Source organism: Thunnus albacares, chromosome 1 (assembly GCF_914725855.1).
Source record: "Thunnus albacares chromosome 1, fThuAlb1.1, whole genome shotgun sequence".
Lineage (NCBI taxonomy): Eukaryota > Metazoa > Chordata > Actinopteri > Scombriformes > Scombridae > Thunnus > Thunnus albacares.
In genome coordinates, this window is record NC_058106.1 from 4,309,937 (window position 1) to 4,382,025 (window position 72,089).

At 39.0% G+C, this 72,089-nt stretch overlaps 2 protein-coding genes and 2 long non-coding RNA genes across 4 annotated transcripts; 2 read left to right on the forward strand and 2 right to left on the reverse strand.

Annotated features, from left to right (window-relative positions):
* The first annotated feature begins 10,951 nt into the window (after positions 1-10,951).
* lto1 (LTO1 maturation factor of ABCE1) lies at positions 10,952-15,791 on the forward strand. The gene is made up of 5 exons (XM_044355243.1): positions 10,952-11,127; positions 11,427-11,532; positions 12,422-12,492; positions 12,682-12,799; positions 15,164-15,791. Exons 1-5 carry the CDS (start codon positions 11,069-11,071, stop codon positions 15,233-15,235), a joined length of 426 nt encoding a protein of 141 aa, XP_044211178.1. The 5' UTR covers positions 10,952-11,068; the 3' UTR covers positions 15,236-15,791.
* A 10,377-nt stretch (positions 15,792-26,168) lies between these two features.
* ccnd1 (cyclin D1) lies at positions 26,169-33,867 on the reverse strand. The gene is made up of 5 exons (XM_044355347.1): positions 33,294-33,867; positions 31,730-31,945; positions 30,700-30,859; positions 29,365-29,513; positions 26,169-29,252 (listed from the first exon to the last, which is right to left on the reverse strand). The coding sequence occupies exons 1-5, from the start codon at positions 33,489-33,491 to the stop codon at positions 29,097-29,099; spliced, it is 879 nt and encodes a 292-aa protein (XP_044211282.1). The 5' UTR covers positions 33,492-33,867; the 3' UTR covers positions 26,169-29,096.
* LOC122984799 lies at positions 30,836-31,899 on the forward strand. The gene is made up of 2 exons (XR_006404002.1): positions 30,836-30,921; positions 31,409-31,899. It is a non-coding gene; the product is annotated as an uncharacterized LOC122984799 (long non-coding RNA).
* A 6,599-nt stretch (positions 33,868-40,466) lies between the features above and the next one.
* On the reverse strand, positions 40,467-44,124 carry LOC122988046. Its single transcript, XR_006404686.1, has 3 exons — positions 41,449-44,124; positions 40,973-41,062; positions 40,467-40,791 (listed from the first exon to the last, which is right to left on the reverse strand). It is a non-coding gene; the product is annotated as an uncharacterized LOC122988046 (long non-coding RNA).
* Positions 44,125-72,089: the final 27,965 nt, after the last annotated feature.

The following is a 72,089-nucleotide window of genomic DNA, read 5'->3' on the forward strand; positions in this document are numbered from 1 at the left end:
CCCTGAGGAGTAGAGGGAGGCTGTGAGACTGAAATGTTCACGTCATTTGATTCCACATGGATCCTGACAGAGGTGGAAATGTAACAAAGTACATTTACTCAAGTACTGTACTTAAGTTCAATACTGAAGTACTTGAGTATTGCCATGTTGTGCCACTTTACTTCGATCCACTATACTTCAGAGGGGGATATTACTTTACAGATCTAGATTTTATGAGTGAAACAGATGATGTATTCGTCTTTTTCTGTTCATCAGTTTTAAAAAAAAAGCCATATTAAATCCCCTTTTCAATGTTGTAAAACAATAAAACATGGACAGTCCCTAGTACTACTCACTAATTTTGCAAATATAATATTTCTCTAGATTTTGGATGACTTTTACTATAAATAAATATTTGTATACTGTGGTAGTGCCACTTTTACATAAGTAAAATTTCTCAATACTTCTTCCACCACTGGATCCTGACATGTTTTTGTGATACAGAAAAATGTAACTTTCATACCCACAGTTCTGGCAATACTAGTACAGGATAATGACTTTTAAATGTGATGTAATGCATGAAAACACACAAATAAATTCTATTCCCCAGGTCAGGAACCATTTTTTAATTCCTTTTTTTTTTTTAATTTTATCGTACTAATGTCTAACAAAAGCAAGAAAGCATCATTTATAATTAAAACAAATAAAGATACAGATGAAAAAATTAAAAGTTTCAGTCCAAATAAAAGGTCTAAATTCTCATAATTCACTCCTATCATTCCAAGATAATGTTGATACAGGGAAGACTAGTGCTGGACATGGAGGAGATAAAGATGTAGTTGGGGGTAGTGGAGGTGATGGGAGTGAGTAATGCGTTGATGTGGTGGGAGAAGTGAAGGTGGATGGAAATGCGTAGTATGACGGTGATGATGGAGGAGGAGGCAGGTGTGTTGGAGGTGGTAGTCATTGTGCTGCCAGCCATAATCATTCACTTTTTAAAGCCATAATGTGTGTGAGATCCCAGAATAAAAGGATTCTCCTCCTGAAATGACATGACTGCTGAATGTTTAAATGAGTCAAATCCAACAGGTGACTGATGGTGGTGGCATGTGGTCTGCTAATGTGTCAATTTGAATGATGCACTGCCATCTAGTGAGCAAGACTGAAACATGTTGAACACAGCGAGGATGCTTGTGCAGTTACCAAGGCAACTCCTGTGATTGACAGTTAAGATTTCTCTGATGTGCCTTTAAAACTGTGTCAGAGTGGACAAGTTCAGGTGAGTGACGGACTGAAACTTACCCGTGCTTGATCTGTGATAAAATAATAGAAACTCAAGGCGATTCCTAGATTTTTCCAGAACTTTTTCCAATATTCCACAGCCTTCCTCAGCAGATGAAACTTGTCATCATGTGACATAAGTATGGATGGAATTTTAAATTTTAGTCTTTGTTTTTACTGTAAAGCACTTTGTAACTTGTGACTTGAAATATACAGTGCTGCAATATTATTTATAGAGAAGCTGTTGTGTCATGGTCTAAATCCTGACTGCTGAGTTTGTTGTACAGTATTTATCTCATGCAGTTGGGCATTTACTGGGTCTGTAGGAACAGTTTTGACATCAGATGGTATAAGACGCAGGGAATGAAAGAGGTGCTGCTAGTAGAACACACAGAAGAAGAGAAAGATCTATTTTACCTTCACCCTTTGATCTCCTTGAGTTCAAACTCACCAGTTACTGTAAACCTCTCTTTGACCTACAGGTCTAAGAAAAAAAAAGTATTGCCAAAGTGGTGAAAATATCTGATATGTCTACTGAAAGGGTGTAGTAGTACATATAGACAGATTAAATTCAATCATAGTTAAAAGCCCCACATATATCTGATGTAGAGGATTATCATAATAGACTAGAGGGGAGAAAGGCAGAGAAATTATTTTTCAAGGACTTAACAATCTCCCAAAACCCCTCTATGCATCGCCACAGTTGTTTGCAAAATAGGACAGTTAATAATCACGTTTAGCTTTTCTGATAAGACTGGCCTATAAGACTGATGGTTTTCTTCCAAGCTGCATCTCTAAAAAAAATGTTTGGGCAGAAGCATGGATTAAAAGACCTAAAAGATCTGCAGCTTGTCTTATTAAGACTAATGTCTTGCCTTGGACTTGTCTGGACTGACTTGAGACTTGCCTTGGACCTGCACGTGTGCAGTGCAGGTTAAAAAACATCTCATAATTCTTCACCTTCACTGACACATGATGAGTAAACACTCTCACGTTTGATAGTTGGATGCATTTTGCAACACTTTCCCGATTTACAAACACAGCTGCTCACATATTGCACACGTGTCCCAGCAGCAGTTTGGCACAATGTGTGGGCATGCTTTTTGCTGCACGTCCTTTCCACACGTGGGTGTATCAAAAGTGTTTATTATGTCCCTGTATGTTTATGTCACTTAGATGAGTGTGTATGTTTATCAGCAGAACTCAGTAACCTCTGAAGACATTTATGTCATCTTTTCATCTGAACAAACTGGACAAATAGAATAATTCTGTTTGTGTTTGTTCAGCCTTCACCTGGGGCTGGGCAGGGGTGGAAGGTGGAGGTGCTGTATAATATGTCATTCCTACAGTCATCCTATTTTCCTATGTTTAGCATAACACACACCCCCTTGTGATGACATAGGAAGAGCTGGTTCTTTTGAAGTTGTACGTTTGCTTTGTCTATCGCCTCTCGGATAACCGCTGACCTCTGTGCCATAGGAAGAGGTTACTATGGTTCAACTTAAGTGTGGTCATTTGAGGATATATGTTAGATGTTTGACCTAAATTACATCGAATGGGACAGAATTGAATGCATAAGACACAAAATCTTGCACAAAGGATATAATTCCTTGTGCTTACGTTACAAGATGACAAGATTCAGAGTGATGCAGGGGTCTGTTATGGAGCTGTTATATTAGCTTCATGCCCTGTCGGCTGATGCTGGATTGCTATTTAGCTGATGTTTGCAAATTAATGGGTCAGTAATGGAAATTAAATATACTGCACCTACCTGATGAACATACCTGATGCAAACAGCAACTACATGTTCAGGTTTACCAGGAGTGGTAGTAGCTGCTGTTCCTGAATAATTTTTCCCCAATCTTGAATTCTTATTTCTATTTCTTAAAGATCCCCTCCAGACATATTGGGAGAGAATTAAAAAATTCTCTGCTTGAAATAAAAATTGTGTCTAATATGTTTTTTTTTTCACAAAAAACTTAAAATACCTTGTTAAAATTATATAAATGACATCTACTCCCTTCGCCACTGAAAAATCTATAATCTATGAATTTTTTTCGTTTGAAAAGTTTCACTATTGGACACAATATGTCTCTTACTTTGCTTAAAATTCTCATTGTAAGTGCACTGACGGTTTCCACATCACAAATATGTAAGTTTGCACACTGGACCAAGACCGGACAACCGCAAGTTGTGATGTCACAAATCATGCTCATAGGTAAATCCCTTTAAACACGCAATATGTAATTTCTGCCACTAGGGGTCTCTCTATCAAAACAATAACAAAAGACAGAGCTTGGTGACCTTATGAAGTAGCGTGGGGTCATGGGAGTTGTTGTCTTCATTGTTAAACAACCAGATCCAGACGTTCAGGATGTTTTTACCGGGAGGCAACTTATCCGCAGAGGTCTCCTCCTCTCTAAAACAAATGTACACAGGGATTAAAACCAGTAAAAACACTGAAAGAAGCAGTTTCTTGTTAAAAACCAGTGTTTCTCCGAGGTTGTTGGGCAGACACAGGATGTCCTGGACAGGCTGCTAGCTGAGCTGCTGCTAACGTTTGCTCAACTTGTTTCTCTGGTAACTTAAAATCCAGACGTCCAATGGCTAAAATCCTTCATCCAGTTAAAAGATATAGTTAAAAACGACCAAGATCTGAAAAGGTTATCCTAAAAATGCGGCTTAAAACTAAATAATAGTCAATTTATGACAGCTTCTGGAGGACAACGTATTATCTTGTGTGCGTATACTCTTTGGTAGACGCAATTGTGGCAGACAACCACAACGCCGACACATGCACACAAGACAATCATTATCCTGTGCACGTATACTCTTTGGTAGAGCAGTATGACGTCATTGACAGGAAAACAAATTAAACAGACCGTTACTTTGATTAAAATTATAGATTTCTCTGGGTTTGAAAATTGTCGGAACATTTGGGATAATGTAAGCACACAACTCAACAAAATATACAACATAGGTCTAGTCATTCTTAATTGCGAAATAGTTACATATTATAGCTTTAACTCAGATGTAAGGTGAGTGCCTTCATGGTGAAAGGCTCTAAATACTAAAGTACCCAGCCTTGCTATTGCTATGGAGAAGAATCCAGGCAGCAGTGTGAATCAGAGTGAATTCGAAACGCTTCATAGTTGCTAGATTCATCTAAAACTGAGAGAAAATAAATCAGGATATAATTTGATTTAAACTGCATATTATAAAACCTGTTTCCTAACAGCATGATATTTAACTTTAGAACTTTAAGTTCTGCTATTTGACGTTTCTCATCAAAATGCACCTTGGTAGTTTTCATAGTTAACACCTCACCTTATGTACACAAGCTTGTACCTCTGATTTTTTTTACAGAGCCAAATATTTTCTAACACTGTTGTTAATCTTTTGTACTGATGATTCAACCAGGAGAGTTTCAAGCCCGTCTGAAACTGTGAGTCGTCTAACATTGTCTATGAAAAAAATGAATGAATTTTACCTGCAGGTTACCCAAAACACCTACTCTCACTTTACAACTTGATTGGATCAGTTTGCCCTTTTTCACTTTAGTATACTTTAAAAAAGTCTGTGTCAGACCGTCTAACAGTGATTTCGTAACTTTCTGAAATAGCCGGGTGTGCGGAGGTGAGAAAGTCACCCAACTACTGTGTGTCTGTGACTTTTTGTGTACAACCGAGTGCAACACCATGAATGCCTTTGAGGAGAGACTGTCTCTATGTGTGCCGTTATTTGTCTGATTCATTGCATCAAGATTACAAAGACAAAGATTACGAGATTACATCAAGAAGACAAAGAGTTCTTGGAGAACACTGCACTTCATGGTCAGCCGAACAAGGTGGAGCTTACTGAACAGTTTTGTATCCATGGAGATATTGCGTTACCTGGTTGGTGTTTTAAATTTGAATGTGCTTAAGTGTGTTGCCGTAGTTATTGTCTACAAGTTTTCTGCTGAGTTTCACTCTATCATTGCTTGATTATGAATGATTCTCAAAGTGTTCAAATAAGATCACATGTTTCTAAGCTTGGTTTGCTCTCAGTTGATCATCCACACCTACTCTTTAAGTCTTAAGGACAATTTTTTTTTGTCAAACTATTGTTTTCAAGATCAAGATTTAAATTTCACACTTCAAGTTCAATGAAAGTTTTCCTAACTTTTTAAAAAAAATCATTATAAATTTTTAAGTCCACGTGTTAAAGGCTTTACACTGAAGTTGACCTACATGTTGACCATCCATCAAATGATGTTCTTTCCTGTGAGTCTGGCCATCACTTCATGTTCTGTACTGTTGGAAACATTTCAGGTGAGTCAGACGTGGGTGAGCTGTAATCTTCTTTCTGCTGGAGTCTGGCCAGCATGTCCATACATCTATTTTGCTAAAAGTGAAAGCTCTTTGCAAACATGTTATGAAGTTTAGGGTATCTCTTCTAAAACAGAAAATGACCTTTGAATTATGTGTGCTGTACATAAACAGAAACTGGTGCAAAATCATTAATGTCACTAGGTCCTTGTAAACACTGTCTGATACTGTAGCTATATGGACTCAGGTAACAGCTGAAGGCGCTCTCTGCAGTAAAATAAACCTTTTTCATCTTTGATTGACATATCATGTTATCTGTGCTCCTGATTGGATTATAGTCTTTTTGGAAATCACCACAATGGACTTCAAGTGAAGCTTTTCCTTTTCTTTGCACCAAACACCCAGTGCATACAAACTGGGCTAGAGCAGCTGCCATTTGCACAGCTGTGTTGCTCTGGAGTACTGCCAGTGTTTTTGAGTCCACACGTGCTCAGTAGCAAAAGAAGACATTACACACATTACACACACATGCAAACACGCACACGAGCGATGACTGGAGGGAAATTTTGTGCTGACTTAATTTAGAAATATTCCCTCTGTGATCATATTTCTTTAATGCTATAGTAAAACTAAAAAGCATTATTAGCATTGATTAACTCTTCTACTCCTTCACTGTTTAGTTTGGGCATGTGATGTCTTTTATAGAGTCAAATGGTTGAATTCTCATCTTGATGCCATATAATGCTGAACAGAAAATATAATAATTAAAAGGCCACTTCACAGTTTTACACATCAAGATCAATGTTGATGTTGATGTTGTCTTCTGGAGGATTTTTGTCAAGTCTGACAAAATGACCCTGATGATGTCATCAGCTTAGGGATCAGAGACTACACATTTACAACAGCAAGTGTGCATTACAGACTTGATCCATGAATTTGAAAGATAAAAATGTTCAACAGGCAGGGAGGGTTTGAGGAAAGATGCTGTTGAGTTGCATCATGGGAATTGTAGGATCTCACATTTAAATCTGTCTCTCACAAGTCCCCAAGTGCGACGCTTAATTGCCAAAGTATCACTTTCAGATATCAGAGGTAGGCAGATGTTTATACTTTAGGTTACAGACTTGCAGAAGATAGCTTCACAGAAAGGATATTAGACTTTATACCACAGTGTAAGTACATGAGGTGTAATAATTTGATCCCTAAAACAGGAGACATAAATTCAATTGGCTGCATTTCTTCAACAGGTCAACTTCAAACTTTGTTGAGCCTTTCACACAGCAGATGTCATTATCATTTGCTTGTCAAACACGTGTAACTGATACCATTAATAACAGCTGAATTCCATTTAGCTGTTTCACAGCAGACATTTTGACTTGTCATTGTAGGAAATGCACAGGTGTTACTAATGAGATTAACGATGGCTCTGTTCTATTCAAGTGTCCCAGTAAACCATGACAGTGTGACAGTGAGCCAGCATGCACAATACCAGGACCCTGAAACTGAAGCAGCAAAATGGAATTCAGCCATCATTATTTTATTATTTACACCTGTGCTTTTTCTTCTGTCACATGTCAGAATGTCTTCAGTGAAAAGGCCTGTTGTCCATGCTGGCACACCTAAATGTAACACAGTCCCCATTAACGAGATCAGTTCCACCTGTGCTTTTCCTGCTGTGCCCCATTTTACATCTTAATTCAAGACAGGTTTTGAGTCTATGGATGACAAAATAAAGTATACTCAAAAAATCACTCTGCATACCAAAAAGTGTTTGGTTTTTTTTTAAAGTGTGTTGTTGTTGGACACTACATGCAATGCAAAAAGGGATATGGAGGCATAACAGCTGCAAATAATAAAAATGAATTGTGATTATGTGAGACAGCTCCAGGGAGATCTTGAAGAAAAAAATACCTCTTAAATTTTTGATTCTCCATCCATACATTTTGATTCTCCATGTGAACTTTAATGGACACAGTTTGATTGATGTCCATTGGTGCACAAATTGCATAACTTTCTGTTAGGACAAAATAGTAAAGTATTTTGATATCATGTCTAACAATGAAAATAGTATAGAGATTACAGACTTACATTACATTGGTATGTAGTATGGTATTAATAAACATAATTGCTGTCCTTATGTTCTCTAGCAATGTTTCAAGTGTTGCTCTGTCATCATGGGAAGGTCAGGGTGGACAGTGGGTGCACAGCGCAGGACCTTGATACCAGAGAGCAGGTTTGTATCCTGAGTCCAGCATGTGGTTTGGTTTAGACAACAAAGGCACTTTGGTTAAGGTCAGTGAAGGATTGTGGTTTGGGTTAAATATTAATAAAGTCCACGTACTGTCCGGTGCTTCAATTCACTGCTGACTTTTTCAATATTTAACCAAAACCATGATTTTTCCCTATCCTAACCTGCATGCCTAAACATAACCATAAAACATATTGATCATGTTACCCTGTGTCAAATCTAGACTTAATTGCTTTTTAGTATTTTTATTTTAGATTGTGCTTTCATGGTGCATATTCTTTAATTAAGTTTTATTAAATTATTAGGTTCTGGGCAAATTATGGAATTTATAAAGAACTTATAGGTAGTCTGCCACTACCTGAAAGATACACTCAGTATTTTTAAATTCTGGTTGGATCAGTTAATAGATCCAACCGATCTGTTTTATTAGAGCAGTCTGAAAATAACTCCATGTTCTGGAAAGGTCAGCTATAGCTTCTCTTTTTTCACTGGTCTGCAGTCTGCTGCACTTGCCTCTACTCACTATATTATGTGTGTGACTTTGCCTTAGAGAAATGTTTGTCAAACTAAATCACTAATCTGTATTATTGTTGCTGATCATCCCACATCCAAACCCTCCAGCTGTGTTTTCACAGCTGTTAGAGAGAAAACACCACTAGATGGGGGTTCAGTGACATACAGTGGCACCTCCTCTTTCCCGGTAGCATCAAAACATTTTTGTACTTGGAACTGACATTTTGCTTTCAAAGGCTATCAACACCAATGATAAGCAATCAAAGCTGCTCATGTTTGCTATTAGCTGTCTCTCTCCCTGATAGGACAAAAATCTAAAGACAAGTTAGTTCAGCAGATTCACGCCACACTGGTGCAACCTCAGCTCATCTCTTCACTTGTCTTACAACGCCCTCTGCTGTTAAATGTCACAATCCAGCTAAAATATAATGAAGAGGATTTAATCAAAATCAGAATGACAATAGATGTAATATCCATCTTGTGATGCAAGATCAGGGTAGTCTTGCTCAAAGGTTTTCCCTTAGACACTGTTGATAGAACTAGCAGATATGACTGTTGCTGCTTTAACTTATTTGTACAGATGAGTGGAAATGCATAAGAATTTAAGGCCACTGAGACACTTAGTGATACATGTGTCTCTACTGCGCAGGTACATGGGGTCCACTTCATTCAAAAAGAGAAAAGAAATGGCCCAAACACAGACAATGACTACTTTATTTCATTCAGTGATACCCAGATTTTTTCCATTCTCTGTATCAATACACTTGATGGATGTGGATGATCATATTAATGGCACAGGCGTAGAGAGATCAATCAAGACTATGTTCATGTTTTTTGCCTTTAGGATTGGCAAGATGAGGTTTATATTAACCTTTGGTGTAATAATAAAGGTTGTTAAAACTGATTTTGTTTTTAAAAATGCTTTTTTTTTCTTTGCTCAGTCCTGTGTACAGAACTAATCTGTCCAGATTTAAATGTGGTAATAGTCATAATCTGACAATCTCAAAGAAGTGATAATAATTACATGACTATGTATGTGTCAACACCTGGTGCTTTACTGTATGTTTGCCAGGAGATCAAGGTGAAGAGTATAGGCTGATATATCCTTATTGCTCATCTTGAGTTTGACAGAATGTGATGCAGAATTAATCTGAGCACTGTTAAATTTAAAATATTATTTGATACCATGAATATGAAAAACTTAACCAATTGCTAATTTTGTTAAAAGACAGTAAAATTGTTTGCTTTTAATGAATAGTTACTGATGTGCTTGCATCTATTAGGCGTGTGCCCAAATACAAATACGCTATTTGGCAAAGCACAAATAGTGGGGTTTTTAAAAAAAATTTGTTTTGTACAAATATTTTAAAAAATATTTGTTTTAAAAAATATTTGTTTTCAGGAAAAAAAACAAAACATGTCAAATACCAGTGCGCAGGTCAGTTACATCACTATCTCAGTCTCTCTCCTCTGCTCCGCTGTTGTGTCTATCAGCAGTCTCAATAAGGGGAGTCACATCCACCTGCTACATGACACACATTTCCTTATTTGGTCATCACTCTCGGAGTTGGGGGTGTTCCCCAGAGATAAAGCTGAGCTACTGACACACATGAAGTGCTCCCATAGGACTCTCCATAACCTGTTGTTCCCCTTCTCCTTTCCACAAAGTTAGGTTGTAAAAAAAGGCAATAAATGAAAAATGGAAAACAATAATCACCTTTGAAGTTCTTCCCTACATGTTACACAGTGTGCTATCTCTGTGTTATAGGTGTATAAATAGGTAGAGGTCTGTCTGCAATGAGGCGATGAGTAAAGTTTTAGCTCAGTAGTCAGCGCAGTCATCTATGATCTGAGAGACTCCAGTTTGAGACCCAGTGTGGTCTCCTTCATAAGGTAGGTTATTCATGAGCACTTATTGTATCACTTTGATTTTCTAAAATGAAAAGCAGAATAAAAACAAAAACAGGTTTTTAAGCCTCTTTCCACTCTTATTTGAATACAAATACAAATACAAATAATTTTGCTGCCTCAACAAATACAGATACAAATACAAATACTGGGCCCTCTGCACATCCCTAGTGTCTATGTATAGGCTATTTATTTATTTTCTTATCATTTTTGTCTTTTTGCCAATTACTGGGTCACAAGGGTTTTCACTATGTCCACATACGTCCTTGAGGAGTCACTGTGGAACAACTATTTTTTCAATGTTTTTTTTTTATAATAACAATCAAACTGCAATATTATTATTATTATTTTAGTTTATTTTCCAGCACTGAGTGGAAAGTGCACTCACCGTATGCCTTGCAGAAAGGCTGGCTATTCACCTCCAGACTGCTGGGGGGCAGCACTGCTGCGATGAAGGAGGAGGCACAGCCGGCTGATGAGTGGAAACACTACAGTAAGCCAAATCTTTTTTTTCTAGGATGGCGAAGTCATGACCCGCCCTACTCTACCTCTGATTGGCTAGTACTCGTTGCCTTCGTTGATTGGGTTGGCTAGGTTTAGGCATGCGGAGTGACATTGGTTAGGGTTAGTGTAAGAATATCAAGGTCAGCCAATCAGAGGCAGAGTAGGGCGGGTCATGACTTCGCTATCCTAGGAAAGAAAATATTGCCTACAGTGAGCTTTTAACAGCCCGCAGTTTCCGTCGCTGATGATTAAAGCATCTGGCGCACAGGACTGACCAAACTTTGTGAACGTGTTTTCATATAACACACCTGTAAATTAGGTGGAGATGGCTGGCGGCTGTGAGAATGACGACATGTTTGATAGCATCATCATGGCGGAGGAGAGGTGAGTGTTCTGGCCGTTAAATGTTGTGTATAGGTTACCTGGTGGAAAACGTGTTACTAGGACTCGTGCCTCAATTTGGCATAAACCCGAAACAAACACAAGTATATGTTTCGGTTAAAGTTCAACTTATGGAATTAACTTTATGTCATATAAAAAGCAACCGTGTGTCCGTGTGTGAAGGTATATCCATCACTACGATTAGCTTTTATTCCTCTCTCCAACCAGCGTCCAACAGATGAAGGTAGTTTCTAGTAACGGCTGCTGAGTGAGATGTGATTGTGTCGGGTCTTTGCTCTCAGGTTCCGCGGGGACGGTTACCGGGAGGGGTTCGAGAGGGGGACCCGCAGAGGGCTGCAGGACGGCCGCAGACACGGGGCCTCTCATGGGGCCAAACTGTCCACTGAGGTGAGTCAACACAGTGAAGATGACAATAGAGCCATTCCAGTGGAATGCTGCTTTTATCTCTCATAGTTTCATCTAGCTTAGTGCCATCACTTTACCTGTTTTGACACAAACTGGATCCAAGATGTGTTGGTTAACTGAATTTTCTTTAGATATAGGCCTAAATAAGAACCTCACAGACCATGACTGAAATGATTTACCAAACATCCCTCTGTATGAATACAGTTCAACTTTAATTAACACCGCTCACTATGGTTTTCTCATTGCCATTACAGTGGGGTCACAACTTTGTCTGTCAGAAACCCAAATGAACATTGAAACATAATGGGGGGACAAAATCCACAGTCCTCCTTCTGTGCAAAAATGTATTTAAAAGTTTGTCTGAAGCTAATATGAAGCTTCAGCATCCAAATGAGTCAAATCAAGTAGATGTCTTTCAACCTTACAGTCTTTTTAGCGCCAAAGTCCCTCATTTTGTTACTATACTTCCACCGCAGCTCAACAGAGCTGTCCGAGGAAACACAAAGAGGGAATTTGATGGTGAAAAGACTGTAAATGTGTCAGATATCAACTTGATATGACTAACTCAGACTGCTGAAGCCTCATATAAGCTTCACATCAACTTTTAAATGACTGTGTGGACACACTGTGGATTTTGGCCTCCATCACTTACAATGAAAGCACATTTGAAGGGGATCTTTTAATAGCCGGTATGAACAGGAGGAACCTGGACACCTGACTGTTGTGTTAAGACACACTTGAAAAATTGTGAACCTTTTTAAATGCACAGTCAGACAAGATTTAGCAACCTGTCAGCATGTTTCATTCATGAATGAACTGAGCATGTTAGCTACAATCCCTTTACCCTCTCTTGTCCTCTAACCCCTGACAGATTTCCTTCTATTACGGGTTCGCCGTCACATGGAAATGTCTCCTTCAACACAATACAGATGTCAAATCAAGGTATGGCCTCCTTAAAATTTCTATTTCAACATTTTTTTCTTGTACATCTTATCAACCCCTTTACTGATCATGGAAGAGGCTCAGTTTTCGAAGCTTCAGTGCACCTACAGCAGAGATATTTTACTTATTGAAGTTCACTTTGAGTCCAGTGTTTTATCAAACTCATATGTTGTGTCTTTGTGTTGTCAGGAAGCGTGTAAAAACACTGGAGGCTCTCCTGGGTTTGATCCAAAACTCGTCCTATGATGATCCACATTCTCCAAAGCTGCAGGAGGACATGGACAAGCTTCGTGCCAAGTTTAGACAGGTACACTATCTGTTTTGAAATTGGTAATAGTGAGGGATCTGCAGGATCAGGGCTGATCAAGACATTTGATTTAAATCAATACAGATCAGCTGCTGATCCCTTGTTTACCGTTACCATGCTAACCAGGTACTTTACTGTCAAAGACACCTCATTGTGTGCCACTCACTGGTTCTCTTTACTGAGGCACAGTAAAGAGAACCAGTGAGTGAGTGGAAAGAAGAGAGGCACAAACAAATGAAGTCAGTAATTGTTTTCAACGAGTCATTATGGTCTCAGTTGCTAAATTCAGCTCCTCTAATAAATGTACTGGTGGCCATTTTGGAAATTCTTGCTCCATTAATAAGATTTGAAGACTTATAGTAGCTTTGATGTCTACCGTGTGGGTGTTGATTGACAGTTGGCTCACCTGCTGCTCTCCACAGCTCCAGGACTCACACCGAGTCAGACTATTGCAGCAATATTTCACTAAGTTTAACGTTACTTGATTATGATACCCGCCCTGTTAGCACAATTTAGCTAAAGTAGCTAACGCTCGGTGTTCCCGGTAAGCTAGCGCTCGCTTCAGTCTGAGCTAGCGGGGCGTGTTTCCAGAACGTGAAAGACAACACCTGCACTCCTTATGCTGCAGGAGGTATCAGAGAACGTCATCCACTAATCACAGGGTAGGTGGTCCACATGTACAAAGTGCCCTAAACTGCTCCTGGTGGTCAGGCCAGCATCTTGCATTGTAGTTTGCTTCAGTGAGTGAGTGAGTGAGATGTCTTCTCTCCGGAGGATCGCGTCACATTCTCCAGTTAAACTTTCATTCATATCTTATCCATAATTTAAGATGATTAATTTAATAGTTTTGAAGCAGGACCTTCAGTATTTGGGTTAAGTAGCTTGTGTAAATGTCTTAACCTGTTATTTCAATGTGTCTGATACAATTAAATCAACATTGCATATCTTCCGTTGCTGTTTATAGAAGAATCAGATTGAAGTCGATATCAGCAGATACGCACTATTAAAGCACTCGGATCAGGGGAAGAAATACACGATCAAGACATCCCTAATCAATAATTAGAAATAAACCAAATGTGTTGGTCTGTAGTCCTGGTAACATTATAAAATTAAGAACTCCCAGATGCTGACCCATGATACATGTGGCTTTCTCAGACCTGCAGACACCATGTTGACCTGTACAAAGTCATTAATAGAATGTAACTACAAGTACTCACCAGGCATGTATTACAATATCTAAAAATACTCAGTTTGGGACAGTAATGTGTGTCTGATATGGTTTTTCCTGAACAAAAGTAATTACTAGGGGTGTGCCCGAATACAAATACATTATTCGGCAAAGCACAAATGGTGGGTTTTATACGAATATTTGTTTCATACAAATATCTTAAAAATTATTTGTTGGGGGTGTTCCCCAGAGATAAAGTTGAGCTACTGACACAAGCAAAGTGCTCTTAAAGACTCTCCATAAACTGTTGTTCCCCTTCTCCTTTCCACAAAGTTAGGTTGTAAAAAATAGGCAACAAATTAAAATTGCAAAGCAATAATTGCCTTTGAAGTTCCTCCCTACACGTTACACGGTGTGCTGTCTCTGTGTTATGGGTGTACAAATAGATAGGTCTGACTGCAATGAGGTGATGAATAAAGTTTTAGCTCAGTAATCATAATAATTTTCTGAAATTAAATGTGTAATAAGAACAAAAACAGGATTTTAAAGCCTCTTTCCACTTTTATTCGAATACAAATAATTTTGCTGCCTCAACAAATACAGATACAAATACAAATACTGGGATCTCTGCACATCCCAAGTAATTACCACATTAAATTCTTTAAAATGGCATCTCCTCCCTCTCCTTCTCCACCTCAAACTAGTCGTGATGTCACAAATCAAGCTTGTAGGTCTGCCCCTTAAAATTGGATTTTCAACGAGCACAGAGAAACTTTCTACTTTCACTCTGTGCTGAAACTGAAGGCCTGTTGACTATAAACCCTCCTCTGCTGATAGTTACCTGGTGTACTGAGCTGCAGAGAGAAATCCAAGCTGCTCTACTGCTTGTCCTTCCAAAGCCTTCTACCAAAATGTTCATTTTTTTTATGCTGCTACCTAATGACCTTCTGTACCTTGCTGTTTCACTAATGTAACACTGATGGAGCAGAATGTACCAGAGCAGATACACACTGCTGGTCTATGTCAACAAATAAGAAGTATAGATTTAACTTTACTGCAGACACCCAGGTTCAGTTCAAATTCCAGTCTAATCTGAATCTGGCTGTGAGTGTTTTACATACCAACTTGGCCTCCTGTGAATCTCCATCATCTCAACTATCCTGCTAACTAGCTACCTGCTGTCTGGTGTTGTCCAGGTCTGCTCTATGCTGAGCGTCCCCACTGACTTCAAGGATTACGTCAAAACATCAGGTGGCACTTCTTTCTGAATTTCTCCTGATGATGATGATGAGGAGGAAGAAGAGCAGAGCCGACCCACGTGCTCAGGACAAGAGAATGAAGCTGTCTACTTCTGATGACGTCAGACAGACGGCAGCTACTGATTGGTCTGCGGTGAATTCATTAGAGGGTGAAGTGAAGCAGTGACTGTGTGAGTGTGAGACAAATCTTTGCCTTTTACGTTCCGGAGGTCTGACACGTTGAAGAGTGATCACAGCGCTGCGAGAAACGTCCACTGCTCTCGGTAAACTGTAGACACGGGAGGAGACGTCTGTAGTTGGAGCTGAGCCAAACAAGGAAGCACTTCTGACTGTAGGATTGACTTGTCTGATTGACAGAACTATCCAGAGTCCAGAAACCAGGATGAGGAAAAAGAAACGACTGTGGTAAAAGAGTGGATTCATTGCAGTGATTGATGTGTTTAAGGGAATGAATTGAAATTTAAGAAAGTAATAAACTACATCAACCAAAGATGACTTATGTTAGGATTTACATTATTTACAGAACAAAGACACAACAGCAAAATACAAATAAAATTCTAGAACATGACTTGCTCTTTGGTGTTGAAGTGTTTGTATTCTTCGTCCAGTCGTTTTCAGCTGTGGCGGAAAGTAACTAAGCTAATTTGCTCAAGTACTTTATGTTAAAGTTTGAGGTATTTGTACTTTCTGCTACTTGTTTATTTGTTTTAAACTACATTTCAGAGGCAGATATTGTACTTTTTAATTCACTACGTTTATTTAACAGCTATATTTTAGTTTAAAGAGTATGGTTTTACATTCAAAACATTTGAAGAGTTATGAAATATGCTTTGTTACATATGAAGCACACCACATTATACTTAATATTGTAACTGAAATTAAATCAACCTTCAGCTGCTACAACAATAAAATGCTGCTGACATGTTAATCAGTAATATAAAATAAAACATGTTTTACACCTTGGAAGGAGCAATGCTGCAACATGATACTTTCATATTCTGCCTGTTCAAACTACTGTAAAGTAATGAACTTTTACCAAAGTGAAATGTTGAATGCAGGAATTTTGCTTGTAATGGAGTATTTGTACATTGTTGGGTTGCTACTTAAGTCAAGTACTGAAGTAAATTCAGCCCACAACAGTTAAATCATTACAACGAAGGAAAGTGTTACACATTTGTTAGCTGCAATGATTAGTCGACTGACAAAATCAGAAACTGTTTTGATAATTGATGAATTCATTCAAGTAATTTTTTAAAGTAAAAACACCAAAATTCACTGGTTCCAGATTCTTCAATGTGGATATACACAACAAAGGACAGCACAGACCTTAGACTCTTGTTATTAATACTGTAGCACTTTGAGTTTCACTATGAATGAAAAGTGCAGTACAAATGAACAATTATTATTTTTTACTATACACTCTGGTTTTCTTACTCTTCTATGATATCAAACTACACATCTTTGGATTTTGGGCTGTTGTTCTTTTGATAGGTATTTTTTTTACTATTCTCTAAATTTTTGGGCCCAAATAATTAATTGATTAGTCAATAAAATAACGTCAGTAGTGCTTTATCTCAATACAGAACAGTCTTCATCTATGTAATTGAATGGCAGTGTGGAGGTGTAGAGTGCAAAATGATTATCATGAAAATATCACAAGCTGTAATCTTTTAACAAAGAAGTTAATGTCTTGGCTTGGTCAGAGGTTTGAAAACATGGCATGAGGTAAGGGTTAGAATTTGTAACACAATTCTATTATTATTTTTTGTGATTAGATCTTTTTAGACCAAGAGGTGCAGCAGGCTCCACAGAGGAAGTAAAGATATACCATTTATCAGGCTTTGGATACACACTCGGTTCAATAAATTCATAGTTGGTTTTGGGCTCTTTGGGGGATTTTATTTTATCATTATGAAAAAGTTAAGACAGTTTTGTCCTTTTAATATAGTGTGAGTGTGAACTTTTAATCATATACAGCAATTACATGAAAACATTTTGGCCCAAAGATGCTTCTTTCAGCCACTGGATGGCGCTGCTGTCACTCAGTGATATTCGCAACAATCCTAAACTCTCTTTCACTCACACTCACACTCACACTCACACATGCTTATATTTCTGTTAATGTTGGGATGATCTTTGTTCTTTGCAGTGGTTATGTTCACTTTATAGAAATAGCTGATATGCTGAATTATTGAATGAAAACATTACGTTCAGACACTGCTAATAGTTTTAATTTTTAAAAAAAATGATTGGGTGGAAACAATACAGTAATAATGAATACTGCAATAAAAAGCACTGGAGTTTCCTCATTTCCTCATTCTTATTATATCCTGTGCCAATGACATTGTATGATGACACACTTGTTGTGTGGTTGTTATGTCCACATGGAAATGAGGGAACTGTCTGAGCAGCCAATGCTTTTCATTAATTTTACTACTACAAAAATCAAAATGTTCAGACTGAACCACAATATCATTGTAATGGATGTTTACAACAGACAATTCGGGTAATAATTTTACTATTTACCTCAATCTCTCTCCCTAAGTTAAGTTTGTTTACAACCTGTCTAACAGGTATGAGTGCGATTAAAATATAGTTATTAACAATTAAAGGATGGGTTAGGATTTTCTCAAGTATATCTCAATAATTTTTAAGAATGTAAGAAATTTCAAAAAATTTAACACATAATTTTATATTTGTGTACACTTGAAAGGTGCATGTAACTGAATCCTCTTGAAAATAACATGATACAAAATACAACGTAATTATACCGTTTACAGAATTCAAATGTTATTTATGGTATTTAAGGAGAGTTTATACAGAATCCCTTGTGGCATTGTCACACATCAAAGTAGTTCCATCATCAGGTTAAAATTTCAGTTTGTCTGTTACTTTGGTTCATGACCACATACCTGCAATAATAATAACATTTCCTTGAGCGTCGGCCATAATTGCTTAATTGTGGCTGTAATTGCTTGGTTGATCGAGGTTCAATGCTTATGGCACATGATGAGAAGTAAACAGTATTTCTGACAACCGAACAAACTCCCATCTGCTGAGAAAGACCATACGATGCGGGTAAAAGCGCACAAACTAATGTTTCCAAGGTCAAGAATGAACTCCCATGCTCAATAAAGTGGTCACTTTGAATGTAAGTGTATTTTATCAGCAGATGCAGACAATGAAAAAGTAATCCTAATAAAAAGCAGATTGAACAATGTGTTAGTCCATCTCTCAATACTGACTTCCCCACAGTCTATGATCAGCCCCAAACCCCATGGTTCCTACTCAAGACGTAAATCCTTAAAAATGAGTCACAGATACATGTGATTTTTTTTTTTTTTTTAAATGTATGAGTAATTTCCTGTAGCAGCTGGGCACTGTAGTTTTCAGCTAAATTTACTCAAACAGGCGTAAATACTGCATTTCAGCCTAAACTGTGATGAGTATCTAGTGCTAATTAGTGAAGTTAGCATGCTAACAAGCTAAACTAAGATGATGAAGAAGGTAAACACTTAACCTGCTAAACATCAGCATGCTAGCAATGTCATAGGGAGCATGTTAGCATTTAGCTACCAGAGTCCAGTCTCAGAGGTGCTAGCGAGGCTGTAGACTTTTAGTCTTGTTTCATAGCATATAGAAATGCCATGAAACATTGTTGCATTCAACTGGCTTAGGAGTCCGAACTTTTGAGAGGAAGAACAAAGACAACAATGACGCCATTTTTGTTACAACCATAATGATATTGTGCCACAGAAGTAGAGCGTGTTTTTGTCTAACTGGACTAAACTGCATGTGGGCCTATAATATCTTTCTACTGATGTCAAACTCCTGTTCTTCTGTTTGGATCAAACAAGGTCACCAACCTCTCCTGTGAACAGTTTATGTACAGAGTGTATACATGCTGTTAGTCGGTACACACATACACACACACACACACACACACTCAATAACAACAATAGCATCAGGAGGCACCAGAGAGGACTAAAGGGACATTTTCAGCCTTTGTCAGCCAGCCACTTTCAATTCCATGTCCAAACTCACACTGACAATAACCCAACAGGACTGTGTGTGTGTGTGTGTGTGTGTGTGTGTGTGTGGGGTACAGTAGCAGCTGGTTTATGCAGTGTCAGGCAGCAGGTGAACGCTGTCTTCTAGTCGGCAGCTTCTGAAGGCAAACAGAGAAAAGAGAAAGAGGGAGGTGGAGGGGTGGAGGGTGACAAGGGCCAAATGAGAGAGGCTGCATTCAGATGAGTGTTTTAGTACGACTTGTACCCTCTTAAAGTCAAAAAAAAAAAAAAAAATCAAAGGCGGAGACAGAGTGAGCAATTATCAAATGAAGAAAAGACAGAAAGAGAAAAGGAATGAATGTATTGTAGCGGCAGTAAAGTGGAGAGGAAGAGGAGGAGGAGGAGGCAGAAGGGGTAAGGAGTTAGAGGAGGAGGAAAAGGAAGGAAGGGAGAGGGAGGAGGAGGAGTGGAGAGGGATGAGGAGGAAGAGCAGGAGGGAGAGGAGGAGGGACTGTGGTCTTTGAGAGAATGTGGAGGAATGTGGGGAGCAGGTGGTGAGTGGTGACATGAAAAGCAGTGGTGACAAATGCAGCCGTCCGGCCGGCCGGCAGCAGAAAAGCCCTCTGAATGAAATGGAGGCATCGGATTTCACCACAAGCACACCAACAGCTCCACGAGGAGGAGGAGGAGGAGGAGGAGGAGGAAGGGGGGTCTCCATGGATAACAGCAGAGACACATAGTGTCCTCTGAGTGAACACACATGGTTTAGATAGAAGGCTTTATTCACTTAGTATAGACATTTAGATTTTACGTGAATGATTATAGACATTATTTGTTTACATATAAGTATAAATGAACAGTATGGATACAGACATTTTGAGAAGAATGAAACATTAAGGGGCAAAAAAAAAAAAACTCCACTCAAGGTCAAATTAACTAGCATTTCTGTAGCTTTCAATCTCATGGACTTCCTCAGCGGATAATAAGTTCCATACTTAGGTTACATGATGACCACTCTGCCAACTGAAAAAGTTCCATCTACTGAGGAAGACCATGAGATGTGGGTGAAAGCACTGGAAAAAGTTAGTAAGTCACCTTGAGTGATGTTTCAAAGGTCAAGGAGGAACTTTCACACTCAATAAAGTGGTGACTTTGATTGAATATGATATAGAGTTATCACCCCTTTATTATATTTTAGCAGCTGGAGCTCTACAGCACAGAGGAATTATAGATATCAGGCTTTGAATACACACAATACTTGTTAGTAGAACAAATAATTGTTGGTTTTCATGAGATTTGTTGACAACAAGAAAAATATAGAATACCTCCAAAATTACCCTTAAAATTTTGGATTTCTTCATTGGACTCTTGGTTTCAAAAGTAAATTGACTTGTACATGACAATATCCAGCTCATCAAGATATGGCAGCCAGTGAGAGATGCTGTTGGGGTTGGACTTCCATCTGCTCAATAAATAATCCTGAAAATGACAACCACCTACTGTGGTATGTTTATTGTTGTTTGTTAAAGAATGTGAGGAGCTTCAGGATTACTGATTTTCAGAAGTTGTCTGGTTTGTTGATGGTATGTTTTCTATATTCATTTGCTTTATTTTCAATTTTTTAACATCGCCAGCACATGAGTGAACCAAGGGGCAGCTCAGGCCACCAGGGGGCGCCCGATGAGCCACATTAAAAATGTGAGGCTTACTTTCTTTCTTTTTTAACCAGGTTGATGTATTTACATGGTTTTGCATATTTTCATATTGCAAAATTATTGTGGCCAGTTGGAATTAAAGTGGGTAGTTTTTTCTAAATGTTATCATTTGTGGTTTGTACACTTTGTCTTATTTGTCTCTATTTCCTCTTTTTCTTTGTAACAGTTTTTTACATACTTAGAAGTTAGATGTCTTGCATGATGGTTTGTTGATTTCAACACCATGCATTCTCATGCCACTAGTATTACATTTTTACACTCATCTTGTTTTATTTTGTTTTATTATTTATACCCTCATATGTCTATTATTGTTCAGTAGTAGTGGTGGTGAGGGGGTTGTACTTGTGTTTCAGGTTTCAGTGGAGAGTTATACTGTCCTTAGATGCACACAAAGATATTACATATGTGTGCAAAACCAGCCCGTCCGCACGAAAAAAACTTCAGCATAGGTCTAAAATTTGGGCCGGCAAAAATGACCTGTAGTTACGTTTACGCCATCTAGTGGCTGTAGTAATTATGACCCAGGAAAGTGATGCAGTTCAGATGACGTTGATATAAGGTGACTTGGTAAGATGATTTTACCTTGTTAGGAGGAGGCAGGTTGCATTGGGTTGGGTTGGGTGGATGGCTAATTACTGGATTTTGTCGTAGGAGACCACTGTTTGCTTCCCGTTTCCAACTGCGAGTTGGGACATTTTTAAAAAAAACGTAGCATGGTGTTTACTGTTGCCATGACGCCAAATGTTGGGTAACTTTAAGGAAGCATAAACCGCATTTCAAGTGATCATTTTAACCCAAACCATGATCTTTCCCTAACCCTACCCAGACCTAACCACAGCGTTGTCACACCATAAAACCAACAGTGATTTGTAATGGTTTTGGGAAGCTGGAGTGCATAACTACGGCCGCTAGATGGCATAAACGTAACTATAGGTCATTTTTGCGAGCCTGGATTTTAGACCTATACTGTTGTTTTTTTTATGAGGATGTGTGGTGCAAAACATAAGCAAACAATCAAGATCCTCACTCCAGAAACTTGTTGTCTCCTTCAAACACCTGTAATGATCAAAGGGCAGGAGCCAGCGGCAGCAGACAGCGCCGCAACTCGGTGAGGAGCCCCCTCCAGCAGAGTGTATCCTGGAAATACTTCCCTCTGTGTTTGATGTGGTCTGCTCAGTAATGTCTCTCCCTGCTCTCAGACCACAGACACTTACCTGTGACAGGACCAGAATAGTTTATCGCATGTCAAATAAGTGTGAGTTGATTCAGCGTGGAAAAGCGAGGAACCTTTACAGTTTCACTAGTTTTCAATGCATACAGCCATGTTAACACATCAACCCACCACCCTGTGTCAACTTTGGAACTGATTTAACTGGACTTTCAGGGTATTCCTTCATATATAGCTGTCTGGCCTCCGAGACTGCACACACTAGTGTCAGAAAATTTTTAAAACCACTCATTTAAAGGATAATTCCACCTTATTCCTACTTTTGGTCTTACTTACTTTTTGATCATATTTTCCTTGCCCTGGCCATTGTTTCCATTGGTTACGATAACACTGTGCTCAGTTAATTGCTGAGATCTTGAAACACAGTGACATCACCAGAAAGAGGTGCAACAAGGCAAGAAACTGGAGCAACCAGACAATCAGACCTCCCAGTTAGTCAAACTTATTTGGAAGAGAAAACAAAGGCGAACCATACAATTACTGCCGAAACTGTTTTATTTAAACACTATTCACAGTTTACAGGCTGACTTTCAGTCTCAACTTTGACCTAAGGTACTTTCTGTAGTTTTAAGCACACAATGTGTGTAATTTCAGGTGTGCTCACTTTCAGTTTTACCTCCAAGTAAAGTGGTTGTTGTAGCGATGTCGACATGTTCTTAAATCTCTGCAAATATTTCGGTGGGTACAATGTTATCACTGTCAATAAAAACAAAACAGCACAAATAATATGCAAGTTGTAAAAAAAAAAACAACAGAATTTTCCTTTATTGTGTATGTTTTTTGCTTTTTGCAGACCCATGTACACTTTCCTTTCAGAGAGTGAAAAAATGTACAGTACTATATATAAAATAAAATAAATTATTAATATTGGCACTATATTCACTCCATACATTTGGTGTAAAATGTGATTTACGTGAATTACTTGGGTAAAAACCTTGTGTGTGTGTGTTTAGGGGTATCAAGTGAAAGTATCAGTGGACAAAGATAGGCACATGGATAGAAAAAAGTGAAAGCATGGTGTAACACAACAGCAGGCTGTTGTATGTGTTACATAGTGTATGTTGGTGTGTGTGTGTGTATGTGTGTGTGTGTGTGTGTGTGTGTGTGTGTGTGTGTGTGTGTGTGTGCGTGCTGAGGGTCTTTGTCTGCTGCTGGTTGAGCTGGCGCTGGCAGGCCTGTGGGAAAGGATTAGACTTTCACGCCTTTTCCTCCACACTGAAGCCCCATCAAAGACATTCCTTGCATAACAAATCAATGAGTACTGTCACACACACACACACACACACACACACACACAAATACTCCTGTTAATCATTAGCCAAACAATAACTTTCAGGATTCAGACAGAACTTTCTTGTTCTTTACTCAAATGTGGGCAGGAGGAAATTAGCCGAATTTACAAGTTGAAACACAAGCATTTGAAGCTGTGTATTTAAGAAAAAAAAACATGGACTCTTCTCCAACTAAAGTACTGTATGTGTGTGTATTGCTGTTTGCATGTGTTAATGTTAACATAATTTCAATACTGGAAGCATTAAAGTAACTTGTAATGACAGACAGAAGGGAAAGCACAAGCCATCATAAAATGTTTCCTTATGCAAACTCTAGGTCTATTTTACGCAGAATTTTGAGTGAAAGTAAACTCAAAGTTGGGACAAAAAACCTGCCGTGGTAAAATGGGGATATTAAATAGTAACAATAATATAATAATAAAGAGATCTTTAGTGAAAAGTTATAATCGTTGCCAACTTCCACACCTTTGCCCACCTGGTTGATCAGTGCATGGGGTGGGCATGCTTGACAGAATTTATACATAACTGAGGGATTCCATTGACTTGAACTTCTACAACACTGTTAGCCTTTGGTACTAGGCTCTTTCTTTCACTTTCACTGTATTTTATGAACCGGGAAGTTATGGATATAAAAGACAACAGCGGGACCAACTATACTGTGTCATATAACTGTAACTGTCATTTTTGTATGCGGTTTGATACGAGGGTAGTAAGAGGTTGTGAAACAGATAACAATGGAAGAACTGATATTGTTCCTCTTCACATTGGGTCACTGGGTTGCTAGGTTGGTGGTGGGCCAAAACAGCATCCAGATGCAATAGTATAATGGCGGTTGCTTTTGCTGGGTTTGTTGTAATGGTTCTTGTTGTAATATGATGACACATCTGTTTGACCAGTAACAATCAACAGAACTGCTGGGAACCCCTTGCATGGGAAAATACCTTGCATGTGGTTCCACAACCTGCACAGTGGTAAAATTTAGGCCTTTTTCAAACCTGTGTTGTTTAGTTTGGTTGAATTGGACTCTGCTTTGTTTTCCTCCTTGGATTCATTTAGCAATCATACTTGGTTGCAGACCAAAACAAATGCATGGAGACCCTTTAGAGGAAGTGGTCTCAGTTTGATCACAAATGAATTCTGGAACAGTCTGTTTGTGGTGGGAATTTTAGCCAACCTTGATAAACCTTGATCCCAACCACAAGGTGTACTCTGCAAGTTTGAGCAAAGTCAACAGCTGTTAGCAGCTAGCAGGAGAATGAATTGACGTCCACCTTCTTGATATTTGGCCAGAGGACCTTCTTCCTGTATTTATGTCCTCACTCCCACTCAGACACATCTGACTGGAACGTTCTCACGAGTCTTGTAATGATGCACTTTGGTTTGCTTTCATTTTTTTTTTCTGTGTGAAAAGAAAAGGAACCACATTCATGTGGACATGGCCTCAGTGTCTTTAGTTTCCGCTTGCATAATAATGTAAGCGCTCATGTCTTCTCACAGCTAGTCTCAACTTCATTCATGTCGGAAATGTGGAGCGAAAAGAGGAACAATGACAGTGCAACTGTAAAGCCAACACAGCTCTTTCTGTCTGGCTGAATGTCAGTTTTTGATCAGCTGATTTAAAACTTCTGCATCAGAAGATTTGAATTGTCTCCATGTTGATTCACCAACTTTATTAAAGTGTAATAATAAATTGAGGTAAAGCTTTAGATTACAGCCAATGTATGAACTCCTAATTCTCAACTAAAACACTGTAAATGTTTTGTATAGTGTACCAGTACATACTGATACATACATGTAAGTGCAGGGAAACAAGTTGTAAGGTTCGGGAATAAGAAGGTAACAATCAGGTATTGTAGGTATTTCTTAAATACCTGGTGTCTATTCTAATATTGAGCAACAATCTTGACATTTTGGAGAAATATAATACGCTGTACACTGTTGGCCCTCATATAAAGTGTTACCCAAATTGTTGGCGTACTCCGTTACAAATGAACATCTTCAGTAGGAACCATTGGGCTTGGAGTTTAGTGGCACAGAGTTCAGCGAATTTGTAAATTACTGAAAGACAGACAAACATGTTTGCTGTGGTCTTTTCATGGGATTCAGTGAAAAAGACTAATGCTAGTCTTCTCCTTTCAACATAAGAAGTAATACTGATGAATGAATTTGTAGTGACTCTGAGGGGAAGTAAATTTCAGTAACTGCTGTGTGGTACGGAAATGAGATATCTGATGCTACAGATCAGCTCTAATTCTAACCTTATTAGGTTTCAACCCATATGTGATTGTCAGTCTACTTTTTGGACTAGTGCTGTGTTCCTATCATATCCCAGTTATCATAATTACCAGTTTCTGATCTCCCAGTCTTTTACAACTAGTAAACTCTCAATGTTTCGGACTTGTAGCTTATTGAGTGACTGAAAAACTAAAAAAAACATAGATGGCTCATCTCAGCAAAGTCCGTCATTTCAAAAACAATTACACCCAAATCTATTGGATGTATTGTTATATTGTCAATGAATGCACTGTATTTTTAACCCTCACACTATCAACTCCGATGACATGAACTTGATAATCATGGTGATTACTATTACTACTATTCTGCCAATAGCTAGATGTCAACAACGTACAGTGTGAGTATAATATTTTCACCACTTCTCTCACGCATCACCTCCTACAGACAAGAACAGACAGCCCGTTTCCCAGACTCCATCTAATTCATGTTTTTATTGTGTAGTCGACACAAATATGAATACACTGTTTGTACCAGTTGCGGACAACTGGCATGAAGTAGACACAACTGTGTGGAATGTTGTAAAAACAAAACAAAAACAGTCTATGGCTTACCGAGCATGACACCGAATCTATTTACAAACTCAAATCAACTCACTGACAGTTTGAAAATTGGAGCAAAAAGCTTTGTTTTATAAATATAAAAAGGGGAAAGGAAGGAAGGCCGCTATGGGCCTAAAGGGGGGATAAAGTCTCTTTCACCGAGACAGCTTAACACTCAACAGAGTTATACATATCCCATTTTCTGTTATGGCACCAGTATCAAAGCATGCCCTGGACTCGCTGGTTTCCATCGCGGATGCTTCACCTCAAGCAGGTTTAACAGAGCTAGTAGGCACTGAACCAACAAGTAGAATAGAATAAGAACTAAACAAATAAAAAGACTAAAATTAGAGATAGATCTTGACTGTCACATGAGGTATTGTGGATCAAAGCATTTCTGTACATTGTCTCATTTTTCCTTGTCTTTTGGAATAGTACGGAAAATCATATTACGTAATTATAAACAAAAGAAAAAAAATGATCACATAGACTCTACATAAAACAAAAAAATGAGGATGTCAATAACACAATTTTCTATGAGAAAATTCAAACCTAGAATGGCAGTATATTGACATTTATATGTATAAAAAAAAAAACAACCAAAAACAACCAAAAATGTAGCAGCAAATAACAGGAGAAAAGCATCATTTTTAATCCATTACGGTTTTTGACGTCTTTTTTTTTTCCTTTTTTTTTTTTTTTTTTTTTTAAACACGTAGCTGGGATTTATTTTCTATAGCAGCGGAATACAAGGAGTGTTTCTCTCCTACTCTCTATCCTTAATGTACAATCAGAAACCTAATTTACAGGGTTCCTACACAGTTGGACACATTTAAAGAATTCAACACTTTTTTTTCCAGAATTCAATTGGATTTGAAGAGTCTTCTCGTCTGTCCATCTTCATTTTCAGTCTGTATCAACCCAGACAACAACTTTCCCGTCATGTGTAGGAACCCTGACTTGAACTCCACAGCGTTAAGACGCATCTCGCTGTTGAGCCGTCACCCTTTTTGCCACTTTTGACGCCATTTCACCCCTCGGTACTTGCCAGCTTTGCTCTCCACTTTTTCTTTTTTTTTCCCCAAGAAACGCAGCCCACGTCTTTTAGGTTTGTGCAAAATCACGTCAATAGTCTCAACACTCCTCCTCTATTTTTTTTTTTTTTTTTTTAGCTTCATCCCCTTCCCAGAATCCATGAGCAGTATTTGAACTGAGGTGGAACAATGGAGGAGATGCTGTACTGGTGATTTCGAGTTTTACTTTTATAAACGTTTCTCAACGGCGGAGCTGCTCCGGAGGCAGAAATAATCTTAGCGGTTGAGTTAAACATCAATAGGTGGAGCCATGGTTAGTTAGCAACTACAAAAATAAATAATACTTGTTTTTCCTCTATAAAAATAAAGTATTATTTTAGCTATAAAAACAATACTTTTCTTTACTTTTACCTTCGGACCTCCAGCCTTTGGCTCTGCACACTGAACTTTAACTAAACCAATGATATTTCTGATACGAGCAGCTCTGCCTCTATGAAATGTTTGTTAAACTAAGACTCTTATCTGAGACTTGGAAGGCAGCTACAGCAAGCCACTGGCTCTGTGAGACTCATGACAGTGTCAAGCAGCATTCAGTCTTGTTTTTTTTTTTTTAAAAAAAAAGGATTTCTGCAGGTGCAACTGTCTGCATGCCTGCCCTGACTCTCCATCACCAAAAGACTCCTGCTCGAACCTCCATTCCATTTTCATGTTGTTTTACAAACTTTATCACTGTGATTTTTTTTTTTTTAGACGAGCCAGCATTGCTGACCAAAAGTGCTTTTTTTTTTAGAAAACAAAAGTTGGAATGGTATTAGGTATAACTACACAGAGAAAGAAAAAAAAACACAACAGACTGTGGATTACTCTGCTTGCGTGTGCGTCAATTTAAGCTTATCAAATTACAGCAAGCTGAAATGGGTAAAGCGAATGTTGTCAAGGAATGAATCATATTTTGTCCAAACCTCAACATCAGCAATCCACAGTCACTAGGGGCCATAAAGACAGAGCGTTTCACACTACACCTGGTTTAAAAAAAAAAACAAAAAGCTTGAAAGAAAAGAGGTATAAGACTAATGGATAAAGAGGTCTAAAATGATATATAATAAAGTGACTAAACATAAGCAAGCAGGGATATATGAATGTCTGCACTGCAACAAGACAAACATGGGAGCTTGGACAGGAAGTCTAAAACATTCTAGATATAACAGAAAAGAAATTAAAACAAAAAGCCTCTTCTCTTTTAATAAATGTCAGGTTTCAGGTAAAAACCTGAAGACAGACTACAAGGACCTACTGTACATGACACTTTGGGATGTTTTAGTAGGCGAGTTGAGTCTGTGGTAATTTAAAGATTCCTAGTTTAATGTTTCAGGGAATAAGAAAAAATATCTACTAAAATGTTTTCGTGGCTTAAACTCCAGCCCACGCAGGTCATCAATTTTCAGTGTCTTTTTCTTTCGAGTACATTTCTGTAGTGTTCATTTCTTTTCCCAGGATGGGAGGGGACACTGGCAGGAAATGTGACTTGGGGGGTTTGTTGCAGGGCGGGCGGGGGGACGCTCTGTCCTGTCTTGTTAGCTGTAATGGGCAGCGGGCATGTGAGTGACATGTCGGCCATGATAGCAGCCCACCAGGAAGGAGGAGGGGAGGCTGAGTTCAGATGAGGCACCCCTCCCCAGTCCACTTGTCACCGCCCTCCGTCTACAACTTTTCCCTCGATCGTTAGGTAATCGCGCAACGTGGCCCGTTGAGTCATTTCAGATGTTGATGTCTCTGACGTCTGTCGGGGTGCAGGACAGGTCCACGTCCTCGTCCACGCGTTTGGTTTCTGTTGTGCTGTTGTGCTGCTGAGCCTGCCGCAGGCTGGACTCCAGCAGGGACTCTATCTGCTCCTGGCACGACCGCAAACAGTCCTGCAAGCACAGAATCAACAGTCCAGTCAACACCACCGTCGCACAACATCCAGAAAACAACAACGGCTTTTTTTTTTTTTTTAAAGATTCATGTGTGTTTGCTGTGGCATACCGGGTCGCTGCGAATGACCTGTGACAGGAAGTTGGTGAGGTTCTGGGAGGACAGGGAGGGATCTTGGCTCTTCAGGTAGAGACCTTGAACAGCTGCCACCACGCTGCCCGCCGCCACCATGGACGGAGGACTGGCGATGAAGTTGACATCTGCAGAAATGCACAAGCACGTGTCAGGATACAGAACAGTTTGGAAATGATCATGATAAAAACATAACATCTAGGTTCCTTCAAATAAAAGAATAGAAACACTCAGGTGTCTGTGTTTCCCCTAGATTTTCTTTTCAGGCCTGGTGGTACGTACTGAAAAAACCATAAACAAACATGGCGTGCAGGATGGCATATTCTCACATGTTTGGGTCAAATGGCACAGCAGGCAATTTATGCAATTTATATTTACGTTCAAACTTTTGTTCGCTGGTATATTCAAGACCCCCATCTGCCCCTCTCACTACTCCCTCTTCTGTCCCTCTTCCTTTTTCTCCATCTGTTTTTTTTGCTTGGCTCCAGAGTTAATGTATTTGGTTGTCCTTCCCTCACGTTAGAGCTTTTTAGGTGGCATCATATTCACGTTAGCTAACCTGCATCTTGCTCTGCAGTAATTTAAAGGGACTCTGATAGCAGCAACACTCGCATCGCGTCAAGAGTTTCCCAGGCAACTCATGTTTCGGAACAGTGCCACACACAGGCTCCCAAACACAAATGATCATTGATTTTGGAATGAATGGATATTTGGCTTTATTTTTGGTATTTAAAACAAAAAAGATTTTTGTGGCCTGGCTGGGGTTCTCATTGGCCAGGCCTGTACAATTATAAGGGAAACATTGGGTCAACTATTTTATACCCTACAAGTTCCCAATCATTATCATAATATAAACTGACTCAGAACCACTGAGTAAACTTTAGTAATAAATCCCAGTCTTCTCACAGAAAAACAACACATGACTGATTATCGTCACAGTATGCCACACATCTGCTCCTCTGAACCTTCAACATTTATTAACTAATAATGAGAACATGGCAGAATAACAAAACAAGAAACTGGGCTGAAGAGGGCAAAAAACAGTCATCTTAAACTTGAGTTAGGGGTTCTTTATCCCCAGAAAACACTTAAATCCTCAGATTTATTTTACAGGGAAACTTGTTTACTGTGAACTTTTAGGCTACGGAGAAGAAAATATTGAGTATAACTAAGTATAGAAAAAATATACAGATGAGAACATTAGGGTTACAGCAGCAGAGCATAGTGACACACGGAACAGCGAGTGTAAATATGTATAAACAGTAAGTATCCGTGTAAGAGATAATAGTGAGATTTCCCTGGTGCATGTCCTACCTGTAGCACAGAGGGCCACGAAGGTCTGGGCATGTTTCCTGAGGATCTGCTTGGTGGACGGGTGGATCTTCAGCTTGGACAGGAAGTGCTCGATGAAGTCGTGAGGCGTGACTGAAGCCAGATCCCACTTCAGCTTGTTGAGAACCAGCAGCTCCATTTGCTGTGGACGGACCAGACCAGAGGCATTCACTCAAACTGACCCATTCACCTCTAGAGAACAATGTAGGCTACTCCTCCTTATATCTGCTGTGACATTTAGTTCTTGCAGCTGTGGCACTTTTATCAGGGTGGGACTGCTGCCATTTAATCCATTCTTATATTTCTGCCAATTAATGTTCCCTTTTTCTTTTTTTTCTTTTTTTGATGCTAGTTTTCAGCTTTCTTCCACAGATCCACTAGATTTTTTTTCTTGTTAACCATACTACCTGTAAATACTAAATATAAACAGCCCTACGTATACTAAACCATATACTCCACAAATTAGTCTCTTTTATGTATAAATTTACAGATTGAGTAACCTTTATTATGATTACAGTGTGATTCCAAGTATCCTGAACATCACTTATCACTCTGGCTGAAGCACAGCCACGGAAACAGCTGCATATAAAACAAATGTCACAGCAAACATAAAAGAAAAGCGTGTGACTGCAGTTCTTAATGATCAGTTTGTCATTGCCAATAGTCTGCACTTCTGTTTTATGGCCATTAGGTGTCGCTGTGATGCAGTGTTTTCTTGGCAGTCACTGAGACCATTCATGAAATCAGAGAGGCCTTCCAGTCACCATGGGAAAGTCACAGGCAGCCATTCAGTCACTGCTGCAGCAAAGCTACATTTATACTTTATTTCAAAAATTTCAACCAAAATATACTCTGTGACATGTCAATTCAATCAATAACTTTCCAACCACGGTTACACTGACAAAAGCAGATGAACTGCAAACACTCTGTATTCTGGTCATGTGGTCTCCAGTGCATGGTGCTCATGTACTGTATGTGTTATGCAACATCCATGTCTGCAGAACTCAATTACCAGCAGTTCTCCAGGCTGGACCGAGTTGTCGGTGTAGATACAGAGTTTCTCCGCCGTTAAGGGCACAGTCTCCTTCATCTTGGATGCTAGAAACATGCATGTAGCTCCCAGCAGCTGTAGTCTTGTTTTCCTGGTGGCCTCCACTGATAAAAATCTGTCCAAATAGTTCATAGCCAGCGGAAAAACCTCCTCCTCACATTTCTGTTCCTCGCAGACCTGGGAGGTGAGAAAAGCACTTAGAGAAAGAAGAACACTCCCCTATTCATATGCATTATTAAGTCTATGCCCCCACTGGCTCTGTGCCTTATTCTATATGCACAGCTGTTTGCATTCAATAGCTGCACTATCAGCAATGATCCGAAATGAAATTAAAAGACATGGAACATTTTTTTTTTGCATTTAATTCATGTGATTTTAAAGTTTAAACGTCATGTGTGGCACGGTATTTAATGCAAACTCCATCTGACATGCAGACGAAAACATTCAAAGTCAAAATGTCATATATTTAGAAGAATAGACTGTTGCAGTGTTGAAAACAGTCGGGAATTAGTTTGCAGTCAGTTCTGACTGAGACACAAAGGTGGCGTCGATGCAAGTTTCACTCTCTAATTTCAACTTCGTCATCTTTTCAAAAAATATTTATAAATATTTAAAAATTATCAGGCTGCTTACAAGTAACATGTAAATGATCCTTGTTGAATGCCTGATCGGATGAGAGTCAAATGTGTCGAATTGTGACACGTATGAATTTAAAACAAATTAATTTCTCAGACTGGGCTTTTTCACGTGCTGCAGGCGACACTTCCCCCCGACTCTCCGATGCACCGTTTTAGAAATTAATTAAAAATATAGAACCGCAAAGAATTCAATCCAAAAGTTCATGTAAATGTTAAAAAACATCTAAGCTATCAAATCCGACTGTTAAAATCTATTTGATCCTTTTGCATTTTTAAGAAAATGTCCTTTTTTCTCAGCGACCTTCACAGACAGCAGCGAGTCTTGTGAAGCAAAACAAACTTTACCAGTTGATACCAGTCGAACAAGCTGTAGCAGACTATATGTAACCGCCTTATGATAAAGATGCATTTCTGGATGATTTAACCCAGTTACTGTCATTGCTGCTGATATTATAGATTTTTAATTATATTAAAATCCTTCTCATATACGACAACAAAGATGGCGCGTAATACTGGCACGGGCCAGACTGCATACGTGTACATTGCTGTTATTTTGGAATATTTTCCCCATGTAATTACATTTCATAACCTTCTGGAAAATACTAGTAAATAATCAATAATAAAACTATTCATGGTGGAAACTGAATACAGTCTGTAGCCAATCACTAGCCTATATCTCCTCTTATAGCCGAAGGACCACCCAGCACTCATTTTCAGAGGTTTATGTAACATGCACAGTGAAATAACAGACATTAACCTCTCAAAACTTTCACTTTCAGACTAATTTATCATGTTTTGGGGTGAACGGATAGGCTAGTGAAAGACTACCCACAAGTTATCAGCGAAACTCGGACACAGAAGGAAAGTTGAAGGGAAGTAAAACCAACCTCTAACATCCAGGTGGCAACTATTTTCCTCATTTTGGGTACTATTTCTTTCTGAACACACTTGAAGTAGTTAGGCGACGGTAGGTAGTTTTCCTCTGCCTTCAGCATGGTGTGTAGGACTCGGTCGTTGAGCAGGTTGACGTCCTGGTAGGCTCTTCTGATGGAGTCCACCTCGCAGCACAGCAGCTGGTCCTCCATAGTACTTCTGCTATTAAAATTATTATCACCGTCGGAATAACCTGTGAGTACTGCCCTGGTAAAATGTCACTATATTGTAGGGAGAACAGACTAACAGCAGACAGAAGGCTAATAGTCGGGTGATTTTAAATCTCTTTCTTCTTGCTGGGCTGCTGCTGCTGCGTGCTGCTGCTCCTCTGGTGTGCGCGAGCCCTCTGAAGAACAGACCGCTTCCCCCTGCGAGACAAAAACCCCTGCCTCGCGCTCACTGTCCGCGCACACGCACGGGCACGCACACAAACACACACACACACACACAGAAGTTTATCAGCGAGCACGCTCTGAGGAGGAGGGAGAGGTGGTGGGGTGGGTGCGCGCGGTGACGTCAGCTGTTGTTAAGAGGGGGGGGGGGGGGATCAAAGAGACAGGCAGACTGCTAGGGAGAGCGCGAGGAGGGGATTCTATTAGCCTATATACATATGGAGGGGGGTTGGGGGTGGAGGGGGGACTCCGCCTCGGCTCCCTCCTCCTATAGCCCAGCTTCTGAGGAGGAGGTGGGAGGTCCAGGGCTGAGTCTGGGGGGGGAGGGAGGTGGTGGTGGGGGGGGGCTGGCGGCTTAGCGTCGGTAGGGGGCGATAACGACTTTCGCCCCTTCTTCCTCTTCCCCTCTTTCATTGAGTCTCAGTGGAGAGACTCAATGAAAACAGCAGCTCTCTCACCAAACTGTGCCGAGCATGCGGTGAGCACATGGGACAATAGTGCAGTCTCAAACACACAGTGCTGCTTTATTTATTTCCATTTATTCGTTCTCCAAATAACACAGGGGATAGGATTTCATTGAAGTGTGTTATAACAGGTTAGACCACCTGCAGATCTGTTAGTAAGCATGGTTACACTTAACAACTCATTATTTCTACCTGTAAAATAGGCTTTCTGTGGTGTAACACTAGGAAATAACTCATTTAGAAAATCGAAGTCACTACTGTAAACATAAATTGTTAACCACTGTAAGCTACTTGTGGACAATACGGTTAAGTTAACAAGACAAACTCATGTGGCTTAATCACAAATTTGAACAAAGGAGACTCTGGGTGTTGTCTGTTTGAGGACTGGTGACAGTTTAACTTTATATGAGATGAAAGAATGAATTGATTATTTAATCGATTACTAATTTAAATGAGTAATGGTAAATATTTAAATTTGCGGTTTGTTGGTTGAAGTTGAGTTTAACATCATTTTGCTTCAGTAAAGCCGGCCGAATGATGAGTTCATATTACTCAGAAACACAGTGCATAAGAGAAGCTGTTTAGAATGAAGTAATACTTCAGTGCAAATACTAAAGTTTAAAGACTTTCTCTAACACACACACACACACACACTCACACACACACACACACACACAAACGGGAGGAGACTGGTGTTGCACCAATGAGAGGAATTGCTGTTACTAGGCAGATGTCGGCGTAACTTTTCATGTGGGGAAAAGTTCAGTGCACTGGAAAAGTTCACAATGTTATTGATAACCCTATCAAAGTCCCTTGACGTAGTACAGTCTTTCAAATAATCAACACAGGCCTTTTCCTATGACAGCATGTACATCTCTGCTGCTTTATTCACACACAGCGAGAAAACCATTCAGCAAGACTGTGGAGAGGACAAATCAATGAAGCCAGCAGGAGCCATGTATACTGATATTTACAACTTGATACAAAGTATATCTCTCAGGTTCTGTCATTAGACTTGTATTTAGTTTCTCGAGTTAAAACCACACTAGAGCATTTAGTGTTAAATTGTGCACATTTTAATCTAGTTTCAATATGAATTGGAGCTTTTCACATTCCTGGAATTCCTCTCTGGGCTATTGGGCGGACTACCGTAATGCCTGAAGAGGGTTACACCTCTGAGGACAGAGCCTGGAGTCACATCAGCACACATCACCACTCTGTTGTTATTGTGAAAGATCAAGAATACAATATGATTCTGCTATGAAAAATATGTACTTACCATGAAATGAAATATTCAGCTGAGTTGTAAAGTTGCTGATTTTTTCAAACTTTATTTACTTCCTAAGTATTCGCCTTCAATTTCCCTTTATGCTTAGATAACTACCATTTATTTATAACTTATTGGCCATTTAAATATTTCCAATACTTGTGGTTACATAAGTAAAAAGGCAATTTCATTTATGTTTTCCTTCTTACAACTGAACCCTCCACCGATTCAATATTATCAAAATAATAGTAACACAAAATAATATAACATAATGAACGACTGGAGCTTATTTATCACCATCTCTTAATTGCCTACTATAACAAATCTTTAAATACTTGGGTATTTTATTTATAGCACAAGCACAGAATGAAGCCTCTTGGGAAACTTTTGCTACACTTTTTAATCTTATTTCATTATTTGACATTTTGGCAAATGGCATCATGTTGGAAATGAAAACATATACCCTGCTGACAAAGAAAGTTAGAAAAACTGAAAACTAGCAGTTATTCCAGTCAGCTTCATTTGCCTCAGATATGACTTTTCTCAATGGCATGTTCTGTCCTCTCAAGCAGATAGAGAGTTTCTGTGGGAAACAAAGGGAGCTGGAGCATGTGACTTTTGCAGGGAGGCTCTTCTAGCAGCTTTATGGTAACAGGGAGAGGAAGTGTTTAAAGGGACAGCAGAGAGCTGAAGTGAAACCAGCAGGGAACAGACTGGTTCAGACTACTGATCACACCACCACAGAGCCCGCGGCTGGAAAATAAATGATATGTCAAGGCTGCGATTTACCACATCAAGGCCATTGCTTTTTGCCCTGGTTTTCTTTCACTTACAGTGCCATGTGACTGCTCTGTGCCCTCATTTTCATCACCTCTTCAAAACATTCAAACTGATTTCAGCCACTTGTTGAATGTACATAACTACCTTGGTTCAGCCTGATACATGAATATAAAGTTGATTTTGTCAACTTTATTAAATCAGGTAAGAATGATGGGTAATCGCAGTGCAGTTGGTTAAATAAATGTGGCTGTACAAGTTATATAAAAATATATCATATATATTTTATAACAGCCCAAGAAAAGAGAAGAAAAGGGGAACAAGACGGTCTCAGTGAGGCTGTAGCCTACTTATACAGCTGTGAACATGAACGTGCTAACATTCTCTCATGACAACAGTGACATGCTGGTGCATTGCACGTATGTTGTTTACAATGGTCATCATGATAGTTTAGCATGTTAGCATGATAGCATTTGTCTATTAACGCTAAACAAATAGTACAGCTGATTCTGACAGGAATGTCCTTAGTTTTTATTTGGTCACAAACCAAATTTTGAAGTGGTGGACCCCACCACTAGTGTCGCTAAAAAGCTTATCTCTTTACTGCAGTTATAATCACCTGAATAAAATAATCAGATTATTAGTATTTTGAATTTACAGCTCTTAACCATTATGCTTCAGAAAAGGACTATAAAAACATGTGACAAGCACATTTTTTATGTCTTTGCAAGCATTCTTTGCTAGCTAATACTTCACTTAATGGATGATTTAAGAGTTAATACCTCACTTAGGAATTTAAGTTTCCTACCAGATGACATTGCAGTTATCACAATATGAGTTTCACTTTGACTGCACAGATAAAAGGTCTCTATGGACCAGTAAACACGCTTTTCACATGGTCCCATAGTTCACTTTCTGTCTCCATGTTTGTTACATAGTTTTCTGAATGAGAATGTCAAATTACAACAGCATCATTTGATGCCATCAATTTCATTCATTTACTTTGTCTCAACCATTCATTCATTCATTCAATTTCCCAGTCTTGTCTTTCATTCATTCAGTGGTTTGTCTGGTATGTGTGTGTGTGTGTGTGTGTGTGTGTGTGCGTGCTCACTCATCTCACCCTCCTCAGACCCTCCCCCAAACTATTTGCAACCCCTGCTCCCCAATTTTACTTTATTTTGTGCACTTTCTAAACTATGGTCACTGAATGTTTTTGCCATTAACTGTGTCTAAGCCAATTTTTTTTTTTGTTCATTACACACACACCACTAATTTATTCACTCATACATAACCTATAAAAGTGCTGTTTGACACCAAAGCCTTCAGACTGTAGTATGAATGCCTGGCATACCTGCCTGTGCCAGCTACGAAGTAATAGTTGTCCGTGACGTGTGTGTATGTGTCATTTCTTCTACTTTTTTGTGCTTAGATGTGTTCTTTAACCACAGAAGTGTGTGTGTGTGTGTGAGAGAGAGAGAAAGAGGACACGGCATACTGACTTTCCGATCTTTGGATATTTTTGCCACATGGAAATATTCCAGGCTGTTGTCCTGCCTTCAGCCAACCGCAAACTTAAATACCTAAAAGCAATGCTGTGTGTGAGTTTGCAAGGGTGTTGAAGTGACATTTGTCTTCATCCTCATTGTACGTCTTGCTTTGAAGTCCTGATGCCTCTTCATATTCTAAATATGACCTCCAACAGCACACAAACACACACACACACACACACACACACACACACACACACACACACACACCAAGTATCTGTGTGAGGGCTTCCCTTCCTCCAGCCATCATCCAGAGGGGACTGAGTGAAAGAGAGAAGGCAGAGAAAGAGGGTTTTTCCCTGTGAATGAAGCTCCTTTCTCAGCTGAGGGCAGGTCCACAATGACCCTGCAAAGATGGATAGGGAGATTGTCCTGTGAAGTGATCCGCGAACACAGATAGGCGGGGGTCAAACTGGGCATGTGTGTGTGTGTCCTGCACCACAACTGACCTAACAGCACCTCTGTTCTGGCTAGATGGGTGGGTACTCGGGGGCCATGTAGGGCCAAGGGCAAGGATAAGGGGGGGAAAAAAATCCGGCACAATGGGTCAGTGGGAGCTTGGGAGGGGGTTGGGGTGGGTTGGAATGCATGCATGCCATATCACACACACACACACACACACACACACACACACACACAACTTGAGTCTACAGGCTGCTACTTTGACAAGTATCTGTGAATGAGGCTCGTGCTAACTACTTCCAGGCTTTGACCAGTTAATATTTGTTATACAGTATGCTGAGGAGTTTCAAAGTGGCTGAACAGAAGTGGAAAATGTGTGGCGTTTGAAATAGTAACACAATATGTGACAGTTTTATCGAGCTAATGTGTAACCTCTTTACTCATGCGTCACTAAAACACGCTATGTTATGCTAACGAAAAACATAACATAACATGGGGCCATTTCAAGTTACAAATTTCATACCTGTGCTCAAACACCAAGCATCAGGTAGCTCTTCTTCTGTTTTGACAAACAGGAAGTGATACATTTTGTGTTTCCTGTTTGTTTGGATTAAATAAAAGAACTGGATAGTTTTGCATGGCTGATCAAGATACAAGATACAGGAAATACAAGAAAGTTTTGCCCATTTTTGCACATGAAAGTAAAAGTTAACAATGGCTAAGGGCCATGTCACAGCATTTAGCTCATTTGAATGTGAACATAGCGATTAGTGGGTCTGCTCACTGTGCCAATGCAAATTCATGTAGTGAGTTTTGTGTAGTTAGACATGGAAATGCACACCGTCAACTAAAAGTAAAGCTGCTTTGCATAGTTGATCTTTTAAAGGGAGATTGTCCTGATGAGTCCAAAAGAAAAAAGGTATCATTTCATGGCATTCAATATATATTTCTTTTAGTCAGTCCCAACGAAGGACTATTAGATGTCTGTAATACAGAGAGCTACAACAACTACCTCACTTCTGCATTAGCATCTGTTCTGCTAGCTTCCTGTTCTCAGTGTATTTTGCCACAGAGAGTTTCTTTGTCCGTCAGAAAGCTAAGGCATGTCCTGGATTTTCTGTCCTTATTTTAAGCTAAAAACATGGTTTACTGAATGGTAAGGTGAATACTTGAGTTTTTAAGAGCAACAATTATTTGGTTCTCTCTCTCAAGAGAGTCAAGTGAAACTAACTTTCAGGTCCTATACCAGAAGTAAGAAAACCTGATTCAGCTACACACTGACATTTAGTGGCTTTTAGTTCCCACAAGCCCAAGACCTTTGCATTTTAAACGTCACCAGCCCAAGAGGCTAAATCCAGTTGAGTGGTGAGTTATAAGAATAGACAGGGAGAGAGTTAAATGTCATTATGGGCTCATTATACTTTAAATGAAGTGCTTGTCACGTTGTTGAACTCCACCTGAAACCTCCTCCCACACACACCTTTCTGATGTCAGACGCATGGATGAGTTGCATCCGGCAATTTTTGCAAACAGGTGTGCAGAGGAGAGAAAGTAGGTTAGTTTTTGAACTTCTCTCTCAAGCTCTCCTTTCTCATTCTTCAACTACTTCCATCACTTTTCATTGGTATAAATGAGTGCAACACCATCAATGAACCTGTGAGGAGCGACTGTCCAAAGGTGTGTACTGTTGTCTTCATTTTAATGATAATTGTGTTTCGTCTCTCTCTATGACGGCTGGTGTAGGTACCAGATCGGCTCAGCCTGTCACACATTATGATTGGCTATATGTCGGAAAGTGTATATGATTGGCTGTACATAGTAAAGTGTACGGATGCCGTGTGTTCATGCTGCCATTTAAATAGCAAATTTTGATTGTGTGATTGTGTAGAGATTTACATCTAATAAAATGTAAATGCCAACTGCAACTTAACATGTAATTATTTCATATCTGTTTGTGTAGAGAGTGTAAGTTCACTATATGTATATATACTGTATATACACACACACAGATATATATATAATATATACAGTATATATGTGTGTGTGTTTGCATAAATGTCTTGCTGCAGTCTGGGACTATTATTTATCAGAACAAATATCAATTCCAATATTTACATTTAAAAAATACATCTTACTATAGATATAGATATTTTAATAATAAAATACCAGATAGATATTTTAATGTAGATTTTTAATATGTTTAAAGCAGACAGGGACCCATCCGTACGCAAGATTTTTTTTATTTTTAAATTCTTTACTTAATTCTGTTCTAGGCATAAATGTACTGCTGCAGATGTGGACATGGGCAGCTCCATTATTTATTAGAAAAAGTACAACAACAAATTCCATGTACAACTCACAAATGGAATTCAGTAAGGCAAAAATACTGAAAAACTGTGACAAACCAGACAAACAGTACGGACCTTAGGGTTTGGTGCATGCAGTTGTATGAAGAATACACTCTGTGAGCCAAACAATTACTGTCAAATAGTTTAATAATCCACTTACTCAGACGTATGGAACGCTAATTCGAGCGCGAGCTCCACTTGGAATGTTTTGGCTGCGCACCACTTAGCGATAGCATGGATGTATGCTAGAACCTGAAAAACAAACAAACATAACTCATGGCATTTTGTAAATGACAGTATTCTCAAGTTAGATTAGTCAGTTAATGTTAGCTAACATAGCTAACGTTATCTAACAAATGAAGACCACAAGGAAGTACGTCATCATTACTCTGCAGAACACACAGCTAGGACCCCAAACTGATCTGGTACTTACACCGACTATTCATCCTGCCTTTGAGTGTGGCCATTCGGAACAGCTATAAACATGAGTAATTCATATGAAGTGTTGCTGCAGGGATTACGTCTAAAAATTTGCAAAAAAGTACATTAGAAGAAAGGGTAGGTGTCATGAAAAAGTTACAATGCCATATTATACACGTCACTTAATACATTTAATGAGAGACGTTGTTTTTTGAATGCTAAATTAATTGTTGTTCCACTTTGTTAAAGTCACAAAGCGTTTGAATTCTAATAGCAAGTGTTGTTGTAGATATGTATTCATCATAATATGGATAGTAAACCCCAGGAACACAGTTCACCTTTACAGAAACGCTCATGAAAGAAATTGTCAATGAAAGATTGCATTGATTTACAAAAGCTAGTGGAACAGTGGCTAGCCCAGAGGAGACGTCAGTATTTCCACTGTCTGTAGCAATAAAAACATACCGGTAGTAGTAAATACCCATTTACCTCAGAATATGGAAAGAAAACCCCAGTATTATGTTTACTGTAAACAGCTGGGAGCAACTGAGATCTGCAGGCCTCTTCATATGCTCCCACTTAATCAGACAGCTACAGCCAGAGCTATACTCATTTACTTCTCAATACTGACTCAAACCTCCAGCATCTACCTTAATGCAGATAAGGCACAGCGGGGGGTTGTGTGTGTGTTGTCTTATGTATGTGAGAGACAAAAGTGAGATTTCATGTTTCCATGGGGTTTCTTTTCACCTGCATCTTCTCACAGTGTGTCTTTCCATCCTTATCTCTGTGTATTCGATAAATTGTCAACGTTGTTCTCATCTGTTTCAGATAGTGGGAATGTTTGCAGTGTTTGCAAAAGGTTAATGGCCAGTCATGCCACCACCTCTTCATTATTCATTCTCCTCTTCATTATTTGAGTTCTTAAAAAGTACAGTAGTGCGTTTCATTATTCTTCTATTTATGGTTCCCACATACTGTATCTCCCAAGCACTGAGTAGATGTTAAATTGCTTTAAAGAGTTGTTAACCCTAAAAGAATTTCACCATTCTGGTTTCAGTGGGAATGTTTAGTGCCTCATGATTATCTAAATGCTATGACCTTTCAGTATCACAATCCAGTATGCAATAAATGTGCAGTTTCTCATGCATGTTGTTATGTAGGAGGGGTGGGGGGTGCATATTGAGAGAGGGAGAGACTGAAACGTAACTTCATTTGATAATCATGTAATGTAATTGTCAGATTCCAGTGTATGGAGCTTCACTGCAGACTGGAGCCTCTGCTAACAGTACCAACCAGTCACATCAGCAGAAACACGTCAACGCATCTTCTATATGAAAGTGAAAAAAACAGATAACAGGAAAAGTAACACTCTCACTACCTCTTGATATTTCTAGGCAGAAAGAAAGAAATCTCATGTGCACTGACAAAAACACTTTTTGTTTTTGCAGCTCCAAACATGCAGTCTGTTGAGTCAGGGAGTTTTTCCACCTGGAAAATCAGTGCTTTGAGTTGGACTCTCTCTATCTTATTTGCATATCTTTGCATAGGTTTTGCATGATATGCCTTCAAGGTATGTAAAATATTCCTGGAACCATTTGGACAAATCTTCAATGAATCACCTGGAGACTTTTATTTCAACATGGAAAAACACTGAACTCTGTCCATGATCATTTTAACCATGCTGTGTCACTGGCTATTGGGAATTCTTTTGTCACCTCACTTCTAAACCTCACTAAATTCCACTAGGCATACATTACTTATTGGAAAATATATTTTTTGTCAGCAAATTAGATGTATTGATGAATTCCCAACACATTGTTAATCTTTAACACAAAATACTTTTCAATAGAATGATGTTGACCTTCATGTTGGCAGGTATGTTGTTATACAATCACTTCCTCATTTAGCAGCAGCACACCTCCTGATTGTTTGCCTTATCAAGCAGTTCCCCAGAAAAGCCCTAATTAAGTTTGTTTGATGAGTAATATTTCCGTCTTCCTCAAACTGTATCCAGATTAGCAGATTTGGAGTTGATAATGACTCCCTGCGGCTACAGCCCCAGGTTGAAGGTGTGCACTGTAAATGAGGGCTGCCAACTCTAATTAATTGTCATCTCACTTTCATTAACTGTGAGACTCACATAATTGACACTTTTCACACTCTCTCACGCTAAGTTCATTTTCTCACACAGTGAAAAGCAAACTCATGACTGATAGCGTCACAGCGCATGGACAGACAAGACAGAGCAGCACCGTACACAGTTAGCGTAGAGGTCAATAAGCAGACCACTCCTTCATCTCTCCCCTCTCAGTTTCACAGGTTATTAATCTGGGTGATGGAGGCGCTGCTGTTTCGGTGTGTTGTTATTTAGCTGATGTTTCATGTGTTTTCAAGGCACATTTCGTTTGATTTGTATATTAATTCAATAATTTATTTTTATGCAAGTTGCATTAATGTTATGCTAGATTTATAACAGACTTGAGCTTCTTATGCATATGTGATTGAGGTTAGGAACAGACTAACATTAGCAAGTTAGCTGAACTGTGATAATACCCTAACTAAATTAACTCTGAGCCCATTAGCTAACATTATGTAACGCAATCTACAGTTTTTGATATGGTGACCAGGCAGACAGCAGGGCACCAGACAAATGGTTTCTGACAGCCATGAAATATATGCCTTTGTAGTTTTATAGCTAAAGGTTAGGTTATAGCCCACCAATACACAGTTAATGATTATGGGAGGTTTGCAAACATTTCATTTGCATATGTGATATTCATGTAAGCCCATTAGCCCTGTCATCATAAAGCCCCCCCCATCATAAAGCGGCTTGGCTCGAAATGAAAGGAAGAGAGAATGAATGAAGCATACAGATTTTGTTAACAATATTTGTTTATCCTACATCAATATTTTCAAGGGACACTTCACTTGCAATGTCTTTTATATTTGCCAGGTGAGCATTTTTATTTGACTCACCATGAGCCCTGTAAAGTATGTTTATAATTTCTGGATACTATTTTGAGACCAACAGCAAATAAACAAGTGCACACATTTGGAAAAACCAGTCAGTATTCTCTGAAGTGTGTTCTTTCATTTGGTAGAGGCATTTCTTCATCAAAGGGTATATGGCATAGACATGTTGGGTTCTAGTGTGCTTCTCTATGCATCTGCCATGGGCTTCAATAGAACTGGCACCAAAGTCTGGCACCAAGCAGAGCATTAGAGCATTGGTATTATGACGTAATGACCCTTCTTTCTTTTATAGTTTCCTTGGGTACAGTGCACCCCCAACCCCCACCCAACCCCCAAGAATGAATTGTACTCCAAGCTTAAGACAAAACTTGGCAGCCCTGCTGTTAATATTACATACAAGCTGTAAAAAAAACAACCTACCTGTCGCATTCCATTTGACTTCAGGTATAAAGTGAAAAAATTAATAGCCATAGCTTACATAAACAGATCATATCTGACAGTGATCTCAGAAAAAAGCAAAAATGCTAGATGAATTAAAAGTGTCTGGTCATATACTGAATCTTTTAAATAGATTATATTTTGATCATTTAATTGGTGATTTAGAGCATTACTTTCTTTACTATTTACTTTCAAGCAAAAATGTAAGGAAACTAGTTTCACAGATCATATGGCACCTCCTGCTTTATTTAATCAGATCAAATACAGATATGGTAAAATGCCTTTTTTCTCATTTTATTTTTACAACAAGACACAAAAATCTAGTTGATAGACATAGTAATGACGGTGCTGGTTATGTGTTGATTGAGTCTAAATGACCAACATATCAACATCAGCAAAAGACTTAAAACATTGAAATGTTTTTTGTTTTGTTTTTTTTTAATCCATATTGCCGTTCTCTCCTAAAGAAATGAACTGAATTGAAACATGCACTCAAGAGATCTTCATGCATCCATTTGGTTCCTAGTAACCAGGACCTGATTTGGGCAGGCTCCAAATTCTATTCAGTGTAATCGGGTTGGGTCTAGTCCTGTTCTATCGCTACAGGTCTTGGGTCTGTATCACAGGACAAAAAGGATCTGGTTATGAAATAGTCTCACTTTAATACTCATGCCTCTATATGACCTACATAAGCAAACAAGACCATCAGTGATAAGACTGGCTATTTCTGTAGAGTTATTCTAAATACCTGCCACTGGGTCGGATTCCCCGCAAAATCAGATGAAAGGCACACAGACCAGAAGAACCTATGTAGCATTGTAGCGTGAGGGAGTATAAAGAACTTACTGGGATGAAGGGAGGACATTTCTCTTTGATAACGTCCCCACTCATTTTAAAAAGGATGAGAGAAATAGAGAGAGAGAGTAAATCAAGAGAGAGAGAGAGAACAGCAGTGGTCGAGTGAGATAGAGAGTGAATAAGGAGAGCGAGCAGTGGTAGCAAGAACAAAGCAGTGAATCAAAGAAATACAATATTATTTTCTTATTGTTTCACAGCAGTCACATTCTAAAGCACAAATAAACATGTCCACACCTTCGCACAACCCTGCAGGAAGGTGCAGCATTGCTGGATGTGGTGTGAATACAGCCTTACATGAAACCTAGCTGCATGAACGGAACTAAAGCGAAGTTGTTTTGCTTCACCATCGTCATATTACAATTATTAATCTTACATAGCTCACTTGCTTCCAAAACAAATGCACTCCGAGCCAGATCAACATTTTTATGACACGAGGTGGTGGTGCTCATGGGAAATGCAGTCTTCATTCCAGGAAACACTAGCACTTTTGTCCACAGGGCCTGCCAAAAAAACACAAAATGAAAGGTCCTTGTAGTAACTTTAATAATTGATGATGATAATAATAATAATAATAATTGATGCGCATCTGTTGGGTTCAGTTTCCCACAGGTCTGTTTCTGATCAGGACTTGTGAAGACCTCTAATGTACGTGGGCCTGCTGTTGTTGATTAATATATTTCATATGTTTTGTCAGTTTCTCATCTGCAGTACACTAGACTCTAGTTTGTGTGTATAAACCAGTTATAAAACTCTAAGAACTAACTCTGAGGAATGCATGTGCATGTGCATGCATGCTAGCACACACACACACACACACACACACACACACACATTGAAGTGCAGTTCAAAGTAAAGGGGTCATATCTGGTAAATGGTTTGTAGAGCTGTGTGATCCAAAACAAAAAGCAGAAGTGTGGTGAGATGTTCTGTATTTAAGTGGAAGTTACAGGTTTACACCCAAATCTCAAACCAGAGAGAACTCTACTTGATTCACTCAAACTTCATGAATTAGTTCAGGAAAATAATTCATGAATGTGATTTCACCCACTTCTGTCAAACATTAAAGTTTCGACCTTTGACAGAGATTTGACTTTAATAAAGCCATTTTTAATTCATGTTTACCTTTCAGAGTCAATTTTAGGAAGAGACGTGTAACATTTCTGAATCTAATAAGAGGAAAACAGAGACAGATGACATTTGGACTCAGCATCTGAACAAAATGGATTTGTGTGTTTTCACACTGATCACTTTAATAAAACTAAAAATGGTGGACTTTGAAATGTCCTGGTAAGACATCATCCAACCAATCCAAATCTCTGTAAAACAACATCCTGTTGAACAATTAAATGCAAATCTTTGTGGTAGTTTGTCATTTTCCTTTATAATGAAATGGACTCCTTTTTCATTCAAACTGTTTTTTTTCCCTCTATGATGCAGCAGATATGACCGTACAGCTGTAAGCATTGAATGCAGTCAATCCATATGATGATAGCAGTTTTGGTACATGCTAGACTTGACCACAGCCCCATTCACATGAAAGCTACACAAGTGCAGGTACTGACCATGTGCTTTCTGCAGCTGCTTGCAGAGTAGGTGTGAAAGTTGCAAGAATACCTATAAATCACTTATGTGACTGAATGAGTACCACAGAGTAAGTCACGTAAATGAATGTCAGGTAATATTGCAGAAGAAGAAAAAGTGATCACATGTGTACAGGTGAAAGTATTATAAAGTTGTGACACACTCAGTAGCTCACAGTAGAGACACAGTCAGTGCCTGGGTTCACCCCTTTGGTTTCTCTCTTTATCTTGTGCAGACATCTCTACAATAGAAACTTGTTAATGAGCAATTTCAGTGAGTGAAAATCTTAGCTTTACATACAGTTAGATTGATCCACCATTTGCTTTGCATTCAAGAAACAATTGACATGCCTGACGTACCTCCAGACGAGATTGCTTCTGAAAACAGTGTGTTCACATGCAAATTAAATTACCTTGTTATCATCTGCTTTCGTCTGGGTCAATAACTTGTGTGCACAAATGAACAAAAAGACAAAAAAGGGATGTGAAAGATAAAATAATTTTACATCCAGAAATTGAAATTGAAACTACCAAGTGGTTTATTTAGACTATTTTGTGATCTGACAACCTTTACTGTTAATTTGGCTCTGCGTTACACAGGAACATGTGCACAGTTAAAGCTGGCCAATGTGTTGAAACCATGTCCAATGTAGCATCAAAACTGAAGAAAGTGTTGAAGAACAAAATACCAATGGAATGAATATGGTAATGTTGATCTGAGGGTACAAACTAAATTTAAAGTCTCTGCTAGCCTGCTGCTAACTCTGGACCTACTCTGACTGCAGTAGCCTTAAAAGCTTGTATTTGCAGTTTCCACCGTTACATTTAATAAGATAATTTCAGAGTAAAGTAATTTGTGCTAAAAATGAGTAATTTTAGGATACAATCAAAATCAGAATGCCCATTTGGTTCTGCGTCATTCATTCAGCCTGACATCCTGCTCTTGTTTGCTGCTTTCTTGTTCGGAAGAGGAAGTTATTTTGCTTTGTAAAGTCCAAACTATCTGTCCCATCCTTCAGTCCACATGGAGGCTGTGCTAGCTAGGAGCAGTTAGCTTCATGTTTTTCACACTGATCAAAGAAATATGTTGATTTATGAGATGTGAGATTCAATGATGTGCATATCGTTGGCAGGAAGTAGGAAGGTAGGAAGATAACATCTCGATTCTTAATCCCACCTACAGAGCTCTGATTGGTCGGTTGATTTTCCAACCAGGGGAAACATCATTGGGCACAACAATTCATATATTCATATCAAATATATACTGTATATGATGAGTCACAAGGTTTTGCAGTCAGGTCTTTTTAGTCAGTGTTTGTGAACATGAAGAGTCCTGTAAACTTATCCATATATCGGTCGGATATATGGATCACTGGATTGTTGCATAGGTTGTCAGTCGGAGGATGTGCTCCTGCCCCCTTCCACAGCTTTTTTTCACCACATTCACTCAAAACCTCTACTAAACGCCCCACCCGTCCTCTCCTGCAAGTCACTGTACTGAGAGGCTGTAATCTGCATTCCTGACATCACAGTTCACGTTTGAGTCCTTTTTCCAAACGTGGATGACACTAAATGCAAAGTCAGTGACCTTTTCATTTTTGTTTAGCTAGAGAGGAACTGTGGGAGTGTTTTGGTGAGAAGGAAAATGCACGTGTTTATTGTTTAAACGTGGAGCAGTTAGGTGGGCTGGGAAGACTTGTGGTTCAGTGGAGGTGGAAGAAAAAGAGAGGTCGCCTTGCTTCTAATTTGACAACATGCCCTTAAATATCCTTATTACCTAGTACACCATATCACAGAGTTTCTGCTTGTTTGTGCTTGTTTACATCTACAATAAAAAGCTTTTTGCGTTAAGTGTTTGCTGACATACACGCTGTGAGGCTGATAGTTAACATTCCATGCCTAACAAGAATGTAATACATGTGGATAGGTGAAATTCTGATGCCTTCCAGACTATGGGTGGCATCTTGAGCTTTCTTGAAGACCATCCATCTAGTTTATGTCACTGCGCTGCCATCCAGATACAGTTGTGGAGTAAGTGTTCTTTCCTCTAGCCACAACCTGTAGCTCTATCTGGGGAAGGTGTACCCAGTCCAGGAAGGATATTCTATATAATCCCTCTAGCATGCTCTGGGCCTTCCCTGGAGGGATTTCCTTTAACCAGAACTGCAGAACTGGTCCCTGAATGTTTGTGAGCAATTGTCAGGGGCTAAATTTCAATTCCAAAATTCTTACATTAAAATGCTGCTAAAAGGGTTAAACCTAAATAATGCTTCTAAATTTAAACCGTGATCTGGTCCAGTCAGAGTAGCAATAATTGTAGCAGTAAAAGTGGTAGCGGTACTAATAGTGTTGGTAGCTACGGTACCTCTCCTCCTCACCCCTCATGTGGTTTAAACCCTCACCTCTGAAGTGCACACACACAAACACACGCTTTCAATAAGGACATCCTGGGAGAGTTTCTCTTCTTCTCTTTGCCGACTGCTTTTAGTCAGGATGAAGTTTCATTGCCCTGGGCCGTGGTCTGCCTCAGCTTTCCCCTAGACCTAACTCACACACACACACACACACATAGAGGAGTGGGGGTGGAAGTGGTAAAAAAAAAACAATAAGGAGGAGTTTCTGCATATGTGTGTGTGTGTGTGTGTGTGTCTTCTACTGAGGGGAGACCCCTCATGTTCTCATGTTTTCACTACTATTACTACACATTCTCCTGTGTGTGTGTGTGTGAGAGAGAGAGAGAGTGAGTGAGAGAGAGAGAGAGAGCTGGTGGGAGCAGAGATTACAGGTAAATGCATGACTAGCAGTCTGGTAGCCATTAAGTTGTCACTATTATGTGAATGGCTGTCTGCTGAGATATATCGCTCTGCTTCATGCATGACAGAGCAACACACCAACATGAGCTTCAGAAACCATGTAAGGATATGATTATTTGTGTGCTGCAGCCGTCTACTGAAGCTCAGTTATGATTGTGCCTCAGTGAAACCTCAGTCTGTCTGTCCATCTGTCTGTTGCTTTGGTCCATATCTCCACAACTGTATGTCTATTCATGGTCCCCGGAGGTTGATACCTAATTATGTTCACTGACCTTTTGACCTTTCATCTAGCACCGCCATCAGGTAAAACTTGGAGTCTAAAATTAGTTAGACTGACATTCACACTCATTCGGAGGTGAGAAAGGGTTTGAATTTCATGTTTTTTGTCACTTATCATGTGAACACCTGAATGCAACACAATGAAGCCTTCTAGGAAATATTCTCTGAAAATATACACCATTATCCATGTATTTAAATGATATCATCCCCACTCCACTAAGACAGCCAACTTGTCACTCCGCCTGAGAGTTTGGCCATTTGAAACAACTATAAACACTTTTGATTTCCAACATAGTTGGACAACAAATCATAGGAACCAGTTCTGATCAAGCATAAACTGACCCTGTGCAATGCGCACAAGGTTCTTTTATATCCTAGGTGTTTGGTTCTGTAGTTCCTCAAATTGTTTGGTCAAAAAACTTAGTAGCTATAATAGTCTAATGACCACATTTCCATTTTCCATGGATATTTATGATCCCCAGAGGATGAATCTTGATGTTTTTTGTGACCTCCTGACCTTTTCTTGCCTTTATTCTGGTAATACCATTGGGCTAAAACTTTCACTTGTACACAGGAATGGTCCAAATCCGACTAGCAGATTTCTGTGAAATTCACTGAGCACACTGTTACACCAGAGGATGAACCCTTGTCCTTGTCTTTGGTATTTTGTCTTTCTTTGATAGTGACAGCAGTGATACAGACAGGGAACATGGAGAGAGGGAAGGTTATGACATGCAACAAAAGTCCCAAACTGGGGGCATAGCAGTTATATTGCATGAAACTTAACCACTACTCCACCTAATCTTTGTCACTTTGGACATTCGCCTCGGAATCTAAGTCCATTAAGTCCTCTGGAAGCCATGTTGGTACTGAATGCATCCTCTGAACTTGAATATATGGACAAACTCCCTCAGTACTGTGGAGCAGCCACTGACCAGGAAAATAAGAGAGGGCTTACACTCACTGACAACACAGAGAGCATCCAACTGAAGACATGACATACAACAAGGTCAGAAGTCTACTAATTAGATATATATGTATGGGTCATGCCCAAAAACTTGTCCGTGCATATCCGTGTGTCCTGAGATGACCTTCTAAGCGCGACTCTTTGTATTGATCCCAGCAGCTGCTCCCTCATCGACTAAACATGCTCTGCTGCTTAATTCCTCATCAGAATCATGGTAATATGGGCTATTGATTGCAGAGCAAAATTATCAGTCTAGCAGGCGGCACGTACGCAAGGACATCCACTGTCTGACAAAAAACAAAGGATTGTCAATCGATTTGTCCTGTATTCCCAGCCTTATGTCATATACATAATCTCCAAAGTCATGTCATGTCTCATGGTGGCAGCAGTTTTCCAGTGTCACAATAATTCTGGATTGAGTTCTTGACAGCCAATGTCAGGAATTTGCAGTTACCACCCAGATATATTCGTGTTAATCTAAAATAAAAAAAACGCATCAGTTAAATCAGTGTGTTTGCAATTAATGGCATGTGGTAAGTGTGGCTGTGTGTGTGTGTGTGCGTGTGAGACTGGTTGGTGTTCTTTTCAAGCGTACATTTATCCAAGAAAAGGCAACAAATAACGTGGCTGCATGTGCTTGAAAATCACCCCCCTCCCTGTTTTTCTTTCTGTTTCTCTCCCTTATTCTCCATCTTCTCCACCCACACTGTGGTTCCTCCATCACCACATCAAGAGCAATGTAATGCGGGAAACACGCTGAGGAGACCTAACCCATCCCTTGTTGTTTTGTATGCAGCAGCATTTGTTGAGTTCGCTGCACGTCTGCTTCATGGTTTGTTTGTTTGTTTGTTTGTGCATGGTTTCTGCATATTGCAGTATTGTCTATGCATGGAGAGGAGTGTCACTGAGGATTTGTTCTACCAGGAAGACCTAGAAAGATTTGGGCAGCTTCTTTTTTGTTTTCAGTTTGAACAAAAGATGATAAAATATAGTTTTCAACCAGCAAGTGTTTACGCATGATGAATCTAACACACAAAGAAAGAGATTTTTTTTTTTTATCCCAAAGTGGTTCCTGTGATTTTTTCTTTGAAACTGCTGGCTGTGTGGTTAATGACTTCATGAGACATTTTGCTCACTTGCACTTTTGTATCTTTAGAGTATCTATAATAACTGACTAACGGTCCTGCCACAATCCCCAAAATAGCAGCCAGTCACTACACACAGCGCAGTCTGGCACACCTGTCAACTTTTCCAGGTTTCATGATATTTAATGGCAACTGATGGAAATAATCACTAGAGCACCAAATGTGTATCAATCCATCACAGAAAATAGTCCTCAATAAATGCACAATTTCCTCCTATTTGAGTAACATTTGCACCAAACTACAGTGCCGGGCTGTTTTAGGAAATTACTCAGCCTTTAAAAAAATAAACATTATATTATCCATTTTTTGTTACCCATTATAGACAGCATAGGGAAGTCAGAAAGCATTGAGAGATTGGAAAAGCATATTATTGGTTTTAGTTTTGTCTTAGGATTTGTTGACTAAAACAAAATTACAGAAGGCCAGCCTTATCTTTTGCAGTATATTTTTGACTGTTAGGGTTAGGGTTAGGGTTAGAGCCAGTCCTATAATTGTGGTTGTTCATGAGTGAGTGAGTGATGATGTTTCCCCATTGGCCGTTGCTCTTTCAAAAGGAATCAGCATGAGATGATTGAAGCAGAGGACAGCAGCGCGACACTGCTGTTAAATGCGGAGAAGTCGGTTAAACTCCTGTTTAAACAGATGTGATCTGCGTCTCCTCCTCTACCTCTACCGTCCAGTGTGATCGACTCTCCGGCTGGCAGCGCTGGCAGGAGAGAGGCTCTGTGGTACGTTTGGATTTTATAACTGAACTAATACCAGGACACAAGCTTTTTATTTCTCAGACTTTTTCACAAACAATGAACAACAGCATTGAAACACAAGTCTTGCAGGTAAAACTCATGTAGCTGTTGTATCAGTTAAGTGTGGGGCGGCTGCTCTGCAGGTGCACTTGATTTGACTGTAACTGTGATAATCAGGCAGAGATAAACCTCCTGCATTTGCACCCAAATGCTGTCAAAACAATCATTTACAATTTTCACCACAGCCTCCATGATCATCGACCGGGAAAAAGGCAGAAAAAAGGCGTATAGAAGCATGAGGGAGAGCGCACAGTTAAAGCACCTCAAATAACCATCAGTCTGACAAAACACTCAATAGAGTGAAAAACAAGAGACATCCACAGAGTGACACAGATGAAAGAGCAGAGGGAGTTAACAGATAATTAGAGGAAAGAAATGAGTGGAAAATATTCCTGTATTTGCTACGTCCATTAAACAGAGCATCTACTCTTTCTGGCATTTTCTGGCAATACGAGATACAAGGTGACCAAAAATCATAGAATGTATGTCCACAGTTTTTGTTTTCCAATGACAACTTCTCTAGTGGAGGAAAATAAGATAGCCAGCCTTATCTTTCAACTAAAGATAATCTTAGGTACATACAGTACATGTACCTGAGCACATTTCAGATAAATGGGGAGAGATAAATATGACGTTTTGATTTATTATGGCTGGACCTGAACACTGACGGAGTCATTATGGACCAACAGCAGAATTCAGCAAATGTCAGGCTACATGAGGAAATCAGCCCTGCTTATCAAGTTTAGCATGTAAACAATCATACGTTTTGAATCATAGCTCATATGTGAAATACAGAATACACCAAAATATTTCTAATTTCTTGTTCAATGAAATAAGTATAATATAATCATCAATTCAATCACTGAAATACAGTCTCACACACACACACACACATAATACACACTAAACACACATCAGAGCACACAGAAAGTGATAAACTGTGAACCAGCTGTGATGAAGAGTTAAAATGTTTATCAAACTGAGCCATCAGATAGTGATTCTGCTTTTGATAAATTTAGCACATTTTAATTAATTCATTAATACTTCCTCAACATCCTCACATGTCAATTTATTAGTTAAACAATACTTTAACTAATTGTTTTATCACCATTTCTAAAATAAAGAACAAAGAATGACGACAACATAAAGGATTCATTTATAATTGATTGACAGGTCATAATGATGCATTGATCTGATGTGTGTGCCGTGACATTTCTCAACAGCTCATTGTCGCAGCGGAGGAAAAGACCCAGGTTGATTACGCTAATATTTTCCACTGCACTTGGTCTGTCCCATCTCTCCTCTTCCATCTTTTTTATGGTTTGTTTCTGTTTCTGGGAGCCTTGTGTTTTCGACAGTAACAGCTAGACGGCCCAGAATGCCTTTGGCGCGCCCACTTCCTCCCATGGTGCCCCTAACTCATGTATGATTGGTCCTGCTGCCTTTCATCTCAGCCCAGGACTTAATCACAGTGTGTGCATGTGTGTGAGGTTTGTTCTCAGCACACTTGCCAGGTTTGGGGTGGTGGCTATGAAATGTAGAGAAAAGAGCTGTAGAGAAGGATCTGGCAGCTGCAACATCACACTGGTATACTTCTTCCTGCTTTTGACCACATTGATGATCAGAGAATACGTCAGATGATTGAACACAGTTTAGAAATAATATTTACCACCTTTTTATAAGATGATTTTAAGATTATTTTATATGACTTTAATGCATCAAAGTATTATACACAAAATTAAAAAAAAAAAAAAAAAATCCAAACCTTTTTTATTTCACAGGTAGACTTTAAAAAACAGAAGAAGCTTTAAGACAGCAGTGACTCGGTCTCACTAATCTCTAACACTTCCTGTCCCCGGAGATTGTAATTTCCTGTTCTGGGACTCATCAATAACCAGCAGTGATGCATAGAGAGCTCTTTAAGTACGTCTGCACTGAAAATAGAAACAAATCAAAGTTGTCCAGAGGCTGTGCATTGCTTCAATATATCATGCTGGTGTTGTGTAGTTCTTTGTTTGCTGAACACTTGATACATGTTTGCTAGGTTTATGGATAACAGCAGAAAGATCACGAAAAGAAGAAATACGTATGTATACAACATTCAACTTAAGCAAACAAGTATTTGCGTTGTTAGGATATTTAGGAAATTTGAAAACATGGCGTGTATGTTATGTTATGTTATGTTATTGATATGTAGCAACCATGGTGAGCTAACTGGTCAGAGAGTTATTTATTTATGTTCCTCTTCCATAACTTTTTATTGAAAGAAATATTGTAAAATGGTGAACAAAATGTCAGGGGAGAGTAAGGAGAGCAGTAGAGAGAAAATAGAACAAGTCTCTGGGAGCTGCTGTGACTGACCAGCAGTAACTCATATCACTACATCACCAAGCTGTCAGACCCTCCTATTCAGCGTGGACGAGAAAACGTCACGTTGTGGTTTGACCACTGCTTTACTACCAGTGATAGAAAACGACTGACCGTTTTATTAGAAACGGCGGTTTATAATCTCAATAATCTCCTTATTAATTAGGAAAGCGTTCAGAGGAAAGAACCTGGAGGAGAGTGCAACCTATACTTGAGTATGAAGGGCCTCCTCTGAATGGTCCTTTGGTCGCTTAACAAATGTGTTGAGTGAGCGGCTACAGATGCTTCAAAGGGCCATTTGTTTTTTGAGATATCAGTTGTGTTTTTAACTTTATTTTCTTTAGTTATGTTATCTTGTTGAAAAAATTGTTAATTTTCAGGGTTTAATTTCATATATATTGCCTATCAGTCTTGTTTTTAGGCAAATCATTATGATTATTCTTTTATTAATTTATCACTTGTATTTACACTTTTTTTTGGATTGGACGCTATCTGCTAATGTCCTCTTGGAATATCTGTTAGTTTGTGTGGTAGTGTTGTTACTGTAGTCTGCTGTGATGTGTCTGATTTGTGTCTCTTTTGTCATTTGGGAGACATAAAGTAACCAAATGGCAAATTTCACAATTTGTTACACTACAACAATTAGTCTCATTTAGTTTTCCCAAACGTATGACCCTGGTATAGTGCATGATGACTCACCAGTATGGCTTCCTTGGACATTTAAATGGAGCTGAGCCATTGTTAATGATTTCAGTTCCACTTATGATTTTTCCGCTATTACAAGTCACAATGTTTGCAGAATCATTCCCTATTTAATATTCCTCCATCATTTTATTTGAGTTTCCAAATGTCCCAATGTGAAATTTATCCACCAATCAGTGTCCTAAAAAATCCCACAATGGAAGTAAAAAAACATTCCACTAACAATCCCACAATGCAATGTGTTGTATTTCATAGATGCAACACTACACCTGTCAGTGATTATGCAAAATGATGATGATTGATCTCTAAAGAGTTAACTTGTGAGTGAGTGGTACATGTCACAGTAGGAAATGCTGTAATGATGGCTGCTTTCCATTTAAATGTGCCTGTTCCAGGATCCAGGAAACGTAAATGGAACTGAGCCATAATCAACAGTATTAGCTCCACCTGTGCTTTTCTTGCTGTGACAAGTCTTAATTATGTTTTGTGAGGGAGGGCCTGATCTATAATTAAGAATAAACTGTACTCAAATAGCAAAAGCTTAAGTACTTATTGTGAAGAAAAACATTGACGTGTATTAATGTATCAGTGATTTAAATACAAAATGAACTTCCAAGTTTAAGATTGGGCAAAAAACGTATACCTCAAACCCTCAGTTAGGTTAGTGGAAGCAGGAATAAAGAAGAAATGGTAACACTTTGCTTTAGGTTCCCCTATTTAGCATTTACAAGCAGTATATAAACATTTATTAAATGGATTATGACACACTATAGTGTAGTTGTCAGCAGATATAAGTGTTTATTAATGTACTTGTCAGCAACTATAACTTCTCCTGTGGACACCCATAACTGACCCTGTACATAAACACATATGAATGACAATAATGCAAAACTCAGTTGTAATATTGTAATATAAAATATGTCTTCACAGGAGAAGGTATCATTGTTGGCAAATATTGTACATTAAGAAACACTTTAATTGTCCTTATATCTGCTTATAACTACATTATACTTTGTTATAAACCATTTATTAGATGTTTATATTATATGTTATATTATAATAGGGGTAAAGTGTGGAATGAGGAACACTTAAGGAAGGAAGAAATTATATTTAATTATTTAAGATATTGAATGTAAAGTCTTCCTCTGAAGAATAACCAGTAACTCCAGCAATGCCAGATAAAGATAAAGGTGTAATCAGTACAAGATTTACATCTGAAATGTAAAGGACAAAGTAGAACGTTTCTCAAAATTAAAAAACTCAGGTCAAACAACAGTACTTCAAAACTGTACTTGAATGAATATACTTAATTACTTCTGCTTGATTATTTGCATGTTTGCTGATACAAGTTCATTGAACATGTTTGACATTTGTGTTTTTCTGCATTTTTGCAGATTGTTAATTAGTTGATTAACTGTTTGAACAGGATTTCAAAGCTGTGACGCTGACACCTGCTAGTGAACTTCAGAAGATTTTATCTAACTCATCTGTCAGACAGCCGTCAAATGTGGCGTATCTAATGAGTACATACAATCTGTTAGCCTAACTGTTGCTATGATGACAATGAGCTGATACTCACTGACACTTCCAGCATATTATTGATTCAGCTGGCAGAGTCTGTACCTCACTTCATCATCTTTCTCCCCACAAGCGATGACAAACACTCCAATATGAACAATTGAGGGGAATTAGCCGAAGCCTTGTGCAATATGCCAGTTTTTGGAGCGGCATATGTGTGGGCTAATGAGTATTCAGGTCAGGTGGCCAAACGGAGGCCAGTCCCGGACTGTCAGTCTGATGTCCATCTCCTCATTCACCTGCTAATAGGATCAAAAGCAGGAAGGTCATGGCCGGGCAACCAGCGGGGCGTAGGCTAATGCCGAACGCGCGCCACCCTGGCCCATCTGCCCCAGATGGACCGCCGAACCCGTCCATAGGGATTAGGAACATGACTCACTACTTTATGTGTGTGTGTGTGTGTGTCATCGGATGGCGGGTGTGGATTGTATGTAATTACCCAGTGGATCATCTCTAGTAAGTTTTCCATTGTTCGCTCTCAACTTTCAAGATGACACATCCACGTGGCTTATCCCCCCTCATACCCACTAATCTGGTGCTCAGGGAGGCTGGATGGCCATCCATCAAGTAAAGCTGAGGTTACTATTAGATATAGTACGACAATATTGAATCAAGTTTAGACAATATTGTGATTTCATCTCATGTTCCAATTTTCTTTGACTTATTTTCATAGTTTTTGGCATCATTCTTATCAGTTGTGATATTAATTTTCATTCCTGTGATGTGTGGTCATTATAGCTGCTCAACACAGCTTGACAATGGAGCCCATTAGTGTTAAGTGCAACAAGTCCTCCAAATTAAACAACCGAATACGTGGTTTGACCATGTAACTCCAGAACAACACATAGGAGCGTTTTCTAATCTGGCGCCTCTGTCAACAGTAACCGACAGGACGACATAATTTGTCTGTGCTTTCCAAAACCATGTGGTGTGGGTTAAAGTTACTACTTCCTTAAAGTTAGGCCACTTTTGTTGTCATGGCAACAATAAGTCCTCTGTTGGGTTTATGTCTCCATCCACCACTTCTCATCCAAATGAGGAAATTTGTCAACTTATATATACGTCATCTCAACTACGCCACTGCTCCGGGTCATAATTACTACAGCCGCTAGATGGCATCTGTCACTCAAACGTAACTATGTGTTGTTTTTGGGCAACTGACATTACAATCTATTGTGTCATTTTTTGGGGGGAGGGCAGTCTCGTTAAGTGTCCACTTTAACTCTGTTACTTTAAGGTGAATATTGAGCTAGCTGTTCCACTCTGAGCCAAGGAATGAGCACTGTTCACAAGTTTGTTAATTAATCATAAATAAAGTTGATGCTTTGTAAATGTTTTAGGAAGATTGAGAGTTTGGTAGTTCTCAATGACATTTATTTGAGTAGTATAATTTGTTCATGTTGAACTGTCCTCACACTAGTGCTAATAAACTAATGCTAGTGCGTTAACATTAATGCACTAAAGCTAATGCTAACCCGCCAATGTAGCATGCTAATGCTAATGTAAGCTGATGGTTTATATACTGTAGGTTTGTTGTGATTAAAAGACAGCGTTACTGTTGCTATGACTCACTGTTGTGCCATACATACAAAGTTAAAACAACTGTTCAGTAAAGTTCTGAGTGGAATCAAGATCCCTGCTTCTGTGTCTTGTCTGTCTAACTATAAACTCACTGTAGATGAGGAGCTGACATACAGCTAGTAAGGGATAGTCATAATTTCTAAACTTTACAGAACCTACTCTCCAAACTGTCTTTGGTAAACATCTATCACCTTTCCAGAGTGACTCCTGGCTCAAATTATACACAGCGATTATAGTGGACATTTCAGAAGCGTTACATTTCTAATTTAGTAGGTGTTAAGTTCCAAGTAATTTTTGAAGACCTTTGTAAATGTACAGAGGGTGTTTCTTGAAAGGGATTGTCATCAACAATGTGACCTTATCAGTGTGAACCTGATGTGTAGTTAAGAGGTCATGGTGTAGCTACAGACATGTGGGGACTCCAAGAATTTTGATTGGTCAGCTTGGGTTGCTTGTGTTATCTCCTACAAGTTTCTGATGCTGCTGGAGATTGATTAGAGTGAAGACAACAATAAGTAAGAAAGGTTCAGTTATCTTCTCCTTGTCAGTAACGTACATGTAGCAAAACGATCTCTACTGCACACCCTCTGCTCACTGGGACCCTCATTCTCTATCGCAGTAATATAATGGCAAAATGTACCTTTTATAGGTTAGTAACACAGGTACTTGGTATTGTCTACTAGATAAAAGATAGCACTGCCACTGGCCTGACCACACAGACATGCTCAACTCAACTCAATGAGAGAAAAAAACCTTTCAAGATTTAAATAAACCTCCAGATTATCCACTTTTATCACTGTGGAGGAAAGTTTGTGAGTCATTTTATTCTTATTGTTCAGTTATTTTTATCCTCACACTGATGCCTACTTTAGTTTTTCAGTTCAGCGTGTACATGTTTCAAATCTCATATCACTATCAGTGAGACAATGGTCGGAGGAAACACTGTCTGTATTGTTTAGAAGCCACTCCTATAATAACGACTACATATTGTAATGAAACAATATAGAGTAGAATGGGCTATTTCTGCCACTGCCAACAGTCTCACAATTTCTGATTAAAAGAGAAACAAAAACATTTTTTCCCTGTACAGCCTTCTCATCTGTGAGTAGTTTGATTCTGGTTTATATTTTTAATATTCAAAGCGTTTTATGCTTATGTTTATGGTAATATCAGTCTGTATAAATTCTGAAAAGAGAAAAAAATAATTCAAATGTATTGTTTATAAGTCATTAGATCTTTTATACTATCATCTCTCATTCATTATAATTGCTATATACAATAATATTCTGCTAATCAGAGCAGTATCACCATATGGAAGCAGAGCAACAAGTCTAACAGATCGGACATGAGCAAGCTTGTTATACTGTCAGCTATAAAACAATAGCTCCTATAGAATTAGTGATGCACACCCTGCTGACAGCGGGAGACACACACTGATACAGTATGCTCACACACTTTAATCATCACAAACAAGCAGGAATCCATCAGATCGCATTAATATCTCAGCCCGGGCAGATTAAGGTTGTTGATCTAAAGAACGAATCAAAGGACACACGGGCTATAGAATTTTTAATTAGTACTATCAGAAGATGAAATAAGTGTGACAGGATGATCTGGCTCTGGATGAGGTAATTATTAAAGTAAACCCCCTACAGCCAACCCTTGGACCACAGATGCTGGATGTATTGATTATCACACATCTATCAATTAAATTACATTTGAGGACACAGACATGTAAGTCAGATTTCAAGAAAACATGAAGTTAAAAAAAATCATATTTTTTTATTTGATAATTGAATGCAATATAAAAGCCTTGCAACAATAATTCACAACCTTTCTAAGGAAATAAAAATACACTTTAGGATGTTCTGTCACTTATTGATAGAGACACAATCAAGCCAAATGTATCATATTGATCTGAACTAAGGAGTGCAAAAAATAAGAACCTCAGGATAAGCAGCGTTAGCCACCATGGCTAAACAAATTCTGTATTCTATATTAACAGACTGAGGAAACGTCGTTCAGAGAAGCAGCTGAGTTCATCATCAGCCTCCTAGTTGTGATACACAGTTGGACATATTAGGAATTTGTGACATATTGGCAAAAAAGAACTACAGGAGTGTCAAACCTGTGGCAAAAATGGCTAAAAAGCTAATGACACTGGGAGTTACATTGAAATAAGATCCAATGCTAACACTAGTACAGTTGATTTAGCTGATTAAAAAAGGAGTGACAGACTGTTATTATCTGGTTTCACTTGCTAACAAAGCATTACAAAGATGTAGCACAATAAAAGTAGCAAATTTAAGCTGTATCTGGTGTGACTAATAAGTTAAAAATTTGGGTCAGTGAGCACCTTGAATTACTAGGTATAAATGAATAATGGGGGGGGTTTCTAGTTCTTCCTGTTCTGATACGTTGTGTGAACACAGAATGAGAGCTCTCCAAGTGAGCTATGGTTTATTTACTTCTTGTTTTACTTTTGTGATAAAACCACTTAAAAATGTATCTGTAACATGCTAAATGTAGTGTAATGGTAGCACACTGTAATGACTTTATGACTATTTGTTCTAATATTAGCTAACATTAGCTAACATTAGCTAACAGTAGCCACCATAAGCTACTGGTCACACCAGACCAAGTAAGGCTGTAGCACCAAAACTTGTAACTTGTCATTTGTAACAGATGATGTCATTGCTTTTTTCAAAATTGACACAATGTCATGTTAAGGAGTGACAAAAAAAAAACTGAAGAATCACCACAGTAATAATTATTTACTAATGACAAAGAAGACAACATTTGGTTGTGTGATCTTGTGATCGAAACTGAATTCTGTCTTTATCTCAAGCAATCATACTGTTATCACATTATCATGACTTATTTATAAAAATATTTTTAAAGCCTGTTATCCCCAGATATGTACTATGTTATGTGAAACTTGAATATTATATTTTATAAAACTGTTTTCTTGATTACAATTTTTAAAAGTCTATTTTCCCTAATCATGTTGTTCTATGTAAAAATGTGTGAAGCTCATATATTCATAAAAGTAAATATTTCAGTATGACATATTAAAATGTTAGCAATCTGCATATATTACATCACATGAAATGTTTCACATGTTTTGCCACAACAGAAAAAAGCAAAAATGCAAGATAATAAAGAAAGCAAATTTACATGTAGTAATTAACACTAGATCACCAGTTGTTATTCAGAGAAAAACATAATTTAGTATCGGGAGAAAAACACTCAAGATATCGCAAGATAACAAGATAATTCATTTGTGATCTCACAAGGCGATCGTCTTACATACTTAGCATCAAAGATGGAGACAAATATAAAAAACATTCCCAGATTACCACTTAATCAGCAGACATAAGATCATTACATAATACCTGTGCCAATTGTACGTGCAGTTTGGTCATCGGATGTGCCATTGTGCGGGTATATTCTAGTGTCTGGCCCATATGGTGGCAGAAGCCAGGAAACAGACCCATAGGATTAACGCAGCCCTTAGAATAATACATGGCTAATGAACCCAATAGTCTATGATTATGGTTTTAGCTAAGTGAGGGACAAAGAAGTGAGAGAGCTAATTCAAATGTTTGGGCTGAGAGATGGTAACCCTCATCTTGCTGCCTATTTAGGGGTCCCGCAGTAAATACCAGGCATGGGAGTGCTAAGCCTCAGCATTGTCTCTCCAACAAGCACAGACGGTCTGAGTTCAGCTGGTTACCTGCAAACATTACACACAACCGGGTCATTTGCAAATACAAAATATATGACTGACTTTTGTCTGTAGTAGGTTGTAGTCAACTTAAAAAGTTATATGTATATTATGTATATTATGTCTGTGTGTACATAGAGTCATATTGTCTTTATTTGACAGGAGATCAAAAGACAGCAGTGTGCTAGTATTACCTTTTTTTTGTAAGATGTAAGAGATGTTAGAAGAGTTAGATCTCATAGAAAATGTATACTTTTTATTCATGAATAAATGTCAGTAAAAATTATGAAAACAGAGTATGGACTCTTTCAGGGCAGCATATTTTACTAAATAAATAATATAATAGATATATAATGTATAATAAAAAAAAATGTCTAGTATTAATTCAAAGATACAATCCACGATTTTGATATAGCATCTAATAGTGCCACCAAATCATAAAATGTTCTCCCAGCTGGCTACAGATGTGTTGAATTTTCTACATTTAAAAAATAATTTAAACTGATTTATTTTTGAACTATAGAGATTAAGTGTTATTTGAATAAAAATCTAAAGTATATTGTTACAAAACATGTGCATCTGCTCATAGGATATGATTCAAGCTAGAGTTAATAACCATGTGAATACATTTAAGCCTATACACAACTACAATGAGATTAACAAAAAAACATTTGGCATTGTTTGCAAATAGTTTTGGAAATCATTACCTCTGCACTTAATTACACACCAAACTCCGTATTATGCTAATGAAACATCAGCATAACAAGCTGAGCAGTGGTAGTCTATGTATATAGCAATAGTTTCATTGTTAGCTTGGTGAAAGGAAGAGGCCAGCACCAGCAAGTCATTGTTCTAGAAGAGACATGGAATATAAAAAGTTTGCTATGACACAGCTAAATGCTTCAAATCTGCTGTGCCAAAAGAAATGCAGCCCCTGATTTGCATTATGTTGGATCTAGTCTGAGTGCAGCTGCTGTCGGGTTATGTAATATGATGCTCCATATGTCCCACATGACTAATTACACTATACAAAAGGAGGAGGGAGGAGGGAGCGTTAGGGTAAGGAGAAAGGGGAGGAGAAGGAGGAGGAAGAACAATGATGATGAGGGTGAGGAGACTGGACGTTTTGGGAGATGACGATGAGAAAGAGGGTGATGGAATAGAAAGAATACTATCATTAGTTCCTGTTCCCACAGTTTATATCAACAAGTGTGATCAGCCTTGCAGACTGTGTCTCCCCGTCTCCATCCCCACTGTTCTCCAATCAATCCAAATTGATTGTGATAGCTGCGGGCTTTGACCTACTTTGAAGAACAATAGCCCCCCACGGCTGCTTGGGACATTCTGATAGTTTGGTTTGGAGGTCACCCAGGCTTGGACAGTGCAGAGCGGGCTAGGAGAAGGGTGGAGTGTAGCCTAACCCCTTCATCCTTTCAGAAGCACACTACCCTCCTCTTTGACCCCAAGCGACAAAGATTCTAAAGGGTCAAAACAGGCATATCCCAGGAGTGTCCAGACACTGTCGAGCTTTACCAGCTGCCCTCTTACATCCTTACCTCTACCCCTGCATGGTGTCAACAGCCACACAGTTTCAGATGACTTCATCTTTCCTACATGGCCTTCATACGATATCCAAATTCATTTGCGGGATTATATGACTGCTTCTCCAACAAAAAAATAGATTATTTTGTCAGTGGCTTCAAAATTGACCCATATTACACTTCCAAAGCAACAAATGTGAGCATCATTTGATCTATGGTTAAGGTCTGGTTAAATTTAGGCAACTTGGGGCACCAACTGTGGGCCACATCATCCCCATATCACATCTGGTTAGCAACCCTTGTTGCGTGTCATTTCCTGTCATCTCTCTACTCAGCTATGAAATAAAAGCATCAAATGCTAGCATTTACCACCACTTGGTCAAGTTTGATTCTTTGATTCTTCAAGAAGAAAGAAAGACAGCACTTGTCTTCTACAGCAAATGAAATTTGCTTAGTTTCAGTTGTCATCAAATGACCTTAGTATGGAACTTTTGTCACATTAAGGTTAGGGGAAAATAGCCTCTGTGGGAAACTGTTTGTGGTACAACATTACATAAAGAAAGCCCATTGTTTTCAATGGACAGCTACATGAGTCGGAGCACACTGCCCTGTGTTTCCACCTGGTTTCTTGGCTAACTTCAGATTAGTTTTTAAAGTGGTTATACTGTAACAGTCCTGTTTATTAGCAATGTCATGTTTCAGAGCACAGAACAATTATTTTTAACTCCCATAGTCATTTTTCTGCTACCAAACCATGTTGGTCATTACAGCCACACACCTACCTGCATTATAATTAAAAATGTGGTGCTTCACTTGAAGCACAGTCAGAAGAGGACTGGTAGGAACAAATATTCCTGAGGGACTTATTTGTGGAGAGAGAAGTTTTTACTGATGCACAGTTTTTCATAGACTTTGTGAACTGTCAGTGTGTCAGTCTCCAACATTCCTTTGATTTTCACTGCATTAAAAACTGTGTATTACGATGGACAAGTTGGATGTGCACGGAGGTTTCTGTCTCGTTGGTTATTTTGCAGCAGTTATTTTGTGCTGGTTGCACAAAATGTAACCAGTGGATCATATAGTGTGTGTAATCACAGGTTGACAGTGTGCATCACTCCATTTAGACACCACAGACGGCACAGATAGGTCCTGCCAATGTGGCATTTTTCTAACACAGAGCTATTTTCAGTCTTAATGTCCACTAGGGGTAAATTCTAATTCTGGCTGGTCCATCAGTCAGTCCATCCATCCTCCCAGCCATCCAACCTACAGTTCTCCAATTGAATACTAATCCATGAACAACTGAAACCTTCTCATATGGTTTCTTGGGACTAAAATGTGTTCCCTGATACAGAGAGGCTATACTGTCCCATTATCTGGTTAACCTACAGATCACACATCCTCAGCTGTATATCAGCAGGAAACGGCCTCCAAACAGGCCCTGCTTTTTGCCTCTATGAGACTGAGACAATGAGTCACATTCTGGCCCACGACCAGCTACACACTGTTGAGACCAAAGCATCCTGAAGTGGTAGGAACTAACACACAAACACACACACACACACACACACGGGATGCTTAAGGGGGACACTCTGGACCGGATGGTCAGAAGAGACGCCCTGCATAAGAATGGAAATGAAAAAAAAGGAAAACAACCATGGAACAGCGTCTAAACCAGTGTGGAGGAGAATAAACAGACAAAACAGCCACAGGCGATAATAAACACGCAATCAGTGAAAAGGAATTGTTCTGCAGAGATAAAGTTAATGCTCATTATTTATTTTTGGGCAGCTGACAAATGTGGAAAAAGACACCCATGTCTGCTGGATAATGAACCCAATTCCATCACACAGACAGAGATAATGTGATAAACATTTCCAAATAAATCTGGAAAAGCCACTGGAATACTCTGATGTGCAAAAAAAAAAAAAAAAAAAAAAAATCCCAGTTTCTAGCAACTGTAAAAACAATTGTTCTTTTAATGAACATTTCCTGTAGTTTGCGTACAAATGACCAATGATTCTCTTTCTCTCATCGGTCTGTGTAAAGATGAGTACATATATTTTCATCTTGGACTTCAGCATAAAAAATCAGTGATTTGCTTGCCAGCTGTCACCATTGCATCACCTCCAGAAGATGACTTTGTCTTCCTCTGTGGATATCTAAACATGCCCAATGTGTTTTCAGACCAAACGCCCCAGAGCGAACAGTTTGCGTGAGGTAGTGCATGCAACAAGAGCAGCACATACTCATAGAAAGCAGCTAACAATGACCTTATGGACTACGGACACTATGGACACTATTCATTTTCTAAACTGGTATCCTTGACTATCTTTAAGTCCTGGTAGGGAGTTACTTAACTACAGGAGTTCAGAAGTGCACAACATAAACTCTTCTCCTCTGCAGTAAAATTGTCACCATCATAACTAACACGAAATAGTTTGTTTTTAGTATCACTTGTACTCATTGAAATCAAGATTCAGAATAAACGCCTGATATGAAAAAACTCATTGTTCTGTATGGAGTTTTGTAAGATGTGGTTGCTTGTAACATGTGTTTGACTATTACTATGATTTTACTTATCTCGTTAGCAGATATGGCATGTTTAACTTGGAGATGTCAACTATGTCATGGCAACAATTTAATCATATTATTATCTAAATTTGTCAAATATGTGAGAGAAATCTACATACAATCTAACACGACAATTGTTTGTTATCTCACAATCTCACAGAATCTTGATCTTGAGGAAACAGGTACATTCTGTTAGAGCCACTCTGACCCTGGATGTCTGCTGGATGAGGCTGCGTTGCGTCTCCGTTGTGGTTCTGATGTGTCCCGGAAGCAGTTTCAAAAGTGGAGCATTTTCAGACAGTCTGCTCCTCAGCAGCCACATTTCCAAGATTGCTCAAAGTTGTTTCGTAATGTTTTTTCTGTTTTCAAGCCAACTGGATGTGGAAACAGATCCTTTGTGGCTGTACATTTTAATTAATGAGCACAGTATACTGTCTTATCTATATGTGGTATCTGTATTTCTTAAATAGCGTAGGGGGAAACTGTAGAATTCCTTCTACCACTCGAAACTTTGTTTTCTCTACTGGAGCTGAACTCACTGCACATCTCACTGTTCTGATAGTAATTTCTATGGAGAACCCTTTGGCGTATAATCGATATGTATCACTGGTCCTTTAAATTAAATATTAATTTAAAAACAGATCAAGGTCACCGTGTTGTTGAAACGAGGAAGTGATGATTCTATCTGCTGAGTGAGATACGCACACACAGAGAACCACCACTGGACGATACACACACACACACACACACACTCCTGTGCCTCCTCCGCTTCATTCTCCCTCGACACTGCCTTTTCATGAATGGAGCTGCAGAGTGGAAGCCTGTCATTGGCTGAGCGGTGGACCAATGAGAGCAGAGCCTGGGTTGGGTCTTCAAGCCATTCACAAAAGTCCCTCACTCTCAGTCATACAGATAAAAATGCTTTTTCTTCTATAGGGTAAAGTTGAGCTATGTCTCTCCGCTCCTCTCTGTCACTGAGAGATGTCCCAGAACACATTTTTAAAGGATAACATATCTCTACAATTTTCAAACGTATTATACGTAAAAGTATTCAGAGTTTACATAAGTAATTGTTACTCCTTTCTGTGTTGAAAAGTTGTGGAAAAGTTGACACAGCAAAAGTTCTCTTGTGAAACCCAGAGTTGTGTTGTTTTAGCTCTTCTATTCAATAATAGTATAACTCTAGTGTTGTCTTGGAATAATCATTTCACAAGCAATTTTAATTAAAATGGAATCAGACATGCTGAAACAGTCATATTTCAAGGTTGCAGCATAAGGACAGGGATATTTTGAGAAACTGTATGTCAGCCAGATAGAGAACACAAAGGAAAAGAAATAAAAGGGAATAAAAGCCACAGAATTAAAAGGATACTACACATGATTTAATATTGCACTAAAGTGTGTGGAGGTTTATAAGAGCTCACTGGGATCAATGAGATAGTCCCAAAGCTCACATTAATACAAATGTACAAAGCTCAGTTGAACTTGTTGGATTCATTTAACTTCCACAAAATGAACAAATAAGTAGCATCAACCACACTGTGTTAAGGTTTGATTCAAGTGATGGTAAAAAACACACATTCAGGAGCTGAGATGAGTAATACAATTAATAAAGAAAATAAATAGAAACATGTGGATGTAGTGTACATAAAAGGCATAACATAATATTATTCTGAGAGTTTTCCGTTGGTCAACAACTGGGCTGGGCATTTGGCTCTGAATACTGCTTGGAACCAGTATTACAAGCGTGCATCAAGTGTGGGTTAAGCGTACCATGTGTCAGCATTTTTCCAGCAGGACCCAGTGTCTCAAGCTTAAAGTGAGGTAACCCTGATAAAACCATCACCACTTCTCAGGCGGGCTGAGCCCTTTAGTCCCTCTGAACATAAAGTGCATCCTGTACTTAACGGCATCGATGTCCCAAATTTGGGTTTCCTGGAGATGTGACGCAACTGTACAGCCTATATTGTTTAAATTCAAATGTAAAGAAGCCAAACCCACCCGTACCCCGTCAGGACCTTTAAGTTGCACTCAGCAGGTCTGTCAGTGTGAGTGTTATCATGTTTTAGTTGCTGTCCCACCTCAGTTAAGCAGAAATTCTTTATCAACAGTAAGTTTATCCAGCTGGGCAGGGACAATGTGTGGGAGCTACCACAGATAACACGCCACTTCTACAGTTGAACAAGAGGCGTGGTAATCAATGCAGCTGCATTTTGTACAATAATTACAGATCTCATTGGACAGAGAGAAAGAGAGATGCAAATACTGCAGATGGATGATATAATAATGTGGACACACGGGTTCAGCTAGTACACACAGGAAGTCATAATTGTTCAATTTTAGATCTCAGACTTTATTTTTGCATATGTGAAATGGGGATTTAGGTGCTGCTGTCTTAGAGTTGAGGTGCTATCGCAGTCAGCGATAAAGCATTTAAGTGCCAGTTATTAAAAATACATCCGCTGTTCTCTAGGATGTGGAAAAATCTGTTTTATCTTAAGGGAATTTGAATGTCGGTTATGCCTAATCATGAGGTCATTTTACTAGTCAGCAGCAGTGACAATGCTTTTTAACTTCCTGTTCCATAGCTGATATGTGGGAAAAATATGTTTTTATTGCAGAGGCCCAGCATATCATTTTGTATTGAATTTGAGGAGAAGAGGAAGTGTCATCTATTTTCAGTTTCTCAGTCACAGTAGACACAGCTGTTGTTACTTTTTAAGGCAGTAATCCAACAATTTATCAACATTATTTTACTTACATAAAACTGAGATGTTTATGAAACACTCATTTAAAAAAAAATGTTAAAAGTTAATGCAGCAAGGCTGAGATAACCTGAGTTTTCGTCTCTATTATCAAGCTCCAGAAACACTCCATCTTATATCTCCCATAATGCTCATTTTCATTACATCATCCCCGATTGATTCAGAGTTCCATGTTGAATTTCTCTCATTGATATCACCACCACAACACTAGACAGGTGTATGTGATGGGGTCTTATTGTGCTTCAACAACAGTATACATTCTTTATATTCTTTCATTTGCTTTGTGGCATAGAGCAATGGTGGGAGGGTTTACCTTGTTTCATGAATAAAATACTGATGCCATTGCAACGTTTACGTCCTTTCGTTCACTGTGATAGAGAGCAGCAACTGTGGTGAGCAGAAGTTTTACAGTGGAGATGGCTTTGCTAAATGTGGGTTAGTGAAAAGGAGAAGATCACTGAGTCTTTCTTCAGCTTGCTTCATGTTGTCTTTACTCTCAAAACCAACATCAGAAACTTGTAGAAGAAAACACAAGCAAGCACAGTTCTTGTGGTCTCCATGTGACACCTCTGTAGCTGTAACATTTTTGTTTTTGTGTTTTTCCTGTTTGCTCTATCCTCACTGAGCATATTATATAATTTATTTACTCGCTATATACTTGACTAATTAACTTTACTCCACACAGGGGTAATGTCAGTCTTTCTATCCACCAACAAACAACAAAGACAACAAGTATTCATACTGAATATAGACAGCACAGCACACATTTACATGGCTTGATTTCAGGCGGATTGGCAAAATGTAATAAAATGATTGTTCCTGCACCTTCACAAACAGATGTTGTGTAGTTCAGCTATTTCAGTTTGATTCACAAACAACTTTGGAGCAATAAAACACAGTCACTGACTAAGTATTGCTATTGCAGCCACATGAAGGATCAGCTAACAGTGATCTCAGTTATGGGACACTATAACTGATTTAAATCATGTGTGAAAAAAGCCACAAGCCTGGAGGAGTTCTCCCAAACCCCCAAACCCTCAAACCCACCTTCCCAACCCCCAGCCATTCCCCTCCGCTTGGACCCCTAACGTGAATGCAGAGAGGCGAGGACCACCCGGTGGGGGTCCTTAATACTCAACACAGGCATTCTATTGGCCACCTATTGAAAGACAAACTGCGCATTTTAATGCACTTCCAAGACGTCTCTAAATGTGAGTGCTACTCAGCAAACCTATCAGGCTTCAGCTGCAGGGACACTAGGGTGTAGGGATGGGTGAAGCACAGGAATGTAGAGAATGGAGTGATGAGCTCTTAAGAGGGAGCTTGTCTCTACTGAGGGACATTCCTGTGAGATACAAGCCCCCTGCAAAAAATGTTGGAGCCCAAACATCAAGTATCCATCTGTTTGGGTTCACTTTGACCTGGTTTTACCTGTATCATTTGATATGAGTTAAGCTCAGCTGGAACCAGAACTGACCTGAAATCTGTCACCACACGACGGATGTGTCAGAGGTTATCTACAGGGTGACTCTCTGTGTGTGTGTGTGTGTGTGTGTGTGTGTGTGTGTGTGTGTGTGTATGTGAGTGTGCCAGGGGTCATGAGAGCAGAGACTGAGTGAGAAGTTAACAGCCATGCCTGGGTTATGTGAAAAGTTTTGCCTTGTCTTCATCAAACCCCAACAGTTGTGAGTGTGTTGTTTGTGTTGATGTTATTACATCTTTACTTTGGGTTCATTATTACAGTGTCAGTGCATATTAATCAACATATATTTAACTGCCACAGACTATACACAGGCAGACACAACATATAAAGCACATGGGGGCAAAATTCACCTGTCCACTGGTCAACAAAGGCATATGTCCCAAAAAGGCCATTAGGTTTTTGGGGGACAAGCCCAGTTTTCAAAGTGGGAACAAGCTGAAGTGATTGTCAGATTATCCATTTGAAGCAGATTCCACTGATTCTGATATTGAAAAGGTGTGAGGGGAGAGGGTTTCAGATGCTATTTGATATTTTAACAAACATTTTGTTTAAAGCATACTGACGCTTTAGATTTGAAATGATGGTGCTATAGCAGCAGTACGGTGGGGGGAAAGGGACCAACTGCATGTAGACTTGGTTTGGCAGTAATCCGACTATTGCAGCACATGTTTACGTGTCATTTGATTACTTGCCTGATTCCTAAGTAATATGGTCTCATAGCCATGGTGTGTCCTAAAGTGTTAGCATAATGCTGCTATGACTCAAATCAGTGTATACTGAAGTCTTAGCATGGAGCACAAGAGCCAGCAACGTATGTGGAGGAATTGATTACAGGTTGTATGGTGTCTTTACTTAACAACTAAGTTGATCATTAGATCGACCAAAGTTTCCAGAGTGGATTTCAGAAGCATGTGCGCAAAGTCAATGTGATACACGAGTGTGATCCCAAACCG

What these genes read in the sequence shown, in the direction of transcription:
- lto1 (XM_044355243.1), top strand. Translation starts at nt 11,069, where the DNA reads ATGGCTGGCGGCTGTGAGAATGACGACATGTTTGATAGCATCATCATG. An exon ending in GGGCCAAACTGTCCACTGAG is followed by an intron (nt 11,533 to 12,421) that starts GTGAGTCAACAC and finishes AACCCCTGACAG; the next exon opens with ATTTCCTTCTATTACGGGTT. An exon ending in AATACAGATGTCAAATCAAG is followed by an intron (nt 12,493 to 12,681) that starts GTATGGCCTCCT and finishes TTGTGTTGTCAG; the next exon opens with GAAGCGTGTAAAAACACTGG.
- ccnd1 (XM_044355347.1), bottom strand. Translation starts at nt 33,491, where the DNA reads ATGGAGGACCAGCTGCTGTGCTGCGAGGTGGACTCCATCAGAAGAGCC. An exon ending in TCCAGCCTGGAGAACTGCTG is followed by an intron (nt 30,860 to 31,729) that starts GTAATTGAGTTC and finishes GTCCGTCCACAG; the next exon opens with CAAATGGAGCTGCTGGTTCT. An exon ending in AGGTCATTCGCAGCGACCCG is followed by an intron (nt 29,253 to 29,364) that starts GTATGCCACAGC and finishes CTGTGCTTGCAG; the next exon opens with GACTGTTTGCGGTCGTGCCA.